The sequence below is a fragment of the Nuphar pumila genome, chromosome 16 (assembly GCF_984573655.1).
Source record: "Nuphar pumila chromosome 16, dmNupPumi1.hap1.1, whole genome shotgun sequence".
NCBI classification, from domain to species: Eukaryota; Viridiplantae; Streptophyta; class Magnoliopsida; order Nymphaeales; family Nymphaeaceae; genus Nuphar; species Nuphar pumila.
Window position 1 is genome coordinate 20,612,646 of NC_143264.1, and position 72,089 is coordinate 20,684,734.

The 72,089-nt window shown below is 37.1% G+C and overlaps 1 protein-coding gene across 1 annotated transcript; it reads left to right on the forward strand.

Moving 5' to 3' along the window:
* Nucleotides 1–13,001: 13,001 nt before the first annotated feature.
* Nucleotides 13,002–38,123, forward strand: LOC149813068 (26S proteasome non-ATPase regulatory subunit 8 homolog A-like). The gene is made up of 6 exons (XM_089992512.1): nt 13,002–13,151; nt 31,233–31,311; nt 34,554–34,656; nt 35,764–36,027; nt 36,127–36,238; nt 37,723–38,123. Exons 1-6 carry the CDS (start codon nt 13,047–13,049, stop codon nt 37,861–37,863), a joined length of 804 nt encoding a protein of 267 aa, XP_089848638.1. The 5' UTR covers nt 13,002–13,046; the 3' UTR covers nt 37,864–38,123.
* The last annotated feature ends 33,966 nt before the right edge of the window (nt 38,124–72,089 follow it).

Genomic DNA, 72,089 nt, shown 5'->3' on the forward strand with positions numbered 1-72,089 from the left:
TGGAAGTTCAGCCTAGTACATTAATTTTTCATAATAGTGGCCAATCATGTTAGACTTTGCTCATCGCATACAAGTGAATGGAAATGCTAATATGCTTAAGCTTAATTTGTTATGCTTGATTGAGGTATCATTGCCTAGTTATTTTCATGGGTTATGGGAGCAGCAATTCATTTACAAAAAGGGAAATATATATAATATGCAATTTAGAGCGTGTCTGTCCAAATTTTTGTTGCTTATGGGAATAAAATATGGCCAAGTGTATTAGATTTAATCATATGCGTACAAAGGTTGGATATTTTCTTATGTACTTAAACTTGATAAGTAATCATCGTTCTGAACCATTGTTGTAAGCGAGGGTACTTGTGCATGTACACATATGGAATTTAGATGCTTTTGCAGGATCAAAATGGCATGATTGTTCGCATGTTTTAATTGGAATGATTCATGAATGAACTCTTGCATTTGACATGAGTATGTGCATGGCATGGAAGCATGCATTTATTGTTTCATGCACAACTTGCGTACATGAATGTGCATTGAAAAACGTGTGAAAAGAATGCATAAGTGGCATACCCTTTATGATTTTTTTTGTAGGGCATTGGTGGCCAATTGGACCATCAGGGTCTGGGTGAGCCTTGAGGACAGGTTGTTCTCTGTTTTAATTATTTTAATGCATTGCAAAAGTCAAATATGATATTATGATTTTTCTACACTGTTCTCTGTTGTCACGGGTTGTGGTCCCGTGAAGAGCTTGGCATGCTGTTTTACAAGCTTATGTTTGCATGTTGTTTTACAAATTTATAAAATTGATATTATTGTCTTATTGCACTTTTTCTTATTACCACAAGTGGTAGACTGTGAAGAGCTGCGCATGCTGATTTGCGAGCTTATTTTTGCATGTTGATTCGCAAGCTTATGTTATTCATTATGCATGCTGATTTGCAAATGAAAGAAGATGAATTAATAATAAGATAAAAGAAAATGAGTAACATTATAATTTATGTTTCTTTGATGTATTTTTTTTAGTGTGGGAATCTTGGAGGTTGCGGTTCGGGAAAAATCGTGAGGATACAAAAACTTCGTGTGCGTTGTTGTTGCTCCTGAATCCGATATTGAGGTTCTTCTCCTGGCCACAGTTTTAGAGAGAGTCCGCCACTTTGCCTGGGGGTGGTGTGTTTTGACACAATTGTTGTTGTTTTAGTATACCAATAAAGTGGCGTCAGTGGATGCTATTTTATCTGGTGTCCCCGACATTGGATGTTGTTTTCTAATGTTCTGATGGATGGTGTTGTTTCCTGATATCGATCAAGGGCTAAGTTTGGAACCCGATAATAAAATACAAATTGTGTGCTAAGTTACCCCGAGAACCCTACTTGACCTCGGGGACTGTACCCGTTTGGTGTATCCTCGAACAATGATAAATTAAAAAGAGAAACTTAAAGTTGTGTGCATTTAATAGGATATACATATGGAAAGAGAGAAGCTCAAATGAAAGATAATAAAGGGTTTATGCATTGCACATGAATCATGCACATTTCTGTTATGCATTAGATCATGCATGTTTACTTGTTCTCTTGGTTGTTATATGTTGATTAATGCATAATGTTGTTCTCTCTTGCATTTAAATGCCCTTATTGATTAAATTATGATCTATGTTATTTACTTCGTGTTCCCTCATGCTCAATGTTTATTTTATTTTTGCATGAATGGTTAGTTGTCTTATGAATTGGTTATAAATGTATCCTTCTAAAATATTATATGGATCTTATTTATGTTCTTTATTCTTATTTGATTCACTAAAGGGATCTGTATGCAGGATTCTTGAGATTCTGACACCCTACTTTATTGGTTTTTCGTAGAGTCGAGTGATCAGTGAAGTAGACTCGTTTCTGAGAGGATACAAGAGTCACATTTGTTTCAGACTGCTTCATTTACATACATAGTGACTCTACTTTTGTTTTTTTTAGTTCTTATTTCATGCAGTTGTTATTTCGCTTTTGGCTTGAGTATGAGACCCTTATTGATTCATTAATAAAAGAGTTTAGTTGGTTGGTTATGCATGATAAATGTAAGTTTGTTTGTGGTGTGTGGTTATCCAATTGAAATTGGAACTGTAAGGACCCCGGGTCTTTGAAAATATTTTCACATCTTATATATATAAAAAAAACTGCATTTTTCAAAGGTATGAGTTGGGGTCGTTACACATAGTATTAATATGTTACTGTTGTTTTTATTATGTTTTATGTATATGTTTGGTCCTTTGTATTTGTCTGGATTTTGGTATATTGTGAAAATTGACATGTTCGCTCCATGTTTTCGTTTTGATTGACTGTTAATCATGTTTATTATGTTAATACCTATTCGGATTTATATCTTGATGTTGATTGTGAAATGATGTGATTTGAAATATGATCCAACAGTCTTAGAGAAGATTTTAACCATATTGACTTCATCAAGTTTTATACCGAAAGTAGACATGTCCGGTATGCCTGAAAAATTTGCCAGTCAGAATTTCAAGCATTGGCAACAACGTATGAAAATCTGGTTCACGACTATAGGCTTGATTTTTGTTCTAGAACTCGAATGCCCTACTATTTTTTAAATTGATCCTAATCTAGCCTCTGTTACTGCGGCAGTAGCCTGGAAAGAGAAGGATGGTATATGTCGTGGTTGCATTTTGTTGGCTTTGTCCAACACTTTGTTTGACGTATACAGTTTCTCTTCTACCACTGCTAAAATCTTGTGGGATCAACTTGATAAAAAGTACAATACCGAAGACCAAGGTTTTGAAAAGTACTCAATTGTCAAGTTTTTGAAGTACCATATGGTTAAGGGCAAATCGGTCATTGAATATGCACACGAGTTTTTGTTGTTGCTCCATAGTTTGGCTGAGGCTGATATGAAACTTTCTGAGAAGTTTCAAGTAATGACCATCATGAAAAAGTTTATGAAGTCTTGGGTAGACTTTGGTATGTCTCTCAAGTATCGTCGAGGAAAGATCTCCTTGAATAATCTTATGGTAGTTATAGCCATTGAAGAAGAACATAGAAGTCAGAAATAGGTTGTGATGCCAACTGAATAGCCTAAAGTCAATATGATGACCGGATCTTTTAAAGGCAAGAGACAAAAATCTAAACCTGCAATGAAAAACAAATTCAAACCTGAGGCCAAAATCCAAAAAAAGACAAAGAGAAAAACGTGCTGAAACTGTGGACAGGTTGGGCACTAGGCCAAGGAATGTCCTTCCAATAAGGTCAAAGTTCATGGAACCACAGATGGTTCACCTCAAGTCAATATGATGACTGAGGTCGTTGAGACCAACACTGAGTATGTCTCTGTTAACCGTCAAATCTATCTTGCTTATGAGCCAACTGAGTGGTTGGTTGACACTGAAACTAATATGCACGTATGTGCTGATAAGTCTGTATTTGTCTCATACCAGGCTGCTGAAGGTAGATCCATGACTATTGGCAACTCCACTGCTGCAAAGGTATTGAGAATTGAACGTGTGAATCTGAAGTTTCTTTGAGGACGAGTTCTTTCTCTACATAGAGTGCACCATGTGCCTGTAGTTAGAAAAAATATTTTAAGTGGTTCATGTCTAGTTAGAGAGGGTTATAAATTTAATTTTAAATGTAATAAAGTTGTTATTTAACATTCTGGAACCTTTATTGGCAAGGGGTATTTAGATGATGGTTTGTTTAAACTTCGTGTTGAATATATTTGTAGTAATAAATTAGAGAATAATGTTTCTTTTGATTCATTGTATAATGTTGCTTATAATATAGAATCATCTGACTTGTGGCATAATAGATTGGGTCATGTCAATTTTAATTTTGTAAAACGCATGATGAACTTGAAGATGATTCCTGAACATTCCATAGAAAAAACTAAAAAATATAAGATTTGTGTGCAAGCAAAAAAATATAGAAAATCATTTCATACGATTGTTAGAGATTCGAAAATATTGGATCTGGTGCACGCAGATATCTGTAAGTTTAATGGAGTGTTAACCAGAAATCATAAAAAATATTTTATCACTTTTATAGATGATGACACTAAATACTGTTATGTGTATCTGTTAAAATCAAAATATGAAGCTTTTGATAAGTTTCTTATTTTTAAGAATGAAGCAAAAACACAAACTGGTAGAAAACTTAAAAGATTAAGGTCTGATAGAGGAAAAAAATATACCTCTAACAAACTTGATGAATATTGCAAATTTTTTGGCATAGTTCATGAGTTTACCGCTCCATATTCTCCTCAATCTAATGGGATTGCAGAAAGAAAAAATAGAACCCTAACTGATATGATTAATGCTCTATTTGGGAGTTCTGGATTACCTACCTATATGTGGGAGAATAATCTAAATACAACTTGTCATATTCTGAATAGAGTTCTAAAAAAGCATAAGAATAGCAGCCCATTTGAACTCTGGAGAAATATGAAATCTAGCTTAAAATACCTCAAAGTGTGGGGGTGTCTTGCAAAGATACTTGTCCAAGAGCACAACAGGAAGAAGTTGGGCTCTAAAACTGTAGATGTTGTCTTTTGGGTTATGTAGAGAACAACTATGCATTTAAGTTCTTAGTAATTAAGTCTGAGATATCTAGCATAGATGTAAACTCTATTGTTGATCTTCGAGAAGCTATATTCTTTGAGGATGTATTTCCCATGAAAGTTGGTGTACCTTAGATTTTTTTTTCTTTAGATATACCTTCAACTTCTTGTTTCATTCACGAATATGTGAAAAGAATGACAGATGTGGGGGTTGAGCCATCTTGTTCCCACTCTAGACCAATTGAGTCTAACGAAGTGGTTGAACCAAGAAAGAGCAAGAGACCACGAATTACCAAGGATTTGAGAAATGATTATATCACTTACCTTATCGATGATGATTCTCTCACTTTTCATGATGCAATGGCTTCTTTAGAAGCAATGCATTGGAAAGAAACTATAAAGAGTGAAATGAACTTTATTGTCTTTAATGGCACTTGGGAACTGGTTGACCTCTCTTGTGGTAGTTCCACTATTGGGTGCAAATGGATTTGTAAGAAGAAGTTAAAACCTGATGGATTTATTGATAAGTACAAGGAGAGACTGGTTGCCAATGGCTTCAAACAAAATGAAGGAATAAATTATTTTGACACATATTCTCTGGTTACTCGGATGACTACAATTAGGGTGTTTATTACACTGACCTCCATCTATGATCTCTCATTCCATCAAATGAATGTGAATACTGCATTTTTACATGGCGATCTTAAAGAAGAGATTTATATAGATCAACCTGAGGGTTTTGTGACTTCTGATAATGAAAATAAAGTTTGTAGACTTGTTAAGTCATTATATAGACTAAAACAAACCTCTAAACAATGATATAAGAAATTTGATAAAGTTATTTTATCATTTGGCTTTGTTGTCAATGAATTTGAGAAATGTGTTTATTGCAAAGTTAAAAGTGATGCATGTATCATTCTATGCATGTATGTAGATGATATTCTATTGTTTGGTTCCAATATGAGAATTGTGAACGAGACAAAGTCGTTTTTTAGTAGTAAATTTGATATGAAGGATATGGGTGTTGCAAATATGATCTTAGGTTTAAAACTAACTCATTCAGCTGATGGTATAATTATTTCTCAATATCATTATGTTGAGAAAGTACTTAAAAATTTTGGCTATAACCAAAGAAGATCTGTAGCAACTCCATATGACTCTTCTACTCCTCTTTATAAGAATAAGACTGATGTTTTTGTGTCTCAATTAAGGTATTCCCAGATTATTGGAAGTTTGATGTATATTGCAAATTGCACGAGACTAGATATTTTATTCTCGGTGATAAAATTAAATAGATACACAAGTTGTCCAAATCACACTCATTAGAAGGCATTGGACAAGGTACTTAGGTACCTGAAAGAAACTATTTCCTTGAGTTTGCATTACAAGCGCCCCTCCCTTGTCGAAAGAGAGGATAGAGAGAGCGAAAGAGGGGGGTGCTCAGCACCCTCCCTTCGCATTCGGCTCCAATAAGAGGGGGAGGCGCAGGGAGACAGGGAGGGACTGTGCCCCTCCTCTGTCAAAAGAGAGGACAAAGAGAGCGAAAGAGGGGAGTGCTCGACACCCTCCCTCGGGCTCCGACAAGAGGGGGCTGCTCCAGCTCCGTCAAGAGGGGGAGACACAGAGAGTCAGCGAGGCCCTGCCACTATGGTCGATCTGTGGAGGTGGATCGAAAGAGAGAGAGAGAGAGTTGGTGCCCCTCTGCCTTGCTCAATCGATAGAGAAGCATCGATGGGCATAGTGCGCCCGTCAATGCAGTTTTTTTTACGTTCTTTCAGACCTGTTCTTTTTGTAACGGAGGGAGGGGTGGAGCAAAAATTACACATCAAAATGGACGCGGCGGACACGTGGAACGCCGTCCGCCGTGTCCAACGTTTGTCAAAAATCATTGTTCCCAACATGATTTTCATCTGAATCATGTTGGGAGCGAAGCATCAAACATAGCCCTTGTACCCCCCCTTTCCCTATTTGACTTCGCTCTCTTAAGCTCTCTCTTTTATATATTTTTTCTTTAGTCTTTGCGTCTGCTTTCTCCCTCCTTCCTCTCATGCCTCTAGGGTAGACTCAATTATTGTAAGTCGTATTGCAACTCCCTCTGGTGTGTGGAATAAGGTGGTAGATCAACTGAAAGGAGAGCGTACAATGTAGATACATCTATTGTATAAGCTTGGATCAGGATTTTGGGTGCATAAAGTATGCATTAACGAGTTTTGTAGTGATGCATAGGTGAATCAACAATAGTATGAGGAGGTTGTAGAGGGGTGTTTGTTACAATACGTGAGGGAAATAGAGGGTAAAAGCCAAAAGGTGCAACACATGAAATAGCACAAAATACAAGACCTGAAAAGTAAAAACCTCAAATATATTGCTATTCACGAATTTCCTTTTCTCTCTCTCACTACACACTACTACTTTTAACATGAGAAGTACCACTATTTATAGAAGGTAAAGCCTTTACATGAAAATAGGAAACTTGAGCTAAAAGTTAAGAAAGAAACCACACGTACTCAACTTTTGAGACTCTACTAACAAAAAATAAATCCTATAAACTAGGAAACTGAAAATACATGGGCTTTGAGTGCTCTACAAGTCAAACGTGGGCATTGGATGCCCTACCCACTTTCTTCTACCTTGAGCACCAAGCCATACGTGGGCTTAGGATTCTTTTGCCCACGACCTTGAGCATTAACCAACAATACGATGTTTTATTATAGTTGTTCAAAAGAACCCGTTTGAAAATCAAGTAGTTTTAAGGGGGATTCATACAAGTCAGGTGTTGTAGCTTTATCGATGAAAATGCCCACCAGTATTGGGTCATCTACTGGCGTAACTATCTGCCATTATTTATGGGTTTTTTTCCTGTCAGTAGAAGTCTAAAACGACAAAGCCTTCAGCAGCGTCGACGGTGGTGGAGATGTCCGTCGGTAAAGACCTTTACTATCAGTTCACCTCCGCCTAATGAATAATTTTATCCTATAAACTAGGAAACTGAAAATACATGGGCTTTGAGTGCTCTACAAGTCAAACGTGGGCATTGGATGCCCTACCCACTTTCATCTACCTTGAGCACCAAGCCATACGTGGGCTTATGATTCTCTTGCCCACGACCTTGAGCATTAACCAACATTTTTCCCCCTTAATGTGAAAGACCTTGCACACCTATGGAATCTCTGAACATCAAAAAAATTTTAGATGACAAGGCTTTTGTGAAACCATCAGCAACTTGATCAATTGTAGAGCAATGCTTCAACACTACTTCACCTTTTTCCACTGCATCTCTTATAAAATGATATCTAAGCTCAATGTGCTTTGTCCTACCATGAAAAGTAGGATTTTTAGCAATAGAAATTGTAGACTGATTATCACAGTAGAGCTTAGTTGGAAGATTTTGTTCTACATGCAGGTCCTTCATAACACACCTCATCCAGATTGCTTGACATGTAGCAGATGTAGCCGCAATATATTCTGCTTCTGAAGATGATAACACTATTGAATTTTGTTTCTTTGAACACCACGACACAATGCCTGAACCAAAACCGAAAGCAAACCCGCTTGTGCTTTTTTGATCATCCATTCAACCTGCCTAATCACTGTGAGTAAATCCAATCAAATTAAAGTCAGTAACATGATTATAAAAAATCCCATAATTGATTGTTGCCCGTATATAGCGGAGAATTCTTTTTGCTATGCCTAGATGTTGCACAGATGGATTGTGCATAAACCTTGAAATCATACTGACTGAGAATACAATGTCTGGACGAGTGTGAGTTAAATACATTAATCCACCGACCAAGCTTCTAAAACATCTTTTATTTGCTCTTGCCATTCAATCTTCCAAACTCAATTTTTCATTCACATTCATCAGAGTTTCACAAACTTTGCAATTCAACATCTTTGATTTTTTGAGCAGTTCCAAAGCATACTTTTCTTGATACACGAAAATCCCTTCTTCAAATTGCACAACGTGAAGACCAAGAAAAAAACATAGCATCCCCAAATCTGACATTTCAAATTCCTTCATCATACTATGTTTAAATTATGCAATAAGCATAAATGAAGAACCGGTGTAGATAATATCATCTACATAGACACTTACATTGAGCAATTCATTCCCATTTACTTTGACATAGAGTGTAGGTTCACTATCACTTCTTTGAAAACCATTTTGGTGTAAGTCTTTATCAAGACAACTATACCATGTACGCGGGGCTTGTTTTAGTCCATATAATGCCTTTTTTAACTTATAAACTTTTTATTCTTTTAACAACAAATCCAGGTGGTTGGTCAACATACACGACTTCATTTAGAAAACCATTTAAAAATGCAGCCTTAACGTCAAATTGATAAACTTTCCATTTGAATTGAGCTGCAATCGCAAGGATCATTCTCACAGTTTCAAATCTTGCAACAGGTGAAAACGTTTCAGTAAAATCAATTCCATATTTTTGCACGAACCCTTTAGCAACTAACCTTGCATTATATTTTTTCACATTTCCACCAGCATCATACTTAACCTTATAAACTCACTTTACTCCAATTGATTCCTTTTCAGGTGGCAAGTTGGAAAGCTCCCATGTGTCATTCTTCTTAATGACCTCCATTTCTTCTTTCATTACATCTATTCATTTTTTATCTGCGCATGCTTCATCATATGATGATGGTTCTAGAATAACAAAAGCAAAATCACATTTATAAATGTCCTCTAGAGACCTTACCTTTTCGGAGGAGTGTCCACATCAAGTGTGAACTCAATATTTTCTGTGAATTCATCTCCCATACTTGACATTTCTGGAGATAATGCTTCAGTAGTATGATTTGATTGCGATGCCACTTCATCAATTTGCAACTTCACGCTTTCATTGTTGGTCCATTCCCAACATGATTTTTCATCAAAAATAACATCCCTTCTTATAATCAATTTTTTAGAAGAAGAATTATAGAGACGATATCCCTTAGTTTTATTACTATAACCAACAAAGATACACTTTTCACTTTTCTTATCTAACTTGGTTCTTTCTGAAGAGTCAATCAAAGCATATGCTATACTGCCAAATACCTTCAACATACTTACATTTGACTTTCGATTCCACCAGGCCTCATAAGGTGTTTTGTTTCGAACTGCCTTTGTTGGAGAAATATTTAAGATATGTACTGCAGTGTTAACGACTTCTGCCCAAAACTCGTTTGACACCTTCTTTTCACTTAGCATGCTGCGTGCCATTTCTACCACTGTACAATTTTTTCTTTCTGCCGCTCCGTTCTGTTGTGGTATCTTTCTTACTGTCAGTTGCCTGCGAATACCATGCTCTTTGCAAAATAAACCAAACTCATCAGATAAAAATTCTCCTCATCTATCTGTGCGCAATATTTTTATAGTTTTTCTTCTCTCATTTTCAACAAGGAACTTAAATTCCTTAAATCTATGAAATGCATGAGATTTATGAGTAAAAAAGTACACCCAACTCATTCTAGTAAAATCGTCAGTTAAAAGCAGAAAGTATTTGCTATTGTTTAATGAAGGAGTTCTCATGGGCCCGCAGATATCAGCATGAATTAATTCAAGAGGTTCTTTAGCTCTCCATGCTTTTCCAACTGAGAATGATAATTGGTGTTGTTTATCATAAACACATCCTTCACATATCTCATTTGCACAATTAATGGCTGGCAAACCAACCACCATATTTTTTTGAAGCAAGAGTTTCCAACCATTAAAATAAAGATGCCCAAACCTCAAATGCTACCGTTTAGATTGATCAAAACCATTTGTCATAAAGGCACAATCATCTATCTTGATTATTTCAAGTGTAAATATTTAATTTTGAACCATATCTATTTTTACAAGAACTGTACCATTCTTGTTTTTAATCTCACAGATGTCATTTTCAAATAAAAGAGTGTAACCCTTTTTAACCAATTGCCCTACACTCAATAAGCTCTAAGCCAAACCAGGAACATAATACACATCTTGAATGTATCGTTCATTACCTGATTTTGTCTTGATTGCAATTGTTCCTTTGCCATTGACATCTACTTTATTGTTGTCCCCAAGCCACACATTCAACTTCACAGTCTCATCAATATTCTTAAAAAGACTTCTATCACCGGTCATATGATTACTGCAACCACTGTCTACAAACCACATTTCACTTTTGCAACTGTTAGTATTCATGCTTGCAAGAAACATATTTTCATTTTCATCTGCAAAATTTGCTTGTTGCTTTGCCTTTTTAAAACATCGAGCTTCAATATGACCAAATTTCTTACAAAAATGACATTGTTTCCCTCTAAAGAACATATTTTGATTACCTTTTTCTGTTCCATCATTCCTTTGAGAGGTATCATAAAACCTTCCTCGATTCCACGTCCTCGAAAGGATCCTCTAAAACTTCCTCGTCCTCGACCTCTACCTTCACCTTTTTGATCAAACTGAGTATTCTTTTCTTTTGGAATTTCAATTTTCGATTGAAAGGTCTGTTCTAATATTTTTTCTGAAGACCTGTTTATGCGATGCTCATGGGCTAAAAGAGACCCCATTAGTTCATTAATAGAATACACAGATAAATCCTTAGACTCTTCAATTGCAATAACAACATGATCAAATTTAGAAGGTAGACACCTTAAAACTTTTTCTACTATTTTTTGATCATCTAAAATTTCACCAAAGGTCTTCATTTGATTTACAATAGTAGAGAGCCTAGAAAAGAAGGTTTGAATTGACTCACTAGTTTTCATAGAAAATGTTTCAAACTCTCTTCTTAAGGTTTGAAGTTTAACCGTTGTGATCTTCTTATCACTATAAAATTTTTGCTTCAGAAGTTGCCAGGCTTCTTTTGACTTAGTAGCAACGACAATAGTTGGAAAAATGGTTTCAGACACAGCCTGCTGTAGTACTAACAATGCCTTTGCATCTCTCTTTCGAGCTTCTTTGACATTGATTTTTTCTGCTGCCTTTGTTCCTTCAACATCTGCATAACCATTTTCTACAAACTCCCAGAGGTCTTGTGAGACAAAGAAAGTATTCATCTTAATATTCCAGAATTCATAATTTTCACTATTAAAAATTGACACTAATGATTGTGACAAATTGAGAGAGTTAGAATTATTTGTCATACCAAACTTACTCAACAATTATCTTTCAAAATAAATTTAAAATCTATAGGAACTCCTTGCTTCGGCAATGCTCCTATTGCATTTTTCTCGAACGCCCAGCTCCGATTCGAACCTGTGCTCTGATACCAAGAATTGAGAGAAATAGAGGGTAAAAGCCAAAAGGTGCAACACATGAAATAACACAAAATACAAAACCTGAAAAGTAAAAACCTCAAATGTATTGCTATTCACGAATTTCCTTTTCTCTCTCTCACTACACACTACTACTTTTAACATGAGAAGTACCACTATTTATAGAAGGCAAAGCCTTTACATGAAAATAGGAAACTTGAGCTAAAAGTTAGGAAAGAAACCACACGTACTCAACTTTTGAGACTCTACTAAAAAAAAATAAATCCTATAAACTAGGAAACTGAAAATACATGGGCTTTGAGTGCTCTACAAGTCAAACGTGGGCATTGGATGCCCTACCCACTTTCTTCTACCTTGAGCACCAAGCCATATGTGGGCTTAGGATTCTCTTGCCCACGACCTTGAGCATTAACCAACAATACGATGTTTTATTATAGTTTTTCAAAAGAACCCGTTTGAATATCAAGTAGTTTTAAGGGGGATTCATACAAGTCAGGTGTTGTAGCTTTATCGATAAAAATGCCCACCAGTATTGGGTCATCTACTGACGTAACTATCTGCCATTATTTATGTTTTTTTTTCCTGTCAGTAGAAGTCTAAAATGACAAAGCCTTCAGCAGCGTCGACGGTGGTGGAGATGTCCGTCGGTAAAGACCTTTACTATCAGTTCACCTCCGCCTAATGAATAATTTTCCTGCAGTTGAGATCCCTAGTTTGAAAATTCTGTGGATCAGGGAGTAAATCACATGCCTTGATCTGCATATCCATACCTGTAGATCTCCATATAGATCCATGGCATTCAAATGCAAGCGGATCCAATGCTACCACACAAAAAAATTGATCTAGATTCAACACTACTGCATTGGATATAGTTTGGATCCAAAATCAAATTGAGACTTCGTGTGTAAAAATTAGTTTAGAATGTGGATCTACCACGATCCAGCTCGTATTAAAACTATTTGCACCCTTATCCGTTTTCGTATGAGCTTGAAGCCAATCAAAATGCTCACCCGAACATTATTTCAGGATCCATACGTGCAAACAGTGCGTCGAATTCAAATGGGATGTCAGACCAAATCCATTTCAAGATCCATACCTGAAAACGATGTGTTAATTTCGGATTGGATATCAAGAACATCCAATCTGATCCATTTACACCCTTATAAATAATTCCCCGTTGATTCAGGTTTTCCCCAGGGAAAGGAGAGAGAGAGAGAGAGACAGAGAGAGAGAGAGAGAGAGAGATGGAAGCCCTATTCGTGGAGCTAACGCAGGTGTTCGAACGATTCAAGGCGGCTTTCGTGAGGAACGATCTCGAGACATGCGACTCCCTCCTCTCCAAGCTCAAGGTATGTACGATCCTGTCGAAGCAGAAGAAGTTCCCCTTTTCACCCACTTGTTCTTCATGATCCTTGTGTTTCATTTGGGCTGCCAAAACTCAGCTAATTCCCACTTCCCGTCGGCCCCAATAGTCCCCTTTTGCGTTATCGTCTAAATCCGGCCATTTTGATCCTGGTGATTTGGTTTTTTCGTCTTTGAGTTGTTTATCATATTTTCGAATCAATTAGCGAGATTGATAATTTGCTGAATAATCCACACGGTCTTAGTGTTAGTGTTTTGTTCTTTAATTGGTGTTATTGGTGGAAGACGGTGTTTTTTCTTTTCCCAATCTAATCCAACGTTTTTAGTGTTCAATTGTTCCAAATTTTCTGCAATTTTCATTTGGTCTTAGTTGCGAGCTTATGAGGGGTGTTGGTTGTAGGGGCCTGCGTTTTAGGATTATATTGGTCAAACCCCAGCGTATTGTAACAAATGTTAGACTACGGCCGTCGGAGGATTTCCGATGGGAATGTAAGGAGTCTTGTGTGCAAGAAAAGGAAAGATGGGAAACAAGCTTGAAAGCTTTATTGTTATTATTTTTATTTATTTTTTAGATGGACGGGGAAGCCTCATTCTTAGAATTAGAAAAATTGATCATGCATTCCATTGGAAAGCAATTCGGCTTTCTTCATTACATTTCATCTCTGTTTTTTTTAGGAGTCAGGCTCCCTTTTAGTTTTTATTATTAATTTTACTCTGAGATCCATCAGTATCACAATTAACTGGTGCTTTATTGCACCCACTTATTGTGACAATTGGGATAAGCTAGGAGTTTGCATTGCTGCTTCATAACTCAATATTCTTCCAGCTTATCCCAATTTTTTGTGTAAGTGGGTACGCCCAATCTCCCCATTAGTAGCACACTGCATAATAGAAGAGATAAATAAATAAATAAAAGTGTGTGTACTGTTGCTTGTGTGCGTGCACGTACATGCATGTGTGTGCGCGCCTTAGTTGTCATAGGCACTAGGCGGAGCCTAGGCAGTGAGCCCCTAAAAAGGCCTAGGCGGTACCCAAATAAAAAAATAAAAAAACATAATAAGAAACATGTATACAATATAAAATCAATCAACAATAAGCAATATCTCAAACAAATTAAGAATAAATTAACAATTGAATAAACAAACCATACAACTAACAATGTGAATGAACAATACATAAAAATAAAATCGTGTATACAAAAAAATTAACAACAATAGACATAGTACAAGCAATAGACAAATAATGTCTTCTTCTTCTTCTTGTCCACAATAGACATAATACAGGCTATAGACAAATAATGTCTTCTTCTTCTCAACAATAGATATATGATATGTCTTAAGAAAAAAGCCTAGGCTCTAAAAAAAGCCTAGGAGGTTTCAGCCTAGGCGACCTAGGCGGCACTTAGGCAGTAATATAGGGCCCCACAGCCCAAACCTGGTCGCCCAGGCGGTGGGGCTGCGCCTAGGCGCCACCTTTGACAATGGAAGTGTGTGCTTGTGCTTGTACACGTGTGCATTTGACTTGTATAAGAAAGTGGATGCTGAAAACTAGTTATAAAAAAAATTAAAATGTATAAAAGACAATTACTTAGTTTTCATTCTCATTTGATATTCATATGAAATAATGAAATATGAACATATAATTACAAAAAGCCATACAAATCATAAAAACCGTTGCATATTTGAGGGCGAATCCTTGGGTTCTTTTAGCTCATCAACTTTTTTGACATTTGATATCAACGCCTATAGTTTTAGAAGAAATGGCAAAACCTTGTTATTTTAGTTGAAAAACAAATTAGTTTTAGAATTTATAAAGCTCGAAATTTAAGCATTTTGATTTTAAAAGCCTAGCATTTTAAAATATCAAAATTACAAAAAATGTGCTTGGTTTTCTAATGTCTAGTGAAGGTACATTTTGGGTAGTTGTAAAAATCGTTGATTTTCTAACTTTAAAGAAGTGCCCATATACCAAGCATAGTGTGTTCAACACTTGGCATGTTACGTCCGTGCGACAAGCATAATGCATTTGACACTTGACACGTTATGTCTATAGCGTGTCAACATTTGACATGTTATGTCCATAATGTGTTCAACACTTGACATGGACATGATGTGCCAAGAGTTTAAGATGCTACATTGTTAAAAAAAAACATGCATGCGTTGTGCCCTAGCATGCGTGACACCAACACTTTGAGCCTCCCAAAGTGCCTAGGTAAAATAAGTTGATGTTTAGCGCTAGGTGATATAGACATGTTATTCTCTGTGGCATTTGAAAAAAGGTTTCAAAGGACATCTTGTGTAACGCCCTGAAATCTTAACCCAAAATTTTGAGGATTTTTTTTAAAACAGCGAAAATAAGTCATATTATAAGGTTAAGCATTCCAGAACATTACAGTGGGGAGCAAACCAAAATCATTTATTTCATTTCAATATCAATGAAAATTAACATCAGAGTTTCTCGAACCATTCCTGGAACAGTAAATCCAAAATCTCGATCGAAACCTCAGCCCGCAGCCCTCCATATACTGTATTCATTACCTGAAAAATGATAAATTTATAGGAATTAGACTACAACTGTCTAAGTAGGAATTACTGTAATTTTTCTTGCAGGTATATCATGTGTCAAATATGTGGTGCAAGTGTCATGTGTGATTTTCAGTATATACAAGAATAAGTAAAGATTTATGCTACGACAATCAATAATGTATCATATGCCAACTGGTAGGTAACATTGTCAACAACATATAAATATCCTATAGCCACAAATATGAATTCATGTAATGATTCAAAGGAATGCAATTATGACAATTACATAATTCAGGTAAGCATTCATACAACATGGTGCATCTATTATGCACAAAAGAACATTAATCAATACCACAAAAGAACATTAATCAATACCACGAATTACAATTTAAGTAGAATTGGGCATTTAACATGCATTAGAAGTTAAACATCATGCATCCACCAAACATATAACAATTAAGGGAACAAATAACATATGCTTGTTCTAATGCATAGCATGAATATGCATCATTTATGTGCAATGCATGAACACTTTATTATCTTTCATAAAAGTTTTCCTTTCATGCATGTCCTATTAAATGCATACAACTTTAAGTTTATCTTTTTAATTACCATTGCCCGCGGATACACCCAGCGGGTGCAATCCCCGAGATCAAGTTAGGTTCCCAGGGTAACTTAGCACACAAATTTGTATTTTATTACTGGGTTCCAAACTTAGCCCTCGACCGATTCACCTTCAGAATATTAGACCTCCACATCTAATGTCGGGGATACAAGGGACACCCCACGCCCATAAGTGCCACTTTTTTGGTACAAAAAATAACAGCTGTGTCAAACACACCACTCTCAGGTAAAGTGGCGGAGTCTCTCTAAAACCGTGGCCAGGAGAAATAACCTCAATATTGGGTTTAAGGGACCAAATTTAGGCACACAGAGTTTTTGTATCCTCACGGTCTCTTCAAGACCGAAACTCTAAAATCCTCTAGATGAAAGATCCCAGAACGTATATTACACTGTTCTTATTCATTATCTTTTTTATTAAGAGCTAATGATTGAATTTTGCAATTCAGCATGCAAAAACAAGGCAAAAGCTCACATCTACCCATGCGAGAACCATCACGGGACTCCAGCCTGTGGAAACACATCGAACAATGCAATATATCACAATAAAATTTCATTTGCAAATCAACATGCAAAATTAATAACATACGCTTATAAATCAACATGCAATCATAAACTCGCAAATCAACATGCACAACTCTTCACGGTCTACCACCCATGACAACGATAGAACAACACAATTAAAACCATAGTATAAATATGATTTTTGCGATGCATTTAAACAATTAAATAAAGAGCAAACCAAGGCTCAAGGCTTTCCAAGCATGTGATGATTCATTTAGACCATCGATGCATCGTATGCAAAAATCATAACATTATGCAATGTTTGCAATGAGGTCAACATGCTTCTAAATGCACATCCATTCAAACCAATTTAACAATGTGCATGAGTTACCATAGTCATATGCATGTGTTCACCATCCATGTGCAAGTGCTTTAATGTAATCACTTAACACACATGCATTCATCTATAATTCATAAGTACATGAGAACATTTATGCATGATTGTACATGCCAAACACACATCGATTTCATGTATGCACATGTACTTGAAACTGATTCATAAATGCACGATAATCAAACATGTCCCATAAATGTAGGCACATGAAACTTTTCATTCATAACATATGTTAACATCCACCCACATGAACATGACCCGGACCTAGGAATTGAATTTCAGGGTTGCACACATTCATGTCATGTATGCACATGTACCAAAACAAACTTTGCAATAACATATTAACAAAACAAGACATTCAAGAGAACACATCTCAAATATTCACAATTAGGGAAAGGTAAACGATCTGGTGTAACCTAATACAAAACCCATAGTCAACGTTACTTTAATCAAGTGAAGTCAATTCCTATTGTTTCAAGAAAATCAGAGCTGTGAAAGCAATTCATAATGGTGCAATAAAAATCAGTACGGTGAAAGTAGGTCATACTGTTGCAATACAGTTTAACTATATCTAATAAGAGGATAACAGGGTATGCTAGTATAACATGGTATGATAATCAGAATATCACAGGGTATACAATTTCTATTAACTAATTAGTGTACACCAAGGTATTCAATTGACACAAACTGATTAACGAGGCATGCTATTAACATTAAAAAGGTATTCAATTAACACTAATTGTTTAGAACATAACAGTGTAGTCAATTAACACTAATCGATATTTATTTTAGCAAGTATACTTCTAATGATTACTCAATTTTGAACCTAACACTATACATGATTAGGTCACAAACGGTCATTCCTTTGTATTAAGAGTTTATAAACCATTGAGTAATTGCATAAACAGGTAGTACAAAGTTCAAATGTGCAGATTCAATGTTTTTCATATTAAACCTAAATTCGGTATATATATATATTAAAGCTCTTTATACTATATAATAAAAACAAAATGTGAAACATACACCAAGCAACAAGGAACTTGTCCTTCATACGGTCTTGCGTAAGCTTGGGGTATGGCCAAGATAAGCATGTTCCTCTCTGACTATGTGCACTTACTGACTCCTACAACTAGCACACTCTATTGTTCATCTTGAATCTACAATGGGCCACAATTCATGAAAATTTTGAAAAGAAAGTCGTAGAGTCTGCTTGCATGCGACAATTTCAAGAAATGACATTTCTTTCATAACTTTTCTTCAGAGTGCAGGCAACGACTTCTGTCATTGGACTCAATAATGCAAACCTTTTTGGTCAATAACCTAACACAGAAACTTTTGGATACAAAATTTCCAACAGACAAAGATTTTAGCAGAACATGTTGAAAGTAAAGGTTACATATGAATCAAATCGCAACTAACGTAACAAGTAGATCTTGAGTTTGATTTACAGAGATCAATTTAACAGAAAGACTTCATGCCCAAAAACAAGCGCAAGTTGGTCTGACATAGGGTCTGGACCTTATACAGAATCACAAATATTTTTTTTTTTGTATAAGCCAAAATACAAAACTAACCACTATATATATAAGTGCACCCTCACCGTTTGTTGATATGGTAAATAGGGAACCAAACAAAGGCTTACCGTGTGTGCAACCCAAACTCAGAATCGTGATTCTGCGTTTTTGCACAACTTAAACCCACTCATAGGGGTCATGCTCAACGACTTCACCTATTTAAACGGATAGGCTACGAAATCCCAACAGATCCTACATCAGAATCGAAAATCCCAAAAGGAATTTTGAACAACAACCCAAGGCATACTTGAAATCGATACTTATGCAAAAGCACAAAAACCCTACTGTCAAAAGTTCACAATTTGGGGCTTCCCAAGCAATTCAAACCCCAAATCCTCTCCTCACTATGGATTTCCAGCAACCCCCAGCCCATGCTCGACCCATAGAATACCCCCCCCCCCCCCCCCAAAATAGTAAACCTACTTTTTTCTGACGAGGTGGTTGCTGCTACAATGAAGGAGAGGTCGGTCGGCTCCGGTGAGGGTGGCTGTCGCTGCGAGAAGTCGAGACCGGGAGGTGAACATGGAGACATTGAGAGAGAGAGGCGGAGAGGAGTCGACCCGCGATGCACCACAGCGGGGTCCAGGTTTTGGGCATATCCGGATCCATCCGAGGATCCAAACCCATTTTTAAATGTTTAACTTTTTAAATATTTTAGTTTTTTTTTAATGCAACCCAACTAAAAAAAGATTTCGTGGATCCAGTTACATTATTATGGATCTCTACTAACTTATTATGGATCCCCATGTCCATTGTGCTTCATACACCCCTTAAATAAATCCGGATCCAAGGATCCGAAGTTTTTATCGTACCTTGACTTGGAACCATGGCTTTAAATTTAATATTTACGAGTCCAAGCCAACTAGTATGGACTCCAACTAGCGTATCTTAGATCCAATTAGAAACTCTAATTGGACCCAAACCAACCAGGATTTTGCGGATCCAAAACCAGAAATCTGATCCCCTTGACTGAAAATTGATTATTAAATATTCAAATTAAGGTTCGTGATCCGATATCTAATGATCTTAACGGATTATCGAAGATCCGAACAAGGTATTTATGGATACGACATTGAAGATCCAAATAGGATATCCGAGATTCAAGTACAAATAAACAATTAAAACAATAAATTATCCTTGTAACAACCTAAGGACGTAAATTTTAAGTTTATTTATATGATAAAATTCACAAGTATTACATCTTGAAGCACTGTTTCATCCTTATGTGTGACTCTCTCTCTCTCTATCTCTTTGAATTCCACATTTTGGAGAACCATATTCCTTTGTATGTCTCATCAGAAAACTTATTCAGCCACCATCATCACATTTGAGCTCTCTCTCTCTCTTGGCATGCGACCTCCATATTTGGGGGGTTCATAGTTGCATTGGTATTCGATATCAGGCGTACCCGTACCAAATATTAGTAGAAAACTTGTTTTGGAAACCATAAATAGAAGTATCGAATGTTTAAGAAACTCATTTCAATTATGTAAAAAACACATATCATCTACCATAGAAACTCGTTTCCATTAAATTATGAATGAGTATCAGGCTCGTTTCTGTTAACATCTTTGCCTACAAACAACAAATTGATTTTATAAAGACACTATTTTCATTAAGACTTTTAAATATTATGATAAAGAACATATTATATGATAATTAATTAATGATTACTTACATATGTACATTTAACTATTTTAGATTATAGGTATCTTTATGAAAATATATACTTCGTATGAACTTCTTAGAAAACTTGTACCAATTCTTTTAGAGATTGTATCAATGTTTAATAGAAGCTTGTATCAATACGTTTTCGGAGTCATATCAATGTGTAAAAAAATAAAAGTACCTGAAACTTTTTAAGCGCTCATGTACCAGTACCAGTACCAGTACCAGTATGGGATTAGGGGGGTGTTTGATTTCTCATCTGAGCTTCTTATTTTCCCCAAAATGGGGTGATCTGTTGTTTTAACCATTGTTGAGCCCATTCAAGAACAAATATTAACAATCCAATCCAAGGCTATGATTTTTAATCTGATCCTATGGAGACAGAGGAAGGGGGATTTTAGAAAAGAACAACCTAAAGTAAATTGTTAGATGATTCTATATGATTTCTTAGTATGTCTTTACATTGGGAATCTTTACATAGTTTGATGAGAGTGGAGGTGGAGGATAGCCGTGTTCCTATGTATGTTGATAACGAACTATTGCTGTCATGGTTGTGGCAAGAAGAGTCAACTACAATTAGTCAGATGGGGACTAACAAGTAGTAAGCTGAGCTACTTTTTGAAATTTTAGGCACATTTTTTATATTTTTTGAAAACTCAGGTGGTTAAATGCAATTTATTCATACTTTAGGCCTCTATTGTAGATGCTAAAACATAGAAAAAATATACACATATAAATAATATACAAAATACTAAAAAAAATTCAAAATATTTTCAAAATAGGGTATATTTGTTCGGTAATATATCAATCAGCCTTCAAAATATTCGGTTGTCAGGATGTTTCTTGACATATTTCTGATTACCTCACCAATTTTTTGTGCCAGTTTAATGTAGCTGCAGAGTAGCTGGTATCATCCGATACTATCATTGCCAACTTTGAGCCCCTGACCACCTATGTTTAGGTCCATGATTGGAATTTTTTTTCTTAGGATTCTTTCAAGGTTGGGAGTCTTGGGACAATGTCAGCCTTGCAGGTGTTGGAAAGTTAGTGAAGTGGCTTGCTATTTCATGATTAGTCTATCATATGCAGCTGGTTGTGCCTGGCTGTTTATTGTACTTGTTATGAGCATCATGTTTCTCTCTCATGCTCTTTTATTTGGCTTGATACTTTTTGGCACATTTCCTTTGCTTCTCCTAATAGTTTCTGAACTATTTGCATATTCCTGCATTTCCAGTTTGTGAAGATCCGTGATTTTTCTTCTTACCCATGATTATGATTGTGTAGTAATGCGTCAATTCCGATAATGTTTTTTCAATTACTTTATACATGATTAACAATATTTTCAAACACTTTGCTTTCTATCCTTGTTTCTTGCTTGTGTTAAGCATGATATCAGTGTGAAAATCTCTACAAAAAGAGATTGTGTGTAACACCACAATACAAGAAATACAAAGAGTGCACAAAGGAGAACACTCACAAGTACACGAAGGCACGGATACACATGCACAAAAGCATGAAACAAAATAAACTTCAATTCATAAGTTCCCAAGAGGGGCTTTACAATATTGCATATGCACTCACAAAAAAAGATATGTTTACAAGGGCCACTAAGGCCTATTTATAATGCAAAAAGAAGCCACAGGTGCAGCTCAATATGACTGTTGGAGCTGCACCCAACGGTCACATTTGTGACTTTTGGGGCAGCTCCAACAACTATATGGAGTTGTTCCTTTCACAACAGTAAAAAAGAAAAAAAGTGTAAAAAGCAGAAGTAAATAAAAAAAGAAAAAGTAAAAATGTTAGCCCATTAGTGTGGCTGACACCTATTGAGTAAAAGGACTAAAATACCCCTGATGGGTATTTCAGTTTACAGTTAAAAGCGACATAATATTTTAACACTCCCCCTCAAACTTAGGGTGTGACGACCGAAAGTTTGCCAAGAAGGAAGTTAAATCTTGGAGAACACAACGACTTGGTGAAGAAGTCTGCCAGTTGATATTCTGATGTAACATAAGGAAGGTCAATGGTTTTTCTTAAATATTCTTCACGAACATAGTGGCAGTCCATCTCGATATGCTTCGTGCGTTCATGAAATGTGTGATTTTTGGCAATGTAGATTGCACTTTTATTATCACAACATAATTTTGTGGGCCCTTGAACTTGAATATTCATATCTTCCAACAAGTTGCGAATCCAAACAATCTCCATGGTAGTAGATGCTATGGCTCTATACTCAGCTTCGGTGAATGAAAGCGATACTTTTTGCTGCTTCTTGCATCTCTGAGAGATTAATGATTCACCTAAAAAAATACAGAAACCAGTGGTGGAGTGACGGTTATTTGTGTCACCTCCCCAATCAGAGTCAGTATAAGCAATTAAACTTAATTCAGACGTAGAAGATAGAAATACTCCCTTGTTTATTGTACCCTTTATGTATCTGATGATGCGAAGGATGACACTCATATGGACTATAGTAGGTGCATGTTGAAATTGACTAGCAACATGTACTGCATGAGAAATATCAGGCCTGGTAATGCTGAGATACGTTAGGGATCCAACCAGTTGCCGGTAAGGTGTGTGATCTTTTAAGAGAATCCCATCATCAATCTTCATCTTCGAACCTACTATTTCAGGAGTTTCGCAGACCTTGTCATATGTGATTCCTGATCTATCAAGAATCTCACAAGCAAGTTTAGTTTAAGACAAAAAATAGCCTCTCTGAGAATAGGCAACCTCAATTCCCAAAAAATATGTCAGAAATCCTAAGTCTGACATTTCAAATTTTGAAGTCAAAATAGATTTAATGTTCTTGATTCCTTTGATATCATCACCTGTTATTAACATATCATCAACATATAACAATAATATCACAATCCCTGCATCAGATTTCTTAACAAACAATACAGTGTCAGTATAGCATGAAGTGAAACCATTTTCAGTCATTACATTGTTAAACCTATCGTGCCAAGCCTTGAGTGCTTGTTTCAGTCCATAAAGAGCTTTACGAAGACGAAGAACTTTATTTTTAGGGATTTTCATACCAGGTGGAGCATCCATGTAAACTTCTTCATTAAGATCTCCATTTAAAAAAGCATTTTTGACATCCATTTGGTAAATATTCCATTTTCGAATTAAAACAATGGTGATAAGACATCTGACAGTAACCATACAAGCTACTTGAGCAAATGTCTCTTCATAGTCAATCCCATATTCTTGATTGTACCCTTTACCTACAAGACGAGCCTTATACCTTTCAAGAGAACCATCACTCTTAGTCTTGACCTTGAACACCCATCGACATTGTATAGTTTTCTTGCCATTGGGAAGAGATTAAAATTCCCAAGTGTTAGCTTTCTTAAGAGCTTTGAGTTCACTCTCCATGGCTTCTCTCCATTCAGTACATTGTTTGGCTTCTCCAAAATTTTTTGGTTCAAAATAAGAGTGACTGACACTCAGTGACTCAAACAAGCTCGATATTTAGGAGAGAAAGAATCAAAAGATACAAATCTAGAGGGAGTCCTAGTTCTTTCAGTTCTCCTAGGATGAGAATCATGAGTGGAAATAGTCTCACTAGGTTCACCATATAGTTCAATAACACTCCTAAATGTGCTTCTATCTCTATGCGAATAAGTGATGGGTTCTCTAGATACATTTTCTTCTTGAGGGGTAAAAGGGTTAGAGTTATTGTTGATCACAACCATTTCATTTCCGCTATTATATGTTGATTCATCATCACTAGAGATATCATCATCCTTAGATAAAAGGTCAAAAAGAAAGGAGTAATCAACATTTTCTAAATGAGATTCATTTTTTTCAAAACCACTATCATTTTCCAAAAAAGTTACATTCCTTGAAACATATAATTTATCATTCTTAGAGTCATAACATCGAAATCCTTTTTGAGTTTCCGAATAGCCAAGGAAAGCACAAGGAATGGCTTTTGGTGAGAGTTTATCATTTTTATCGGTAAGAACAAAGCACTTACAACAAAAAACTCTCAACCTATTATAATCAGGTTCTTTTTCATATAGAATCTCAAAGGGAGAAATTTTATCTAAATTTTTGGATGGAAGTCGGTTGATAAGATAGACGGAAGCAAGAGCCGCTTCGGCCCAAAATTTTTTAGGAATATTTTGGGAAATGAGAAGGGTTCTAGTGGTTTCAATGATATGCCTATGCTTTCTTTCGGCCAAACAATTTTGTTGTGGGGTCTTAGGACACGATCTTTGATGGACAATGCCACAATCCTCATTAGAGAGATATTCACCTCCGGAATCAGTCCTAAATATCTTTAAATTACTATTAAATTGATTTTTAATCATCATATGATATGTTTTAAAACATGAAAAAACTTCATGCTTATGTTTGAGAAAATGTATCCAACAATATCGTGAGAAATCATCCACAAAAATCACATAGTAAGCAAAACCACCTTTGAATATGACAGGTGCCGGTCCCCAAACATCCGAGTGAATAATTTCAAAAGGTTTAGTACTAAACATAGTTCTTGGTTCAAAAGGTATACTTCTCATTTTTCCAAGAATACAATCATTACAAGAGAAAGTATTTTTATAAAGATCTTTAACAAAATGTAGATAGGATAACTTGGTAATGTTGGGATGACCAAGTCTCTTGTGTCAAATATTTATGTCTTTATGTTGGGCCACATTACAAAAGGTGTTTTTAGGAATTTGAAGAAAGTCCACATAGTACAAGTCTCATTTCCTAGAGCCTTCCCCAATCAATCTCCCGGACCAGTGATCCTGTATTAAACATTTATTAGATGAGAATTGAATGTTACACCCAAGGTCCGTGAGTTGAGAAACGGAAAGCACATTTAAATTTAATTTTAGTATAAGTCTAATTTTTGGAATAAAGAAGTTTTGGGTTTTAAAATTTCCAATTCCCTTAATTTCTAGAGAAGTACCATCCGTGGTCGAAACAAAAGAAGGTGACACATTTTTAGAATACTCGAAAAGAGATGAAATGTTTGAGGTCATATGAAAGGATGCACCCGAATCTAAGAGCCAAGAAGTTTTACCTGAAGGAGAAGAGGTGGATACGGCAACACCGGAAATAGCTCCCTTTAGAAGAGGTTGAAGAACTTTCACAATTTGATTGAGAGATAGAGCTTCTTTTGAAGATTCCTCTTTGGATGGTTGAGATGTAGTTGCCATTGTTAGAAGTTTCTTCCATTTTGGGCAAACCGGTTTGATATGACCCGGTTCTTTGCAAAAGTGACACGAGATTTTGCTATAATCTCTTCTTCCTCCTTGATTTTGATTCTTAAAATGAAGATGTCTATATGTTCTTAAATTTTTACCGGGTTTAGAAACGACATTAACACCATCACATTCTTCTTGATTTGTGGACATTGCAAGCACACTAGGATTTTGCTTGCTAATGCCCATACGGGTTTCCTCTCCACTTAATTTAGTTAAGACATCTTCAAGAGAAGGAGAGGTAAAAGAGGATAGAAGAGAAGATCTTATTTGCTCAAACTCGGGCCTTAGCTCATTCAAAAAATTGAAGAATCGGTCTTCTTCTAATTGCTTATGACGAAGCTCTATGGCTTCTCCACTCCATTTGGGTTCAAGCATGACAAGCTCATCCCAAATTGAAGAGAGTTCCGCAAAATACTCTCTTATAGACATATCACCTTGAACAAGAGTTAACGCTCTCTTTTGAAGATAATACTTATGGGACAAGTCCCTAGAAGTATACATCTTCTCAAGATACTCCCATGCTTGAGAAACTTTTTTAAACTTTATAATGTTGGCATTAATCCTTGTCTCAACGGAAGAGAAAATCCAAGACAAGATCTTGAAATTCTTCATTTCCCATTCCTCATGTTTCCTACTATATTCCTCAAGAGCATTAGTTCTTTCATCTCCTTCAAAGATTTTGATTTCCCCTTCTTTAACCAAAGTAATTTTAGGCTCGGGTCCCAGAATTGAGCCTTGAATGTAACCCCAAAACCCTTTCCCTTTGATGTGAGCTTCCATATTTCCGGCCCACACATGATAATTTGAGCCATTTAGCTTGAAACCAAGAGAAAAATGAGAGTCTTTCTCACCCATTGGAGAGGAAAGAAGAAAGAAAAGAATACGTACCACAATAAGATTTTAAATCTTTCTTGTTATAGTAATCTTCTAAAATATTGAATGAAAAAGAGCCTCCACTCCAATAACCAAAAAGTTGAAGGCACGTTTTTCGAGGCACTTGATATTGAGAAGAATCACACCAATTTCTTTCTCCAAACAACCTTGCTCTGATACCATGTGAAAATCTCTACAAAAAGAGATTGTGTGTAACACCACAATACAAGAAATACAAAGAGTGCACAAAGGAGAACACTCACAAGTGCACGACGGCACAGATATACATGCACAAAAGCATGAAACAAAATGAACTTCAATTCATAAGTTCCCAAGAGGGGCTTTACAATATTGCATATGCACTCACAAAAAAAGATATGTTTACAAGGGCCACTAAGGCCTATTTATAATGCAAAAAGAAGCCACAGGTGCAGCTCAATATGACTGTTGGAGCTACACCCAACGGTCACATTTGTGACTGTTGGGGCAGCTCCAACAGCTATATGGAGCTGTCCCTTTCACAACAGTCAAAAAGAAAAAAAGTGTAAAAAGCAAAAGTAAATAAAAAAAGAAAAAGTAAAAATGTTAGCCCATTAGGGTGGCTGACACCTATTGAGTAAAAGGACTAAAATACCCCTGATGGGTATTTCAGTTTACAGTTAAAAGAGACATAATATTTTAACAATCAGAAGTTCATAAAGGCCATGGATTGTGTCTTGCTTATAGTTTGGTGAACTGCCTTTGACATAAAAAAGGGACCTTTTATCTTGTACAATGGATTTTCCTCCTGTACCTCTTTCCTCTTAGGGTTCACATTAGAAGACTTTGGTCTCTTCTTTACATGAACTGTAGTTTCACTGTTGTGAGGTATATTTTTTCAATGAAATCAATCAAAAGCACACATAGTTTCATCATGTCTTCAGCACGGCTAATTCACAACAAGTTTTTGGATGGCATGACTATGGTAAAATCCAAAAACATTTCTTTCTTAAAGTATTAGAATGAAGCTCATAGCTCAAGGATTATCTATTGCCAATATTTGTCTTGGTGCTTCTCTTTGCAATGGTTGCTTTAAGGAATTCATCAAATTATAGAAGATGAAAAGGGCTTGAGATCAACCTGCAACTTTTGTTTGCATCATGCTGGATTAATCACTTCGACCCACATATGATGACTTGCCATTTTTTCTTTTCTTAATTCCAAAGAAAAATTGCGAGCATTTTAAAAAATTACATGATTTTAAAGTGCTTTAGGGGGTTCCTCAATTGGCACTTGGTATCCTTGCAAGGGTTAGTAAGGATGTGGATCACTGTTTCTAAAATCCGTATGTTGATTTGATGTCACAGAGGGAGTCTATATAACTTTCGACTTTCGAGGATAAGTGCACATGGCCAAATTAGTCTTAGGCTTGTTTACTTTAAACAACCTAGATGTGGAACAGAAATGACAAATTAAATAAAGAATTAGGGCTACAGAAGTAATGTCTTTGGTCTTAGATAGATTGAGTAGTAGCCTCATGATGGATTGGAGCGAGTGTCTTGGTGCTTCTAGCTAGCAAGTACCTGTCATTTCTGACATGCACTTTTGAGTTTTGACAAATTGAGCTCTAGAGTCATCTATATTTAGAAATCTTGTATTTCTTGTAAAGTTCTTGCATCATATCTTGGGAAGGTGTCTTGCAATCTCATAATTTATAACCAAAATAAGGAATCTTTTAGCATGAAGCATGGCACTAATCTAATTAAAATAAGAGAGAGAGAGAGAGAGAGAGAGAGAGAGAGAGAGAGAGAGAGAGAGAGAGAGAGTACCTCTAGCAAGTTCTTGCTTCCCATCTCATGAAGGTACCTCCCATTCTCATTTCCTATAATAAAAAAAAGAAAAAGAAAAAGAAACCTTTGGATCATGAATAATGACATATTATCTAATTAATGATGACAATCAGAAGATTTCTCAAGGTTGATTTAGGGAAAGAAAAAAGATCAGGTGGGGGATTGCTCATAGTTAGATACAAAAAAATTGGTTTGGTACTGTAGGAAGCCATCCTTCTCTGTTGTTTTTTTCATGAATATAAAGTTGGTACTTCAATTTCATCACATTCTTTAGTGAACTGATCGATTGAAAATACATTGTAAACTTTTCTTTGATATAATACTGGTATGACTAATCTTGGGAACCACTTGTCACACATTACTCCATATCGATGAAAATTTGGTGTTTGGTCATCCTAAGCTTGAATCATTTTAAGATGTCCACATCATGGTTACTAGAAGCACTCCCTTAGGGGTGGGAAGCACAAAGCGTGGGGAAACACACTTCTCATTTGTTTCTCGAATCACTTCCCACTCGCTCCCCCATCATTTTTTATGTTTTTCATATTAATATATATTCACTTTCGTGTCCTACTCCCTTTTTACACGTTCTTTTTCGCTTCTCTTACACTTCACAATTACTTGCAAAATGTATCCCTGCTTCATGCTTCATGTTACTTTTTAAGACTCGCTTCCCTACATCTATTTCATGCATCACTTCTCATATGCATTTCGCTTCCTGGTAACTATGGTCCACATCCCCAAAAACCTTTTAGTAGGTCTGCCTAGGGGTGTCAACGGGTCAGGTTTGGTTCGGACCCACGTGGAACCAGACTTGGCCCCGATTTTCAGGTATGGTATCGGGACCAGACCTGGGTCTAATCAGACCCACCATAAGAGAAACCATACCTGGACCCGATAAGAACTACATGAACCAGACCCGGTAAAATACTATTTTTTATCATTCTTACATTGAAAAATTACGGCTCTTAATCGTAACTCGGGTCGGGCCCAGATCTGGTATAAATTTTCACAAAACCCAGATCCATGTATTAATCGGACCTTTGGGTCCGGACCTGGGTCTTAATCGGACCTTTGGATCCAGACCCGGTTCTTAATCGGGTCTTCTTATTTATCACCATACCTGGACCCTATAGGGTTTGGTACGGGTCGGGTCCGGGTAAACCCTACCCGTTGACACCCCTAGGTCTGTCCATCCCAAACTTAGATAGCAACTCTTCCACTTGATACATCCAGATGCCCCTTTTTTGGGTGTGATCAACAAAGCACAGGAGCATCTTTTTTTTTACTGCATTGAAGCATGCCAGAGTAAATTATCCCTCTACTTGAGGTCTTATCAAATTGGTCCTCTCTTGTTTGCAGTTTTACACATATCTCTTTGATTCCCAAGAAGTAGAATAGCATATTTATAAGTGACATGTCAACCTTGAATTATGCACCTTGACAACATATAGGGCCTCCACTCCGGGGGCCCTACGCTTGATGCTAGCCTGGGAAGCGCCTTTGCTACGGGGTGTGGCGCAAGGGGACAAGGTGGGAGTTCCACTGCTAGACCTTTAGTTTAAGTGGCACGAGTTGGGTGGTATGCAGATCTCCCTCGCTAGGGGTAGGCTTCATACAGAAAATCAGAGAATGGTCACTAGACCTATTGATGCATGTAATTGGGAAAGGCGACTCATGCTGGTTATGTTCTGAACCTATTCATTTGTTCAATCTCTCTTTTACTGCTGTTGTTGTTCTTGAATCTATTCATATGTTCAATCTCTGTTTTGCTGCCGCTATTGTTGTTGCTGAACCTATTCACTTGTTCAACGTCTCTTTTATTGTTGTTGCTGCTGCTGTTGCTTGTTGAAATTTGCAAAATGGTACTAGTGACTCTATGAGGCAAACTTTTGGTTGCAGAAGTGCTCTAATCCAAATAGTAATGGTGGAGAGGGTTGGGGTGGGTGGGGAACAAGGAGTGAAGGGTTCAGTCTTATGATATTATCAGCATATATATAAGAATGAAACATTAGATCTTTCAAAATGGAACAAAAAATTGAAAATTTGAATGTTAATACTTAATACATTTTAATTCCTTTTTTTAATATTTAAAATTGCATTAAAATGAAAAACATCTATACACAAGTATAGCGGGCATATGCGTCTATGTGTATGCATGTAAATATGTATGTATTGTTATTTGGATTAACATCTTTTTTTTTTGGGGGGGGGGGAAATACCAGGAAAATCTCGGTGAACCAAAACTACAAAAGAAACTAAACTAAATAATTGTCAGAAATAGAGAGAAACATAGAGAAAGCAAAAAGGAAATAAAACATGCATCAAAATTATGTTGAAATTGCAATTTATTAAAAAAAGTTGATATTATTTATCATGATTTTTTCACGACTTTTTCTTCTTTCAAGTTTTACTCATGGGAAGAAATAAAATACAATATGCATTAAAATATGTTGAAAATTGCAATTTATTTAAAAAAAGTGCGAGTATCTATCATCATTTTTTCACAAAATTTTCATTTGTGAGCTTTACTCATGATAAGATTGCAAGGGAGAACTCAAAACTTGCACCACATAGTGTCTTTAACTTAAGAACATGCGCAACATTCATGCACCTAGAGAAATCTCCTGGATGTGGATTTGCCAATAGTATTTAGAGCTCCATTGTAATTTTTCCATGTTAAACATAGAATTCATAGAATGGAAAAACTCTTTTAGAACTTTGCTCCTGTAAATATCAGTACTTTGCTCTTTCTCTCTCTCTTGTGCCTGTGTGTGATCTGTGGCTAAGGTGAACATGAAAATGGGCACAGTTATATATACAGTATCTAATTCAGTTTCTTATGTTGTACTCAGGTCATGTTAACTGAATTTCCTAGCCTACCTCCATTGTTTCAAGAATCTCCTAATGCAGTTAATGAGTTGATTACAGCAAGTAATATTCAATCTCTCTCTCTCTCTCTCTATTTGTTGATTGATTGGGGTCTATTATGCTAGTTATTTTAGGTTGAATTTGGTATCATGACTCCTTTTCTTTTAGTCTGTCAGTAAAGGAAGATGCTTTTAACATGTAGACTGTAATTATGTTAGCAAGCAGATGCTGATGCCTTTATGTTCTATGGGATCACATCTGTTAAGAGTTATGTAATATATTGTATTACAATTTGGGTACTGCCCCTTTTACTGTATAATTTCATTTGTATATATCATTTATATTAGGGGCATTTTTGACCTTATTACTTTCTTCTTTTATTTGCCTTGTATGTATATAGACGGGTAGACCCTTACGATATTGTAAGCTCTTTGTTTTGCTCGATAGTAAAGAAAAGCCAAAGTGTTTCCTCTCCATTTCTCTCTTTTCTCTCTTTGAATCTTGTCCAACCTTAGAATAGTCAATATGGTATCAGAGCCATATCATGGCTGAGAAGAAGAAGAGAGGGAACCTTATTTTTTTTCATCTCGGGTCCTCCATATGGTGACCCGCGACCCATTTTGGGTCCAAACCCGGCTATCCGGATCCGACTCCTTTAAGTTTTTAAAGTACTAATATTTTAAAACTTCGAATATGGACCCAAGTTAAATTACTATGGATTCAAATACGTTATCATGGATCCCAAATGATCTTATTTTGGATCCAAGTAGAGTTTTAACTAGACCCGAGTATTACCGATGTAAAATTGACATTGAAATTTAAGGATTCGATATCCAAGATCCAAATAGAGTATTGTGGATCCAAACATCGCCTAGGCTATTACGGATCCCAATAAAGTGTTATAGGTCCAAAATAGAAATTTTCTCATTAACATTTAATTTAAAGTTCGCGAATCCACTGAATTCATTCTGGATCCAGTATCCAATATGACCATGATATTGAGGATCCAATATCAGAGATCTGATCCATTTGCCTAAAATTCCTTATTGGTTATCCAATTAAAATGTTCGTGATCTAATATCTAAGATCCGAATGGAAAAATCGAAGTTTCGAACATGATATTTAGGAATCCAACATCGAAGATTCAAACAAAATATCCAAGATCCAAATACGAATGAATAAACAAATAAAACAACAAAAATATCCCTGTACCAGCTTAAGGACATAATTTCAAGTTTATTTATCTGATAAAATTCACGGGTATTATAGAAAGAGGGTGTGGGTATCTCTACATGTCTTTCATAAGGATATGTTATATTTCAACCAATATGGAGAAAAGACAAAAAATGAAACTGACTTGTCATTTTTGGTTCATTTTGGTGAAAAGGAAGATGTGAATGAAAGGGTGAAGATTCAAGGGGAGCAAGTTCAACCTAGAGAGAGTCGGTTTCGGCAGACCTACTTAAGTAGACATAAAAATGTGGTTGAAATCTCTTTCCTAGATCAAGTGGAGGAACAATCAATTCTAATCCTATTTCTTTGTCAGCTGAATCCGGTCACCAAAATTTTGAGTCTTCATCTTCTTTCCCTAATCCTCATCAGGTACCTTGTCACCAATTTCTCTCTCTCCCTTTCTTTTGAATGCTTTCATTTGATCTATGGAAGGCTTTTGCTTAAAAATAAATTAGAGTTCTGTTGCATGAAGAGAAAAATGAACATTTGGGTGGGCCTGCTGAACTTGAGAATAATTATAGAGTAGCTACATCATGCTTGGGCTTTTAAATTGGGCCCAAGCCATGTCAGCTGACTATATGGCTGGAATAGCATTTCACTATTCTCAGGGGGCTCCTTTTCTCTTTTGTTCTTTTTTTAATAGCCACGATGGGGGATAGCTCCTGATGGGATTTGAACCCACAGTCACTCGGTTAAAGATGGTGCAACTTTGCCAGTGTAATGCTTGGGCTTTTAAATTGGACCCAAGCCATGCCAGCTGACTATATGGGTGGAATAGCATTTCACTATTCTCAGGGGACTCCTTTTCTCTTTTGTTCCTTTTTTAATAACCAAGATGGGGGATAGCTCCGGATGGGATTTGAACCCGGTTAAAGATGGTGCAACTCTGCCAGTGTATCTACCACATATTTTTGGAGAACAATTTAAGGCCATTTAATAATCAGCATCAGTTAATGTCAATAATCTTCCTAGTCTGTATTTGCTTGTAAGGACACCATAGCTTATATTTTTGTATATGAAGTGATAGATGTTATAAGAAATCTGAAGTTACAGTTTTTATGGATGATCCTTCAGTGACATCATATTTGTTTTGAGAAGGTGGGGTTGCCATACAAGATATGTGACATCAGAAGCGGAATTGGTGCATTGTCCATGGGACGTATAGAATACTTGATAGTTCTCATTTCTTGTATGATAAATGTGATAGCTCAGGTATTTCCAACCAATGTAGCACTTACATAAGATAACTGCAACAACTGCACCATTATATGGTGCAAAGTGCTGGGGAATGAAGAAGAGACTAGTAGATAGAACATACTCTGAGATGCATCCGCTACAGTGTGTATTTGGTGTAAGAGAAATAATAGAATGAAGAATAAATAATATGGGATGTGTGGTGTTGGTATATTCCTGCTTGCCTCCTTATATTCACCAGTGTTGATGGAGGTTTGTGGGTGACTCCAGGGGTTTCTTATCTTTGATAGAAATTAACCACTTTGCATTGTCATCATTGGCTTTGAAAAGCACTGTTCCGCTGCCAGATGGTTGGAATGATATATATGAATAAATACACACGCAGATGTATGTATGTATATCTATCTATCTATATATATAAGATGTAGTTTTTTGAGGAATGTATTGAGAGAGCATTTGATTTGAGACAATGTGGTTGGTAAACAAGGATTGCATTCAGTTTTAGCAAGGTACACAATGTATTATTAATATTTAATTATGATTCACAAATGTTTGGTGCCAATGATGGTAATGTATCATCTAGCAGAAAATCATAGTTGCAGGTGTTAATATACTCATCAGACCCTAAGGTTGAACATGCTTTGGATCAAGTTGTTTTGACACAAGAACCTGAACTTTTGGATGTGTGCCATTGTTTTCAATTGTTATTTACAAACCTGTCTAAATATTAAGATGTCATATCTAAAATGCAATTTTACTAACTACCTCTTAGTTAATTCCATTCTGCCTCTAATTTGTCCTTTCCTAATTGCTTGGCTTTGCATTCTTGCATCCATCTGTATAACTTTCTTTGGTTGCTACTGTACTTGCAATTTCAGGGGATATATATGAACACGCTGTTATTCTCAGTGTAAAAACTGAAGATCAAGATGCCTTTGAGAGGGACTTCTTTCAACTTAAACCTTATTATACTGATACAAGGTAGTTTTTTATGCTTTTCCTGTGGTTATCCAATTATAATTTACTTCTGTTTTTTTCACTACTATGCTCATCACTTGTAGTTGCCATTGTTAAGGTACATGGACCCATATAGTATCTTGGATCTGGACCCATTTACTGGGTCCAGATCCATTTCAGGATCCATTTGTATAAATTATATGTATAGATATTTTGCTTCTTTATTGTACTTAACGGCTGACCACAAAGGTTATTTATGTTTTTTATCTTCATTTTGACCATTCTAGTTGTGCAGGACATTTTTGTCCCATCCCCATTTTATCTGTTGTAATGGCTCTATGTAAAGACCCCATTTGGTACTATTCATATATCAATAAGGGATGAGCTCTCTCTCTCTCTACTATGCTGTGCTGGAACTCATTAATGCTTAAGAGCGCATGGAGCATATCTCTGAATCTTGGCGTTCATAGGCAGGAAGTGCATGTTGCATTTATTTATTTTAGATGTTACCTGGCATCAATGCCTATGTTTCGAAAAATTGCATTATTAAGGATCTTTTGTTTGTACTATTGCTCTGGCACATAAATAGTATACTATGATATGAGAAGGAAATTTGGCTGGAAAGGAATGTCTTATGGATTTCGTTTTGTTATTGCAAGTTAATTCAAACTACAGGTCTCAGTATCACAAAAATGTTCATGTACTTTCCTTTTGTTTGTGTGTGTGTGTGGCTGTGGAACTTGGTGGTTTCTGCAGGCAATTGTTTTTCTTTTGGTATGTTGCTTGGTTGTTTTCTCTTAAAGTTTATAGTTATGTGTGCTTTTTCTTTTTTGTTTTAAACATGGATGCTGCTAGACCTTTTTATGACTGTTGTTTTGCTCATTAGTTTATAGTTCTATTTACTTTTTCTGTGCCACTTTAAACATTGATGTGGCCGGATTTTTTTATCATTTCTTTTTTCTATACACTGTCACTGTATTTGATAGTCTAAAAAGGAAGATGAATAGGTTATGTGACATGTCTTAGTTTGTGGTTGAAAACAAACTCTGCCAGATCATTTTCTTTGCTTTTCTTCTTCTTTTTTTTACCTCAAGGTTTTCAAGTGAGAACTTGATGCTTTTCTTGGTGCAGTGGCCTTATCCCTCCATCACCTCAGGAGTATCCAATCTTGGGCCTTAATCTTCTAAGGCTTCTGGTACAGAACAGGATAGCAGAATTCCACACTGAACTGGAGCTTCTTCCTGCTAGTGCACTGGAGAACCCTTGTATTAAGCATGCTGTGGAGCTTGAGCAGTCTTTTATGGAGGGAGCCTACAATCGTGTGCTGACTGCTAGGCAGACTGTTCCACACAGCAGTTACGTCTATTACATGGATCTCCTTGCAAAGACAGTCCGGTAGCACATTCTGTTCAATACCTGATAAGCTACTTTGAATGTTGAAATAGGAATAAGCTTTGTCCAAATGTTCATTTATTGTCATCTTTCCATTTACAGTGATGAAATAGCTGGATGCAGTGAAAAAGCATATGATTACTTAACCATTGGTGATGCTAAGCAGATGCTGATGTTCTCTTCTGAGCAAGAACTGCTGGAATATATTACAGAGGTAAAAGTTATTAAATCATAAAATGAGCCATACATTTGTTTATTTTCTCTTGCAATTATTTTTCTTTCATTTATATGAGTCCCTCCATACTGCTGATGTCGTGGCTAAGTGAGGATTGAGCTAATTAAGCTTGTTTTGGAGGATTTCAGTTAGATCATATATGATCTGAGTCCGACCTGGATTACGTAACTTTTTTGTGATGGTTGATTCTCCATGTGGTGCTTTACACTGGTTGGCATCACCAAGGCCATTTTATTGGTTTGAGTAAAGTTGCAAGTACTTTTAGTGTGGGAGGATTCTAACAAACATCTAGAAATAATAACATTAGCAACCGATATAGTGCGCAATGCCTTGGTATCTGAGAAATATTTGGTAAAAGAATAGAAGAATGGTAATATGGTTACCCGAATAGAGTTCAAAATTCAAATCTATTTCATTTTGCCAGTTGTACAAATCAAGGAAATGTTTGGAACTGGCACAACAAATGGAGTTTTTGTTTTTTCTTTGTGTGTGTGTTGTTGGGGGGGTGGGGGGGGGGGGAGGGGGGAGAGGGGAGAGAGGGGGTGTTACTGCTATATATTTTTGGGTGGCAGTAAATATCTGTCAAGGGCATAGTTTTCAATCTTGAAAGATGGGTCAGCGAATCACTTTTCAAAAGAATATGATCAACTGGTGGAATGGAAGGGTTTCCTGTCCTTCATTATTGTAGAAGGGGGATGGGTGAGACAAAGGAAGGGGATTGATGTTGTGGAGGGTGGTGAATTAGTATGGAACTGGTATGTGGAAGGGGTGGGTAAAGATTATGGAAGACTTCACTTAGAGGATCGGATATATAAAAAGTGATCAGTTTCTATCCTTTTGGTCGGACCTGTTAATCCGACTTTATCCTTTTGTTCAGGGATTTTATGGATTTGTATAGGGTGGCTAGGACAAGGAGTGCAGTCGAGAGATTGCTGGTCAGATAATGGGAGTTGGGAAGTGTCCCTTGTAGAAAGCTATTCGAGGAAGAGGAGGTCAACTGGTCTGACATGTATTTGTGGTGCTTATGGTCCTGATGTCATTAGCAAAAGTGTAATATTTCTGTATGTTTCATAATTCATTCAGGAAGATTTTAAGGCACAATCAGATATTCTTTATTAGATTGTTAAAATCTACCACTATCCATTTTTGATGAATCCCAAGCCATGTATCATTTCGGCCTTCCTGATTTCAAGGCCATCACTAGGTCTGACCTAGAATCTCAGGATCTTGTAAAGCCAGGGATTTCTTTACCTATATCAAACATTTGTTACTTTTCATTACTGAAATTTCTTGATTGTCTGTATGCTTATTTAAAATCCATTTGATACTAAGTTGAAAATTGTCGTGTTAAAATGGGAATCCATCGAACTCCTTTGGAGTGGGTCGCATTTACATTCTATGGCATTCAAGCATCAACATGACTTCAATAGTTAACATTGTGCTGTCATGCTGCTTGTTTGCAGGAACATCCAGAGTGGGAGGTAAGAAGTGGTAGTGTGTTTTTCCAAAAGGCAAAGGAATCAACACCTTGCAAGGAGATTCCATCTTTGCAGCTAATTAATCAGACTCTCAGCTATGCGAGAGAACTGGAGCGTATCGTATAATGGTGGTCAGACATGCCCAAACTGTGTGGGGGCGGTTATGCTTTTCTCTTCCCCTACTTTCTTTCTACTGGAACTAAAAGGGAAGAAGGAAATGTAAAACGTGGATTCACAACTGTTGGATAATGTTGGTCATTGAAGCATTGACTTTCATTTCTTTCATCTTTTTGTTTTTTTCACTGTTATGCATACTTTTTTTTGATAGGCAATGTTATGGACCAGGATTTTTAGAATTTGATATTGGCTTTTGAATTGGACATATCGTCGAGGTGAACAACTGGTTTAATCCTCTTTTTTTTCCTTTTCCTATTTTAATTCAGTTGATGTCGTATGGGAAAAAATGCATATTTGGACGATTATGTTAAAAAGAAACCCCATCAAAATTATGCTGCCATGTGTAAAGTTGTGGACATTTTTTTCCTGTTAATTCCTTGGATGCACCTTAAGATTGAACCTGGTAGCACCAGGTTTGAATTCTACGCATCACTGCCTTTTCTTTTACCTTGTTGTTCCTACTGCCCAATGCAGGAGGCAATATTGCGAGTAGTTTATGAAAAGCAGCCTAAGTAATCAGCTATTGGTTGAAGGCGGCCAACATTTAGGGTATGTTTGGTTACGCCTTGTGTATCAGACTCATGCAAATGAGAGAATAAATTTCATTTGCACAGCTAACCAAACATAAGAAAATCAGCATGAGAGGGAATGTGATTTGAAATTACATTTGGGGTGAATTTACTCATCTCATGTGATTTCAAATCACATTGTCCACCTTGTGATTTGGAATCATATGACTCCAAATCACATGAGATTCATATCTCCTGCATTGGGTAGTAGCCTAACTGGGTTGGCTTATCACGATGATGATCAACTATTTGAGGTCCTATTCCAGGAATGGATGAGGGAGCACCTTGAATATTTGAAATGGCATGCCGTTAGAGGAGTTACTAAAACTTCCAACGATCTGTCATAGTCCACGTAGATCAGCATATGAGAGTTATTACAATGTGCCTGCTTTTTCTGAATTCCTTTCAAGTACCTGCTTGAGGTATAAGGTCACAATTTTTTTCCTTGTTAACGAAACAACTCAAGCTGATGTTCTTGCTCTCTTTTTGTTAAACAAATCAATAATGAGTGCGTTTCAATTACTTTGTTTGGTAATTTATGTATAGGTGCCTAAATATATGGTGAAATTGTGTTTAACTGCCTCGTGTTTTTAAGAGATTACTTGATTGGCTGTGTTTGTTATTTTCCCCCTTTAAGATTGTTTATTTTCCTTAATGTAGCTGCAAAAATGAGAAGCTATAAAAGTGACATTCAATAATGTAAAAAAGTTTTTTTTTTTTGCAAAAATTGTCCATGTCTTATACACCATTTGCAAAATAGTCCCTGCCTTATGCAATTTTGCAAAATAGTCCGTCTTTTCATTGACCTTTGCAAATTCGTTCCTGAGGTTAATACCCGTTGGTTTGCCCTAACTCTAACCGTTTAGAGCCAACAAATTGACAATTTTGCCCTCACAAAAGGACCATTTTACAAAAAATGAATAATGTAGAGACCAATTTGTAAAGGTGAGTAAAAATGATTAATTTGTCTTTTTTTTTCTTGAATAAACTGCTCCAGGATCAAAGACCTAGCTATGTTGGCTCTGCCTGCCATACTTATGGTTGTTGTCCTAGTAGCATAAAACTCCGAGGGCCTAGGCTTTGACTCTAGGGAAAATGACTAATTCGTCTGCAATTGCAGTAGGTAAAACCTAATTCTCTGCAAGGTCTTATGCCCATCCCTAGTGATCCAGTTTGCCTTTACATGTGGGATGCAGCTTTTGTTGGATAAATGAAATGCAAAAAATGACCGCACTGTACCACAAAAATAACGAGTTTCCCAAAAAACTCTATATTTTTCGAAAATCCATCCGATGTCCAAAATCACAAATATTTGGCTTTAAAAGAACCATTTTAACCTTTGCATAGCGGACCTCTTGAGGTTTGCACAATATATCGGTATGCTCCTTGAGTATCGCTTCCTCTCACTAAAAGGTAGATTTGCATAAATTTTTTATACGAATGTCATGAAGTTTGCATAACTATATTTGTTAACTTTCTGTAACTCAAACCTATTGAAACTTCACAATTATCACACTAAATTCACATATATAGTTCGAAGTTCGCATAACCATATCTGCGAACTCCTAGTAACAAAAATGTAGAAACTTTGCAAATATTCTACTATATTCGCATATATAATATGAAGTTCATATAAGGCAGTGCATATATCATTTGAGTAACTGATCCTCAAGGAGATTGGCAAAAAAGTGATGAGCTGTTAATATAAGACATTGTGAAGTTCTTTAAAATTCACATGCTCGTTGAATCATATATAAAACCATTGTTGTTTATTTTGTTTCTTTTTCTTATTTATTTTGAAAAAGAACCATAACCCTTTTCCCTCTACAACCCTCAACATTTTCCCCTTCTTTGTGGAAATTCTCATAAATTTTTTTATTGCATTACAACGAGGTTGTAGTATCTTTCACATCGACTTCCTAGGTTAGGTCGCAAGGTGAGTTTCATAATTCCTTTGTGTATTTATGTTATTTTATTCTAAACTTTTTATTTTATTTATAGATATGAGCATTTAATAGCCCCATGCATATTTGTGTTTGGTTCTTGTGCAAAAAGAGATCCAAATCCCCACTCCAAGAAAATACCCAGTTGTGTTGTCTGAGGTATAGTCAATGTCTTGAGTCATATGTGTATACAACATGTTATTGACAAAGAAAGCAAAGGGTCATCAAAATCGAAACAACATGAATTTTACGAAGAAACTTTATTGGCAAGTGATGTAAGTGTTAGGTTTGCACGTTCATAAGTTTGTTCCTTTGTTATATTTGTATATACACTCATTTGAATCTAAGAAGAATGTATTACATATATATTGCTTTCATATAGCATCTAGCAAGATTCAATAAAAAACTCAAAGCGGCCCACAAGAAGAACATGACAAATGGAAAGAAACTGTCAATGACCATTTACCTTACCTTTTATTTCTCTGAGTCTTGAAAGCGAGGTTTATGATATTTTTCTACCGACTAATAGAAACTACGTGGTAAACATTAACTATTCACAACAAATGGTCGAAACTAAAGGGATGCAAGATGAGGCTTGTCCATACTTAGAGATCGGCAAATTGTCATATCCTTTCGATGAAGTTGACAAGGTATCCGCTTTACAACTTTGCATACTTATAAAACATAAATTTGCACATGTGCAATGACTTTAAACTCGATTTATGTTGCAGATCTTAATTCATTTCAACAAGAGCAACTAACATTGGGTTCTTTGGAAAATGAATATAAATAAGAAGTTAAAACTTTATAATTCCACAGGCAACACAACTAATGCAGATAAGAACATTAAAAACATAATATAATAACATTACTTATTCAATAATATGCTTATTGCTCCCTTGTACTCGGTAGGTTTAATGTTGGCATTGCATGTTCATTTTTTTGTAGCATGGTTTGGCTATGACTGTTACACCGATTTGATGGCATGTTCCATTAACAATATTTCTCAACAAGAAAATGAGTAATTACTTTACATGTGTTTGTTAACTCAATTCGTATATGTATATGTGTTTGACTTGGTATATGATTGTTACATGTATGATTATTGTATATTTGTGCTACTATACATGCAGTACTTGGGTAGAAACAAAAAATTGAACCTTTTGAAGATACACATTTATATGTCCTATTTTGTTGTATTTTTTGAATATAAGTTATAGTTAGTTGTTTTCTAATAATCCTTTTTTCAGACTGATATAACAAAATATAAGAAGTGTGTGATTCAATTCTATAAACTCATAAAGGAGAAGACAACTTCAAAGTATGCCAAAAAGAAGGATGAGGAAGCAAAAGACAAAAGATGACTGCAACAGAACAAAAATGTTCAAAGGGCAAACAAAGGGTATATGACGAGACATCGTAAAATCATGTGCTTAAGGATAAGACATCGGACAATGATGTGTCAGAGGCCGAGATCTCAAAATTTGAGCCATGGAAAATTCTGGAGACTACACATTGATTATTATTATAAAACATTGGATATACATTTGACAAATTTTTAATATTTTTTAAATTATTGTTTATTTAATATTCGATGTTCTATATATTACGTATTGTAAGTTATGAATGTACATTATGGTGACTACACGTTGATTACTATTGTAAAACATTATATGTAAATTTAACATAATATTGAATATAAATTTGATAGATTTTTTAATATTTTTAAATTATTATTTATTTAGTAGTCGATGTTTTGTATATTACGTTTTATAAGTTCTGAATGTACACTATGTTTTATAAGTTCTGGATGTTTTTTAAACATGTTTGTATATTTAACTTTGTTCAAGGTTTAATGTTCTCTAACACGAACATGTGCAAAATGTATTTATCATTATAAAACATTAAGTCATTGATTTGTCTTCAATTGAATTGTGTATATGCTATAAATTAAATTTGAATTGAGCAAGTGACCTTGAATGTAACAAGTGAATTATGTAAATGTTATAAATTAAATTTGAATTCATCAGGTGAACTTGAATATAATTGGTGAATTATGTAAATACTTTAAATTTGAATTGAGCATGTGAATTTGAATGCAATAGGTGAATTATATAAATATTGTAAATTTGAATTGAGAAGGTAAAATGATCAATTTGTGAGGATGAGAAACTTCGTAAATAATGAATGTGCAAACCTAACACAACCCACAAAAATAATTATGCGCACAATGGCCAATATTTGCGAGGATGAAAAAGTCTGCAAATAACGAACATACAAACCTAACACTTATTTCACAAAACAATTTTGCACACAATGATCAATATTTGCAAAGATCAGGAACTCAACAAAAAATAATTTGCAAATAGTGGGACCAAGATTTGTGAAGACTAGGAAGTCCACAAAACAGGTTTACAAAAAATGACCTATATTTATGAGAATAAGGATGTCGGCAAATTATGCACATGCAAACCTAACACTTAAGTCCATAAAAACAGTTATACATACAATGACCAATCTTTGCACAAGATGAGACTGTATTATACAACAAATATTGGTCATTGTGCGTATAACTTATTTGCGGACATCCTCATCCTTGTAATTTTTTTTCCTTTTTCGTAATTTTTTTGCGGACTTTCTTGTCCTTGCAAATATTGATCCTATTGTTTGCAAATTATTTACTGCAGACTTTCTAATCCTCGCAAATATTGGTCATTATGCGCACAATTGTTTTTGCAGACTAAGTGTTAGGTTAGAACGATCGTTATTTGGAGACTTCCTCATCCTCACAAATATTGGTCATTTTTCACAATCCCTTTTAGCGGACTTTCTCATCCTTGTAAATATTTATTATTTTTCACAAATTTTTTTTGCAAACTTCTTCATCCTCGCAAATCTTGACCATACTATTTGCAAATTATTTTTTACGGACTTCCTTATCCTCACAAGAATGAGTCATTTTTCATAAACTTTTTTGCAAACTTTCTCATCCTCGCAAATTGACAATTTTACCTACTAAATTCAAATTTACAACATTTACATAATTCACATGTTGCATTCAAATTCACTTATTTAATTCAAATTTATAAAATTTATACAATTTGCCTGTTACATTGAAGTTCACCTGCTTAATTCAAAATTATTTTACAAAAGATACACAATTCAATTACTTAATGATTTATAATGTATTATATGATAATCTATATTTAAATTCAAAAAGAAGAATAAAATACATTTTTAGTGCTTTTATAGAATTTAAAATGAAATCAACCCTCAATATACCCTGACTATGGCTATTGGTATATATTTTGAGTTAATCCTAAGTTAAATTCTGATAAAAGAAAAGAATATTTTAAGAAAATATGATGAATTTTGAAAGTGGATCCAGTGTTATTTTGTAAAAGATAAAAATTCTAAGTTTTGTTTACACCCCGACTATGGCCGTTGATGTAAATCGTCAACTTAGAATTAACTTACCTCTTACGAAATGGTGCACGTGCCATTCGTGTTTCACCATTGTGGGAATTTTGAGAAATAAAGGAAAAATGCATGAGAACAAGCAATTTATAATGTTTACAATGCTCATCCATTCTACCTAAAGCAGAAAATGGAAATTTTCATTCAAATCTAGCTATTACAATATGTAAAACCAAATTTACAACCCCAAGTAATGATATCTTCCACATATTTCCTGAAAATAACCAGGTTAGTAATGAAAAGAGAGGGAAAATCACATATATCCTACGGAAATCAAATAGTGAAAAGATATGTATGATGAAAATGATGGAAAGGATATATATATATACATATATATATATATACATATATATGTATATTCACATGTATATAAGTACGTATATCTATGTATAGGTATATATACATACATATACATATGGGGGTGGGTGATGAGATTGCAGGGACATAACCACCAGGTGGCTGTAAATGAAATGGTGTCTATGACAGATTCCCTACAAGACAGCGACATCAAGGCAAACGCTGTGGTATAAACCGTTGTGGATACTGGGAAGTCCTAGCTGGCGGAAGGTGGACTATATGTAACAATGGGTGTTTGCTAACATACTAAGATAGTAAGGGATGTGAATAGCAGTAGTGGTGTGCTGCTGTGAATACAGGAGGTGTAGAGGATCATCACTTCTATTGGTCCATAAGAAGTTATTATGCTTATTGACAGGGGAATCGAGTAATGATGAAATGGAGGCATATTATACTGGATGAATGTGCCTATATGGTAGGTTATTGCAGCAGTGAAAGGCGCCTTAGGTATTTGCGAAGATGGCCATGAATGACAGCTAATGAGACAATTGAATACAACCACCGTGAGAGGAGGAATGGTATATGACTGGTGACAGGACTAGAATTACATAGTGCCTTTTTGCAGGATATTCAGAGTATTATTCATACCAATATTCGGTCTGACAAAATATGCACTAAGGGAAGACCACTCTGAGATGGACAACATCTATATGGTGAAGCTGGAGCAATTTTGACAGCCTGAGGTGCAGACACCAAAATGAAAGCATATGACTGAGATGGGAAATGTTATATGATGTGGGCTATGTGTAGTGGACTACTGTAAACAAAATTTTAGCAAAAATGGGATAATGATATACTGCAGAGAGTGCTGCAGAATGAGGTGTGGTGCCAATATTTCACAGAACAACGTAAGTCTTCACTACTTAATCAAGACTACAAAGGTGGCCCTACTAAAGCTCCATGATTGTATGATTAGGACTCCACCATCCGATGCATTTCATAAACATAGAGACACTCACAACATAGCAAAAAAAATGTGGAATACCCGTGCAACCTAAATCACAACCAAACAATTTTATACCACCAGAAATCTCAAGATTGTTGATCGACATTCCAAAAGATATCCATTCATTATCGATCAATAGTGATTTCGGCTAAAAAAAAAAAGCCTCCAAAATCATGATCAAACCCTGTTTGAAATAATTGAGCTTGGTGTAACAATTAGGGTGAAGGAAACCACTAAGTCCAATTACAGTAGCAGCCAGTGATATTAGACTGATATGTGATCCACACAAAACGACCACTCATGTGGTGAAATTAACAAAAGACATTTCTAAGGCTGAAATACTAACCCTTTGAAAATAAGATGCCTTAACAGAATGTGCAAATCTTGAAGTTAAAATAGAAATCTCGCTGATTCAGGTGGTTGCTGAGGGCGAATGAAAGAATCTTCTACCAGTCTACCTCAGAAGCACACACAGGCATAGCGTGATCCCCTGATTTCTGTAGAGGTCGATTACAGACAAGAGCCTTCTCATCTCTGAGCCCTTTTGAAGGAAGGTGTCACCCGATTGCCAATCAGCTTTCTTTTTGCTATTTCTTATTTTAGCCAATACAAACTTCACGATGATGAATGGTAAAACGAATGAGTTGATGCTATGGCTATCATGTGATTCCAAATGATGAGATGCAGGGTGCGAACGAGAAATCTCTACTGGATAAATTATGGGAACAAAGGAAAACAAACAAAGGTCGGATGAGGCCAAGATTGCGGAGATGCAACAGAGAAAATAATGGAATCTAGCATATTCAACCCTTTCGTATGTCGATGACAGGCAGATGAAATCTAATGATATCTATATGAAGAGTGGGATCAAACCAAAGTGAAAGGTCAAATACGAAAGTGTCTACTGTTACATCAAGATGAAATAGCGATGTTTAAAGAAGTAATAAACATGAAGCAAAAAAAAAAAAAAATGGGGAACTGAAATGGTCTTGCGGTGTTGATAAGAAATTAGAGATACAGAAATTCATACATATAAAAAAAATGTGATCCCATGAAGGATCGAATTGCTATCGCGACAATGCAAATCGGGGCTGCTATAGGCAGACCGATATTGCTATCTTTGCTTTAACAACTAAGAGGCAGAGAATCTAAAAGAGTTTTCGAGAGAAATGAGGGGAAGAGCAAATCTACAGAAGGAACAGAGGAGAAATGGCGATTTCTTACCGTGTAGAGGTTGGAGTGGACCTTCCTTCCTGATGGAATTTCGTAGTTGCGGTTGGAGATCTGACATAGGTGTTTGAGAAGAACGGATGCCCGAAGGGGAAATCGATCGATCTTGGCTCTAGCTTCAATAGGGAGGGAGAGAGCGGCTCCTTGCAGAAATCCAGAGGGAGCTTTTTTTTTTACTTTGTTACGGAGCCTCTGATTGCTGAGGACAAGAAGGAGGAAAAAAAAAAACACTAACGGATGCTGTTCGCAACGGATGGAAGTCGATATGGGAGAGTGGCGATGTAGTCTCTTGCAGAGGAGATGTCGTTCTTCAACAGTTCGCCAAAAATGTCCAGGAAGGAAAGGAGGAAGTCAGAGCGATTTTCAAGGAAGTGATGAAGTTGATGGATGATGTCGAGAACAGGTGCAGGCGTCAAAAAAAATGGATGCCTAGAAGAAATTTGGAGGTCCCTTCTTAAAGGAGAATGGAGAGTTCGGGAAGAAAAATTTGTTGAGGATTGAGGGTGGAAAACGACGATGGCTGTTTGAAGATGGACGATGGAGAGAGAAGAAGGAAGGAGTGCGGGAAGAGTTTGTTAAAATTTTTCCTTATTTCAGAAGGTGGTTCCCCTTTTTAAGAATTTTCTAAAAAAATGGTTAAAAAAATGAGGTTTTCAGAAAATTGTTTCACAAGGCTTAAAAATCCTTTGTTTTTCTTGTAACTTTTCTAATTTTTTTGGTTTTTATGTTATTTTTCTATTTTTTTGTATTTTTGAAATAAAATCCTAAAGCTTTATGAGAAATCAAATATTAAATTTTTTTTTTGTGTTTTTGTAAAATATTTACAAAAGGGAATTTTTCAGGGCTATTTTAGAAACTATTTTGAGAAAATTTCTTCAGAAATGGGTTTATGTCCGAATTTTTGAGAAATATTCAAGGTTTACAACCTCGAATTGAGAAGTATAGGGTCGAGGATCCAACAGAGTGCCGGATGAGCCGCCCGAGCCTTTCAAAATCATTTTTTGGTATTTTTGTGCTTTTATTTTGGAAATCGGACAACGAGGCTCAGATTTGGATTTAAAATACTGAGTTCAGACCCGGAGTTGATTTTGAATATGTCAATGTGGAATCTAATCCAGAAATTTGAAGAAATAACTTGATTTTCTCAGAAAAACGGAGTTAGGGGCAAAAGGGTCATTTTTACAAGACTTTGGAAAATTTGGGGTGTTCACAGATGCCCCTCTTTGCTATTAAGCCGGTTGAGGGCCGAGCTTAGTGGCAAAGACAACACTCCAAATTTTGAAAATGCCCCAGTCAGCAGGTTTGAACTGGGTGTGGAAGAATTATTTTGGAAATATGGCTCTTCAGGCTTAAGACCTCATCTTGAATGGTTTTGGGGAAACGAGATCCTCGAGAATGATATGATTGAATAGAGGATGAGGAAATCGTGATGGGACTTTGGATGAAAGTCCCAAAAAATGATGGAAAATCAAAATTTTGATCCGGTCTTATGGGTGAGACGAGATACACTTTTAGAATGATTCAGGTTTAGCCCTTAGCCTGGATGGGACGAAGATATATCAAAAATGAATTTGAAATGAGGAAAGGAATACACAAGGACCTTGATGGGACATTTTGAAAAATGCCTCGTGAGACGAAGCTCAAGTAAAATCCTTTGTTGGATGGATATACAAAGCATGGGTTCCTTGATGGGAAGAACCATGATGGGACTGGAAGAAAACATCTCGTCAAAACGAGGAATCTCATTGGAATGTGACTCAGGTTTAACCCAAACCTGCAAGGAAGATACCTCGCGAAGCGAGGTTCCGGGTTAACTCTTAATCTGGATGAGAAATCTACCATACGGGTTTCTCAAAAATGGAGAAAGCACGATGGGACCTTCGGAATTTGGACGAACAAATCCGAGAGGGGTTTTTGCGAAAGGAGGAAATATAGAGTCCCTAAAACTTTGAAAAGGGGAAGAAATTGGGCATCTCATTGCTGAGACTGAAATAGCTTTTGAAATTAAATGATCTTTCGCAAATGGTTCAGGTTTAACCCTTATCCTGAGTGGGGGAAATCTACCATACAGGTTTCTCAAAAATGGAGAAAGCACGATGGGACCTTCGGAATTTGGACGAACAAATCCAAGAGGGGTTTTTGCGAAAAAAGGAAATATAGAGTCCCTAAAGCTTCAAAAAGGGGAAGAAATTGGGCGTCTCATTGCTGAGACTGAAATAGCTTTTGAAATCAAAGAATCTTTCGCAAGAAATTTCAGGTTTTTGACCCTTATCCTGAGTGGGTCATCCATACGGAATTCGTTAATGAGAAAACCGTGATGGGGACAGGAGGAGATACTTCTTCTGAGGCAACTCTTTTTGGGAAATATAAACAATGCTTGGTTACATCAAAATGGATATTGAATGTTTATTTTATTCTTGGAATAGCTTGAAAATTTTGCCAATAAGATAAAATCGTAGTTGATTCAAACATTTGGAAATGTGTACGTATGTGCAAAAGATATTCTCTCTTTTACCTAGAGTATTTCCTCCAATGAGGTTAACTCCTCGGTTTTAAGAGTTAAATTCAAAATTTTAGCGCTGATGATTTTTTTCAAGGAAGCTATCCATTTCCCTGATATGAGAAGCAGAAATGAAAAGATATTGATAAAGGAATTTTGCATGAGAAGAGATGACTTCTGGTAACTTTGGTAGTTTGACATCTGGGTGTTTTCCATGATGATTCTTTTGCACTCTTTTTGAGTCATTGAACTTTCTCGGTTTTTCACATCATCCTTCATTTGGATGGTTCCTGACTTTTCTCTCCTTTTTCATCGAAGGGTACGTCACAAACTCCTTCATCTTGGAGATGCTCCGATCTTTCTTTCTCTCAGGGATTATATTGGCTCAAAAAGGTCTTTAGGTGATAGCAGAAATCAAATATCTTTTAGGGTTTGTCGGTAGGTCCGTCGCATCTGCCTTCATCTTGACAGTGATCCGAACTTTCCCTGGAAGGATCCGTCACAAGCTCCGTCATCTTGGAGATGTTTCAAATCTTCTTTGGCCCCGGGGATCTACTCGCTTAGTTCGTCTTCATCTTGACGACAATCGAGAGATCTCTTTTGCGGATATTTGATTGAAGCTTTAAATGAATAAATGAGAAGATATGGATTGAGTGGATTCTTTTTATGGCTCAAGATATTTCCACTGCCTGATTGCCAGAAGGTCATTTTAAAACATGCGCCATAGCCGAGATCGATATCAATTCGCTTCTGGCTTTTCAACATCATTGAAGATTTCTTTCATTGATCATATCGAGGACATTTCTTACATCCTTTTGGTTGATCAACAGAAAAATATTTGAATTTTACCTCTTATAAAACTGGATTTTGAAAATCCCGACCAGTTATAAAACTGGATTTTGAAAATCCTGACTAGTTATAAAACTGTATTTGAAAATCCCGACCAGTTATAGAAACTGGATTTTGAAAATCCCGACCAGTTATAAAACTTGATTTTGAAAATCCCGACCAGTTATGAAAACTGGATTTTAAAATTCCGACCAGTTATGAAAACTGGATTTGAAAATCCCGACCAGTTATAAAAGCTGGATTTGAAAATCCCGACCAGTTATGAAAACTGGATTTAAAAATCCCGACCAGTTATAAAAACTGGATTTGAAAATCCCGACCGGTTAGAAAAACTGGATTTGAAATTCCCGACCAGTTATGAAAACTGGATTTCAAAATCCCGACCAGTTATGAAAACTGGATTTGAAAATCCCGACCAGTTATAAAAACTGGATTTGAAAATCCCGACCAGTTATAAAAACTGGATTTGAAAATCCTGACCAGTTATGAAAACTGGATTTGAAAATCTCGACCAGTTATAAAACTGGATTTTGAAAATCCCGACCAGTTATAAAACTGGATTTTGAAAATCCCGACCAGTTATACAACTGGATTTGAAAATCCCGACCAGTTATAGAAACTGGATTTTAAAAATCTCGACCAGTTATGAAACTGGATTTTGAAAATCCCGACCAGTTATGAAAACTGGATTTTAAAATCCCGACCAGTTATAAAAACTGGATTTTAAAATCCCGACCAGTTATAAAAAATGAATTTTAAAATCCCGACTAGTTATGAAAACTGGATTTGAAAATCCCGACCAGTTATGAAAACTGGATTTCAAAATCCCGACCAGTTATGAAAACTGGATTTGAAAATCCCGACCAGTTATAAAAACTGGATTTGAAAATCCCGACCAGTTATGAAAACTGGATTTGAAAATCCCGACCAGTTATGAAAACTGGATTTCAAAATCCCGACCAGTTATGAAAACTGGATTTGAAAATCCCGACCAGTTATGAAAACTGTATTTGAAAATCCCGACCAGTTATGAAAACTGGATTTGAAAATCCCGACCAGTTATAAAAACTGGATTTGAAAATCCCGACCAGTTATAAAAACTGGATTTGATAATCCCGACCAGTTATGAAAACTGGATTTGAAAATCCCGACCAGTTATGAAAACTGGATTTGAAAATCCCGACCAGTTATAGAAACTGGATTTTAAAAATCCCGACCAGTTATGAAAACTGGATTTAAAAATCCCAACCAGTTATAAAAACTGGATTTGAAAATCCCGACCAGTTATGAAAACTGGATTTGAAAATCCCTACCAGTTATAAAAACTGGATTTGAAAATCCCGACCAGTTATAAAAACTGGATTTGAAAATCCCGACCAGTTATGAAAACTGGATTTGAAAATCCCGACCAGTTATGAAAACTGAATTTGAAAATCCCGACCAGTTATAAAAACTGGATTTGAAAATCCCGACCAGTTATAAAAACTGGATTTGAAAATCTCGACCAGTTATGAAAACTGGATTTGAAAATCCCGACCAGTTATGAAAACTGGATTTAAAAATCCCGACCAGTTATAAAAACTGGATTTGAAAATCCGACCAGTTAGAAAAACTGGATTTGAAAATCCCGACCAGTTATGAAAACTGGATTTCAAAATCCCGACTAGTTATGAAAACTGGATTTGAAAATCCCGACCAGTTATAAAAACTGGATTTGAAAATCCCGACCAGTTATGAAAACTGGATTTGAAAATCTCGACCAGTTATAAAACTGGATTTTGAAAATCCTGACCAGTTATAAAACTGGATTTTGAAAATCCCGACCAGTTATAGAAACTGGATTTTGAAAATCCCGACCAGTTATAAAACTGGATTTTGAAAATCCCGACCAGTTATGAAAACTGGATTTTAAAATCCCGACCAGTTATGAAAACTGGATTTGAAAATCCCGACCAGTTATAAAAACTGGATTTGAAAATCCCGACCAGTTATAAAAACTGGATTTGAAAATCCCGACCAGTTATGAAAACTGGATTTCAAAATCCCGACCAGTTATGAAAACTGGATTTGAAAATCCCGACCAGTTATAAAAACTGGATTTGAAAATCCCGACCAGTTAGAAAAACTGGATTTGAAAATCCCGACCAGTTATGAAAACTGGATTTGAAAATCCCGACCAGTTATAAAACTGGATTTTAAAAATCCCGACCAGTTATAAAACTGGATTTTGAAAATCCCGACCAGTTATAAAACTGGATTTGAAAATCCCGACGAGTTATAGAAACTGGATTTTGAAAATCCCGACCAGTTATAAAACTGGATTTTGAAAATCCCGACCAGTTATAAAACTGGATTTTGAAAATCCCAACCAGTTATAAAACTGGATTTTGAAAATCCCGACCAGTTATAAAACTGGATTTGAAAATCCCGACCAGTGAAAACACTAGATTTGAAAATGAAGGATTTAATCTGATGGTTTGAAATTGATTGAATTTGGGAGGTTATAACCCGAGGGTTAAGAAAATGATTAGATTTTGAAGATATTGCAAGAAAAGGTTGGGAAACTGATAGAATTTGAAAAATTGAAGATCTTGAAGGTTTTGGAAATGATAGAATTGAGGAATCGCACCCTAAGGGTTTGATCACACGACCAGTGGGAGTTGGATCTTTTGGAATACAGGACCAACGAGATGCTGGATCCTTTTGAAATACATGACCAACGAGATGCTGGATCTTTTGGAAATATATGACCAACGAGTGTTGGATCTTTAGGAAATACATGAAATTTTGAGAGATTTAAGTCAGAACTTGAACTTAGAAGGAGAAAGGTTTTTTTGGTCAGAAGACTGATTTTAAAAGGTTACCGGTGTGAGAACCGTTTTTTTTCAAATGAGCTCAATATATGATTGAAAAAGTTTGAGAAATAAGCAGTGTGAGAACTGGTTTTTAGAAGATAATTCAGGATTTATCCCCTTATCCTGAACGGGGGAAATAATAAAAAAAATACCTCATTGAAAGGAGGCATCAGGTTTATCCCTTAACCTGAAAGGGTGTTTTCAAAGATAAAAGTAGATGAAATTGTAATTAAGATTGAAAAATTTGTTGAAAACTTGGCATAAACGAGCATTAGCTTGATGTAAATTTGATCAAAGCAAAATGAATCAAATGAAATGAAAAATAAAGATCACAAGACAAATTAAGAACTAAAAAAATTTGAGGAGAAGAGCTTTTCGTCTAATCCTGCCTGCATATGACGGAAGGAGATGATTATAGATCAAAATAAAATGCCCCAGTATCATGGAGAAGAATGTAAGAATTGATAGAAGATCATTATTTTATTGAAATGGTTTTTTTGAATAGTACAAAGGCTTTAGAATGAACATTTCAGGTGTAAAACTTCTTCAAATGCAGAGCATTGATGGGATCTGGCATTTCCACTCCATCTGCGTTGATTAGACGATACGAATTGCGAGGCAAAGCTTCCTTAACCACATAGGGGCCTTCCCAATTGGGTGACCACTTGCCCCGTGGTCGATGCTTGAGATGAGCTGTCGATCTGAGCACCAAATCCTTAACTCGAAATTTTCTCTCAATGACGGACTTGGCATAGTGTCGAGCTATCCTCTGTCGATAAGCTTGAGCATGCTCTGCTGCCTTGAGCCTTTTTTCATCTAGCAGATCTAGCTGCACCAATCTCTGCTGCTGATACTGATCAAGTGGCAATTCTATAAGTGAAGCAAATTTGAGAGCGGGCTTTTGGACATGGAGAGGTAACACCACTTCAGTTCCGTAAACAAGTTCTGAAGGAGTGGCATTAGTCGGAGTCCGAATGGTGGTCCGATATGCCCAAAGCACGTCATAAATTTTCTCATGCCAATCTCGACCCGTCTTCACAGTCCTTTCCAAAATACGAATCAAGATCTTATTGGTAGCCTCTGCTTGGCCGTTTCCTTGAGGATAATAGGGAGCTGAGAAATGATGGGAAATTCTGAATTTAGAACAGAAGGTTTTCATCCTCTCATTTTTGAAATGAGTTCCATTGTCTGAGACAATGTCATGTGGTATGCCGAAGCGGCAAAGAATGTTCTTGTGAATGAAAGAAACCACATGACGGCCTTCTACTGTGCGTAGAGTAACAGCTTCAACCCATTTCGTGAAATACTCTGTTGCAGCCAGAAAGTATTTGTGGTCGTTGGAAGCAGAAGGAGTAATCGGGCCTACGACGTCGAATGCCCACATAGAAAATGGCCAAGGAGAAACAACTGATTGTAGATATGCGATCAGAGCATGAATATAAGGTGCGTGCAATTGGCACTTGACGCACTTCTTTACAAATCTATGACAGTCCTGCTGCATGGTATTCCAATAGTACCCTGCTCGAACGATCTGCTTGACGCGAGTTTGATAGCCGACATGGCCACCACAAATCCCTTCATGTGCTTCTTGGATAACTTCCATAGCTTCTTCTTTGTCTAAGCATCTGGCATATTTAGAACTGAACCCACGGCGGTAGAGGACATTGGCCAGAATGAAATAACGGGTAGACATACGCTGAATCGCGCGTTGCTCCCTTTTTGGCATTTCTGGTGGAAATTCACCAGTTTCAATGAAATTTTTGATATTTTGATACCAAGGCTTCTCCTTCTGATTAACCTGGTTTATTTGCATGATTGAAGCGAAAGCAGGTTGCTCAAATCTGCCCACTTCGAAAGAGCGATATGATTCACCACCTTTGAAGGATAGAATGGAGCCCAGACTGGCTAAACCATCAACTATCTGATTATGCTCTCTTCTGATGTGATCGAGCTGAAATTCTTCGAAGCTGTCCACAAGAGCTAAGACGATCTTCTGATACAGAATCAATTTTGGATCTTTCACTTGCCATTCAGTGTTAACTTGACTGACAACAAGTAGGGAATCACCAAAGGCATGCACTCTCTTGACATTGAATTTTTTCAAAATTTTGAGGCCTTGTATTAGAGCTTCATACTCGGCCATGTTATGAGTGCATTGGAAACCAAGCTTGAGGGAATAAGGGATCATTTCTTTTTCTGGAGTGATTAGCAAGACTCCAATCTCGATGCCAGACATGTTTTTAGAGCCATCGAAGAACATATTCCAAACTGGGGGCTGTTGGATATTACAGATGTGCTCATCAGGAAAATCATCCTCTGCTTTAATTTCTTCTGTCAGGGAGAAATCTGCCAACTGATCCGCGATCGCTTGGCCCTTAATCGACTTTTGAGAGACATACTCTAAGTCATATTGCATTAGAAGGACTTGCCACTTTGCAATCCGTCCAGTGAGAAAGGGTTGTTCCAAAATGTATCTGAGAGGATTAAGCTTTGATAAGAACTTAATTTCAGAAGCCAATAGATAATGTCTTAATTTCTGGCACATACAAACCAGAGCTAGACAAGTTTTCTCCATCTGAGAATACTTCTTTTCATAATCAATGAAGGTTTTGCTCACGTAGTAGATGGCGTGCTCTATCAGGCTGCCTTCTTCATACTGAGCGAGGAATCCACCACAGGCATTCTGATTGACAGAAATATATAGTAAGAGAGGCTTTCCCAGCTTTGGCGGCTTCAAAACTGGTGGATTAAGGAGATACTGCTTGATGCGCTCAAACGAAAGCTGACATTCTGATCCCCATTCAAATTTAACTCCTTTTCTCAGCAAGTGGTTAAAAGGCTCGCATCTCATAGCCAAATTAGAGATGAATCTGCGAATAGACTGAATACGCCCTTGAAGGCTTCACAGTTCCCTGAGATTAGTTGGAGGCGGCATGTCAATAATGGCTTTTGCCTTGGCTGGATCCACTTCGATCTCTTTCTTGCTGATGATGAAGCCGAGCAGTTTGCCGGATTCTACTCCAAAAACACATTTCTGAGGATTAAGTCTTAACTTGTAAAGAATAAGTCTTTCAAAAACTTGATTAAGAGCATCAAGGTGATCTTCTTCTTCTTTAGACTTAACCAAAATGTCATCCACATATGCATCCATATTCTTGTGCATTTGATCATGGAAAATAACGACCATCGCCCTTTGATAGGTTGCCCCGGCATTTTTGAGTCCGAATGGCATGACTGTATAGCAAAAGGTTCCCCATGGGGTAGTAAACGAAGTCTTGGACTGATCACGAACGACCAACTTAATCTGATTATAACCTGTATATCCGTCCATGAAGGAAAACATGGCATGACCTGCTGTGCTATCGATCAACAGGTCAATATTGGGAAGCGGATAATCATCTTTCGGGGTGGCTTTATTGAGGTCCCTGAAATCAATGCAAATCCGAACTTTTCCGTTCTTTTTAGGGACTGCTACGATATTTGCCAACCAATCTGGATAATCAATGGCCCGGATGAAGCTTGCTTTCAATAGATCTTCAAGTCCTTCCTTGACTTGCTGCTCAATTCGAGGGTCTAACTTCCTCAGTTTCTGCTTGATTGGTCTGGCTTCTGGCTTCAATTTGAGTCGATGCTCAACCAGCTTGATATCCAATCCTGGCATATCTTCGTAAGTCGAGGCAAATACTTCTTGATGTTTTTTGAGGAATTGGCTGAGTCTAGCTTTTTCAATTTCGCTTAGACTTGACCCGATTTTGAGAACTTTCGGATCATCTTCCGACCCAATGTTGATATCTTCAGTTGGATCTTGCACCAAAGATGAGGGTTCATCCTGCTTCTGAATGTGAGCAAATTCTGGCAATTCCTGAATGGTGGAATCAAATTCGGCTGGCTCTTCAGTCTGTTCTGCTGCCTGACTGACTTCTGCTCTGTCTTTCATCTCAAGAAATCTTGCCAATTTTAGATACTTGGGATTGATAACTAATCTTGTCATTGATTCAGGAGTTAATGGTCGTGAAAACGCAAAAAGAGGTTGTTTTTAAGAGAAAGTACGAGCCAAATCAAAATTTTTGTATAAAGCAAGAGCAATGACATAGACAAAGTATAAGAAGGAAATGATGGATACTCGAAGAGAAAATTTGATCTTTCATTGATTGAAGTAAAGTATTTACAAGACTCTGACAAAAGATGGGACTGTATTGTCCTTACAAGATTTAAACAAAAGAGAAGAAAAGAAAGCAGGAGAACTAAGGCATCATCTTCACTTGTTTCCCCTGACAAAAACTGTCTTTTTGCTGGAATCTTGGCCGATGAACCCCAACCCTGAACTGTCCGCATGCCGAACTGGAATGATGGGCTCTATCATGCCGTCTTCATCTTTCCCCATGCCTCGGAATGGCTGATATCTATGTTTGATCAACAGATCAAATCCCTTTCTGGCTTTGGAGAACTGAGGGAATAAAGGGTGATCTTTGAAGGAGGAGTAATCAATGCGTCCTCCTAACTTGAAGAAACAAGGTCCCTGCCATTGGACCGTGGCTGCGACGTTTTCCTCTTCCATGACATCTTTTAACTTTAGCATCTCCAGGCTATCACTAAGATTGATCTCATCTGCCTCTCGGATGCTGGGGATATCTGCTGTAAATGTGGGACGAGGAATCATAGGCTGTGGCAGCCTCTCTTTAGGGTCTTCGCCCAAAATGGTAGTAATCATTCCACCTTTGGACCACTTGATGCACTGGTGGAGAGTTGATGGAACAACATTGGCATTGTGGATCCATGTTCGTCCCAACAGAAGATTGTAAGTCGGTGGCACATTGACGACATGGAATAATACTGTATGCACTGAGTAGTTGATAAAAATCTCTAGGAAAATCTTGCCCTTGGTCGTCTGCCCGTGATTATCGAAGCCATAGATGGTAATGGGATCGGGCACGTACTCTTCTTCTTTTAATCCCAGGGCCTTTGATGTCATTTCTGGGCAAATGTTCAGACTGCTGCCCCCATCGATAAGAACATGTGGGACAGTCATGCCCCTGGTTCTGACCACAATGTACAGCGCATTGTTATGAAATGAATGAGGTTTAGGCAAATCCTCATCAGAGAACGTAATGGGTGCGTTCGTCATTGCCTGATTTACTATTTGCGCCATGTCTTCGGGCGCGGTGCCCGGCTTTACTTTGATCTTTCTTAGTAGATCATTGAGCTTTTCCCGATGCTGGGGAGAATCATGAGTCAACTCGAAAATGGAGATGTTGGAGAGTGCTGTGATAGGCTTCTGAAGGCTTTTGGCCCACTCTTCTGCTGCTTCTGAGGTTTCTGCTTCCTCTGCGCAGGTTCCCTGTCTCAGAAATCTTTTTTGGGAAAACTTGGATTTTCCCACTCTCCACTGACGTGTTTCTGATGTTTAAAAATGAGAGGATATCCCCTCTCTGAGATGCAGGCTGGTCTTGGCGTAGAACCATTACCTGATGCTGCAGACTCATCTCCTCTTCGAAACAAGGATGTATGTGTCTCTGCGGGAGAAAAGAATCTTCTGAAACGGTTGACACTGAATGTTTTGGGAATGGGGCGGACAGAATGTCCATTTTGCCCTCTTCTTCATCCTCGATGAGGATGCTTTTATCAATACAATCCTGAATCAGATGCTTCAGGACGAAGCAATACTCAGTGTCGTGGCCCATCGCTCTGTGGAACTTGCAGTATTGTTCCTTAAATCTTCCCATGAGCACTGACGGATCTGCAACCTTGGGAAGTTTCACCATCCCATGAGACAACAAGTATTCCAAAATTTTCTCCAAAGGCTGATCGAGGGGAGTGAATTTTCGATCCCTGCTCCAGTTTATATGCTTGGGCTTTTCTTGAAGGTCCCCCTTTTGTTGAGGACCGGTCGGAAGAGGCTTGTCATTGTTCTTGAAGAATTTGCCCTTTCTTCCCCTGCTCTGTTCGGGCTTTGTGCCACTGCCACTGCCCTGTTTACTGCTACTGCCCTGATCATCCCCTGGAACCTCGGCGGAGTAGGTGAAGTGTGCCTTCTTCTTTGGGTCTGGGATATTCTTGGCTAAGGCGACACCTTCATACATCCCGTTCTCTACCCCCATCTCGAGCCATTATGCTCGCTCCGTCAGTTCGATAAAGGATTTGGAGGGGTATGGGAAGAGGAGGCTTTTTAGGGGCTGAGAGAAATTATTGAGGATGACTTGGAGGGCATGTTCCTCAGAGATAGGGTTTCTCATTTTGTTGCACAGGCTTCTCCACTTGTGAATGAAATCCCTAGCCTTCTCATTGGGCTCCTGCTTCAAGTTGCACAGGTGGTTTAGGGTGGGCAGAGCTTCCGTGTTGAATGGGAAGCGTTTAACAAACATGTTGACCACCTTGTCAAAATCCCTTAGTTTGATGGGATTGACGTGCTCAGCATACCATTTGGCGGCTATTCCCTCCAAACTGCGGGGAAAACAGAGGAAGAGGGCACGGTTGTCTTCGCTGAATCGGGCGCATTCCGCGAAGAACATGGCAAGGTGAGCCTTGGGGTCTCCGGATCCATCGAATTTAATGAATTTTCGAGGGAGGCTCTCCAAATTTATGTCTCCTTCCAAACCAAGGTAAAAATCTTGCCTAGTGTATGATTTTTTCCCTTTATCCCGGACTTGCAAGTCTTTGACTATCTTGGTCAGTGCCTGGATCGAGTCCTCTGCCAGGGCCCCATATTTGGGTTTGTTCACTGACACTGGCTCTTCCACCGGCTTCTTGGACTACCGCAGGTGCTTTGGAATGTAGGTCAACTGCTCTTCTTCTTCAGAGACTTCTTCTGCTGACCCGGAATCCTCAGAAGTACTGTCACGCTGTTTCTTCTGTTTGCTGATCTTGACTGGCTTCTTCATGGGTTTTTTCTTCGCTTTGCTCTTAGAAGCTGCCTTCTTGGGAGCAGCTTTGGCCTGCTCAACCATCATCTTAGTCATCATTTTTTGGAAGATCCGATACATGGCCGGATCAACGTCGCTTTCATCTCCGAAGTTATTTTTTTTAGACAATCTAGGAGAATTCATCTCCTCTAACTTGCTGTTACTGTGCTGCTGAGCGACCCTTTTGTCAGCTCTTGTCTGAACCATTTTCAGATGCCTAAGCTTTCCTGCAGAATATGGGAATGGTTAGAGTATGGAGAAGCTTTTTGAAAAACATAATTTCTTTGAGAGAAAACAAGAAATGAAGGGATTTGGTAGACAATTTCAAGAGATTATCCCATTACCCGGGATTGGGTCATCACACGATCTGTGATAATTGTGTTACCATTTGACGATAACAGAGAAATGTGCCTTGTTACCTAGGCGAGGTCGTCAACCATGAGAAGAATATATTTGAAAAAAATGTGGAAGGAATGTCCCATCTACCTGGGATGAGGTCGTTACTCAAGATTTGTGACTTTTATTTGTGCTATAAACAAAAATACAGAAAACAACATTTTTGGCCAAAAAGTAAATTTTTATTGATATCTTTAACTTTCAAAGACAAAGAGGGGGTGGACAGACAGTTTGCCACCACTCTTGATATTCAGATGATACATTTGACCTAGGAAATATAGACAGGGAAATAAAGGAGTTCCAGGTATATTTAGCGACATGATATGCCCCAGACCACTGATCCGACTGCAGGTTGAATTCTGACATGTTGCCTGTCGGGAAACGGGTGTTGGCACATACCTGCCGTTGTGAAAACTGCCTCAGACATCGTTCCGGCTGATAATCAACACAAAAGAAAGGGCCCATCAACTTGTAGCGCTTGTCACGATCATAAGTGTATCGAGGAACAGTCTCTCTTCTGTCAAAGAAATCCCAGGTGATCTCCTCCTGATGCAGCTTCTCGATCAGAGCTCGGCATTGGATGACTGTCTTCGGCTGCTTACTGTTGAATCTGAAAGAACTGACCTTCGAAGGAACGTGTCGCAGGAACCACGACTGCAAGGCGTAAGTGCATCCTTCTATCAGAATGGTCTCCCCAAGAGCAAATCGAGCCAAGCCTCTGTAAAGGAAGGCTAATGCAGCCATGGAAACTGAAAGCTGACGGGTCTGCTTGCTTCCCCATCTTCGAAAGAGCTGGGCGACTCTGATATCTATAAAATTTTGGCCATCTTGGAAGAAAGCTAATCCAACTGTGCACAGGATCATGGCATGCTGAATTCTGTCTTTCGCTGCTCGAGAGAGAGTGTCGACCTCTTTGTAGGCTCCGTACTTTTGATATAATTCGAACAGGTCGATGAACTGATTTCCACCAATCTCGGTGAGAGGCCAAGATCTGCTCCCCGTTGCTCTTGCTAAGGCTTCTCGAACATCTACCCCTTTGATGTTGATAAAAAACTGTTGCTCGACAGGATCATCTGGCTGACCAGCTGGTTCGGGCAACCCCATGATGTCATTGAACTCATCCATCAGTAGAGTCATTTTCCCCCAAGGAAACCAGAATGTGCAGGTACGTGGATTCCACCGTTCTGCCATAGCCTGAATCAGGACTCCATTGATGGTTCGTTTGCCTACTGCTGATGCCATCTCCAGCCCGCAGTCATCCAAGTGGTCTGGGAACATACGCGAGAAGGTGGTGAACCAAGAATAGTACCACCGAGGGAAGAAGGTATGAGACTGGATGCCCCGATGATCTGGGGTTCCATCCCTTATTTGATAGAAGACATGATCCCAAGGAAAGATAGCATCGGGAGATTTGGATGCCATCGGAGTGATACTGAGGCAAAAAGAGGAAGAGAGTCAGATAGAATGCATGACTTACGGATAGACTCTTTAAAGAATCAAACCTGGAAATTTTTGAAAAGGTTGATAAAATTCTAAAGGGATTTTCCAGGGTTTTGAAGAGAATTTGATCTAAAAGAGAAAAAGAAATATAGGTAGATAGAAATATACACCTGGGGTTTTTGAAAATAAGGGTAAGTTTTGAATAATACACCCAGGGTTTTGAAAAAGGGTTTGATACATATATATGAAAGAAATAAAAGAGTTATCATACAACTAAAGCTGCACAAACAAGGATGCGCACACAGCACTCCCTAAAGGCTGACTCTAAATGCAAAAGTTGAAATGGCTTGTAGGACCTTAATCCTAACTCTAAGGTTCAAATTATCTGATTCCGATCAAGATATGCCGATATACCCAAGCCGAAGCTCGAAGTACGTGGCATAGAAATATTTCTCCGGTTCTAAGGTAATGGCTTCCCAACATCCTTGAGCACCTACCGATATACCTCAGACTATGGCCCTTAGGTATGTGGTAGGGGGGCGCGAACCCAAATAAGTGGTCCAGTTGTGAGGCTCTCTTCCGAACTATGGTTCAGTGAGACAGCCCAACAACGTGAAGACCGAGACAATATAGGTAAGGGATGTTTTTGAAAACATGTTCAACATGCAAAAATCAGATGGCCCTAATGCAAGTCCTACAGAGATAGATTTAAATGAAATGAAGCATACACTTGCTTACATTGTTTACATTCAATCCCTAAAATTGAGGAGAGTTGTATTTAAAACCTAAGTCTAATGTGTACATGGAATAATCTCCTCAATATGGTCCTATCAAACCATACTTAAATCCTATATGCAATGATGTCAGCTTAGGACAAGATCTAGGCTCCTAAGGTTTGTATGGAAATGAAGCTGACATATGAAGAATAAAGACTTAGATAATGTCAAAGCAAAAGAAAAGGCATTAAATTCGACCGGACGAAGACGAGTCCCATCACGGTCGCCAAACCTGTGATCATCACAAAATTTTTCCTCTCGTAATGTTCTCTCTTTTCCTTCTCTTTTCCTCTCTAACCTCTTATTTTCCTCCTTTTTAAGGGAGAGAAAGTAAAAAGATAGAAAGAAAGAGAAAAGAAAGAGAAAAAGAAAGAAGAGGAGGAACTCTTTTGCGGGTCTCACTTGACCTTAATTTTGAAAATATTTGAAATAACTCGCCTCCATTTTTGAAATATTTGCGGGAAAACTGGGAGACGGGATCCGCTCGTCAGTACGAGGTTCGACCGTTCCTGGCGCCTTTACCAGGGGTAATCGCACCAAGGGTCGAATTAATGCCTTTTGCTTTGCTAAGAAATTATCTAAGTATTTATCCTAAATCTAGATGCACAAAGAATCATGCTTGTGCAAATGCGAAGATGTATGCTCTTTTTTTGAAAGTGTTTTTGAGGAATTCCCAAGTGTTTGAGATGAATCTGATAAAGTGAAGAAATGATTTCTAACTTAGAACTTAAGATTGAAGTTCGAAGTTTTTAGAATAATCAAGAGCTTGGGAATATGAATCTGGGTTTGAAAAATGTTTTTTTTGAAGTTTTGAGATAAAAGGAATTTTCAAAGTCATAAATGGACTTTGAATTAGAATAAAAATGAAAATGGAATTGAATCAGAAGGAAAGATATAATTGGGAAATTTGAACAAAATTGAGAAATAGAATTGATTTAAAAGTTGGATTTTCAAGATGAAATCCGAATTCAATATCTAGATTCTGAATAGAGTTCAAAGTTGAATTTTCAATTTAGGATCTGAAATGAGAACTTGGTTTGAAATCTGGAATGAGATGGAATTAGCTTTAAGGATTGGAATTAAAGTGGAATTTGGATTAAGAATTTTGAAATGGAATTGGATTTAAGATTTGGAGTCCAAGATGGTATTTGGATCCGAAATCTGAGATCCAAGATAGGGTTGGACTCTGGATCCCAAGATGGAATTGGATCTGAAGTCTGAGATCCAATGTAGGATTGGGTTCTGGATCCTAGAATGGATTTGGATCTAAAGTCTGAGATCCAATGTAAAATTGGTTTCTGGATCCTAAGAATTGGAATTTGGATCTGAATCTGAGATCCAATGGTAGAATGAGGATCCAGATCCTAAAAGAAATTTGGACCTATGATTGGAGATCCAGAGTGGAATAAGGATTTGGATGGAATTTGGATCTGTGATGGGAGATCCAAAATGGGATGAGGATTTGGATCCTAAATGGAATTTGGATTTGTGATGGGAGATCCAAAATGGGATAAGGATTTGGATCCTAAGAATTTTGGATCTGAATCTGAGATCCAAAGCAGAGTTGGATTCTGGATCCTAAGAATTGGAATTTGGATCTGAATCTGAGATCCAAAGCAGAGTTGGATTCTGGATCCTAAGAATTGGATGTTGGATCTGAATCTGAGATCCAATAGAATGAGGATCTGTATCCTAAATGGGTTTTGAATCTGTAACTGGAGATCCAAATGGAATAAGGATTTGGATCCTAGATGAAATTTGGATATGTGATTGGAGATCCAAAGTGAAATAAGGGTTTGGACCCTAAATGGAATTTGGATCTGTGATGGGAGATCCAAAGTGGAATGGAGTTTTATACTTGGAAATCTGGATCCAAGTTGGGATTTTTAGAGTTTAAACTTTGGATTTGGGCTTTTGAAAAATCCAAATGGGACTTTTAAAGATGATCTGGGTTTTTAAAGATCCAGATTTGAACTTGAGAAGATTTGGGTTTTTGAGATTCAAAATTAATCTCAACTTTGATTTAAAACTTTGAAGAAAAACTGGATTTTGAATCAGAAGATAAATTTAGAGTCTTCAAAGTTAAATTGAACTTTGAAATTGAATTGAGTTTAGAAATTTGAAGTTGAATATGAAATGATTTTGAAATTTCAAAGTCAAATTGGACTTTGAAATTGAGATAGATTTGGAAAATAGAAAAGATATTCGAAGTCACTTGGGTTTTTGAAAGAATTTTGAAAAATATGATGCAATTCTACCCTATATGATGAATGAATTTGAATAAGTTTGAAATTGGATTTTGAAAAGCTATTTCATTCTTTAAATGAATTAAAATAAGATTGGAAATATAATACATCCTTGACTATGGTCATTGAATGTATTATATGATAATCTATATTTAAATTCAAAAAGAAGAATAAAATACATTTTTAGTGCTTTTATAGAATTTAAAATGAAATCAACCCTCAATATACCCTGACTATGGCCATTGGTATATATTTTGAGTTAATCCTAAGTTAAATTCTGATAAAAGAAAAGAATATTTTGAGAAAATATGATGATTTTTGAAAGTGGATCCAGTGTGGATCCAGTGTTATTTTGTAAAAGATAAAAATTCTAAGTTTTGTTTACACCCCGACTATGGCCGTTGATGTAAATCGTCAACTTAGAATTAACTTACCTCTTACGAAATGATGCAAGTGCCATTCGTGTTTCACCATTGTGGGAATTTTGAGAAATAAAGGAAAAATGCATGAGAACAAGCAATTTATAATGTTTACAATGCTCATCCATTCTACCAAAAGCAGGAAATGGAAATTTTCATTCAAATCTAGCTATTACAATATGTAAAACCAAATTTACAACCCCAAGTAATGATATCTTCCACATATTTCCTGAAAATAACCAGGTTAGTAATGAAAAGAGAGGGAAAATCACATATATCCTACGAAAATCAAATAGTGAAAAGATATGTATGATGAAAATGATGGAAAGGATATATATATATATATACATATATATACATATATATGTACATTCACATGTATATAAGTACGTATATCTATGTATAGGTATATATACATACATATACATATGGGGGTGGGTGATGAGATTGCAGGGACATAACCACTAGGTTGCTGTAAATGAAATGGTGTCTATGACAGTTTCCCTACAAGACAGCGACATCAAGGCAAACACTGTGGTATCAACCGCTGTGGATACTGGGAAGTCCTAGCTGGCGGGAGGTGGACTATATGTAACAATGGGTGTTTGCTAACATACTAAGATAGTAAGGGATGTGAATAGCAGTAGTGGTGTGCTGCTGTGAATACAGGAGGTGTAGAGGATCAGCACTTCTATTGGTGCATAAGAAGTTATTATGCTTATTGACAGGGGAATCGAGTAATGATGAAATGGGGGCATATTATACTGGATGAATGTGCCTATATGGTAGGTTATTGCAGCAGTGAAAGGCGCCTTAGGTATTTGCGAAGATGGCCATGAATGACAGCTAATGAGACAATTGAATACAGCCACCGTGAGAGGAGGAATGGTATATGACTGGTGACAGGACTAGAATTACATAGTGCCTTTTTGCAGGATATTCAGAGTATTATTCATACCAATATTCGGTCTGACAAAATATGCACTAAGGGAAGATCACTCTGAGATGGACAACATCTATATGGTGAAGCTGGAGCAATTTTGACAGCCTGAGGTGCAGACACCAAAATGAAAGCATATGATTGAGATGGGAAATGTTATATGATGTGGGCTATGTGTAGTGGACTACTGTAAACAAAATTTTAGCAAAAATGGGATAATGATATACTGCAGAGAGTGCTGCAGAATGAGGTGTGGTGCCAATATTTCACAGAACAGCGTAAGTCTTCACTACTTAATCAAGACTACAAAGGTGGCCCTACTAAAGCTCCATGATTGTATGATTAGGACTCCACCATCCGATGCATTTCATAAACATAGAGACACTCACAACATAGCAAAAAAAATGTGGAATACCCGTGCAACATAAATCACAGCCAAACAATTTTATACCACCAGAAATCTCAAGATTGTTGATCGACATTCCAAAAGATATCCATTCATTATCGATCAATAGTGATTTCGGCTAAAAAAAAAAGCCTCCAAAATCATGATCAAACCCTGTTTGAAATAATTGAGCTTGGTGTAACAATTAGGGTGAAGGAAACCACTAAGTCCAATTACAGTAGCAGCCAGTGATATTAGACTGATATGCGATCCACACAAAACGACCACTCATGTGGTGAAATTAACAAAAGACATTTCTGGAGCTGAAATACTAACCCTTTGAAAATAAGATGCCTTAACAGAATGTGCAAATCTTGAAGTTAAAATAGAAATCTCGCTGATTCAGGTGGTTGCTGAGGGCGAATGAAAGAATCTTCTACCAGTCTACCTCAGAAGCACGCACAGGCATAGCGTGATCCCCTGATTTCTGTAGAGGTCGATTACAGACAAGAGGCTTCTCATCTCTGAGCCCTTTTGAAGGAAGGTGTCACCCGATTGCCAATCAGCTTTCTTTTTGCTATTTCTTATTTTAGCCAATACAAACTTCACGATGATGAATGGTAAAACGAATGAGTTGATGCTATGGCTATCATGTGATTCCAAATGATGAGATCCAGGGTGCGAACGGGAAATCTCTACTGGATAAATTATGGGAACAAAGGAAAACAAACAAAGGTCGGATGAGGCCAAGATTGCGGAGATGCAACAGAGAAAATAATGGAATCTAGCATATTCAACCCTTTCGTATGTCGATGACAGGCAGATGAAATCTAATGATATCTATATGAAGAGTGGGATCAAACCAAAGTGAAAGGTCAAATACGAAAGTGTCTACTGTTACATCAAGATGAAATAGCGATGTTTAAAAAAGTAATAAACAGGAAGCAAAAAAAAAAAAAAAAAAAAAAAAAAACGGGGAACTGAAATGGTCTTGCGGTGTTGATAAGAAATTAGAGATACAGAAATTCATACAAATAAAAAAAATGTGATCCCATGAAGGATCGAATTGCTATCGCGACAATGCAAATCGGGGCTGCTATAGGCAGACCGATATTGCTATCTTTGCTTTAACAACTAAGAGGCAGAGAATCTAAAAGAGTTTCCGGGAGAAATGAGGGAAAGAGCAAATCTACAGAAGGAACAGAGGAGAAATGGCGATTTCTTACCGTGTAGAGGTTGGAGTGGACCTTCCTTCCTGATGGAATTTCGTAGTTGCGGCTGGAGATCTGACAGAGGTGTTTGAGAAGAACGGATGCCCGAAGGGGAAATCGATCGATCTTGGCTCTAGCTTCAATAGGGAGGGAGAGAGCGGCTCCTTGCAGAAATCCAGAGGGAGCTTTTTTTTTTACTTTGTTACGGAGCCTTCGATTGCTGAGGACAAGAAGGAGGAAAAAAAAAACACTAACGGATGCTGTTCGCAACGGATGGAAGTCGATATGGGAGAGTGGCGATGTAGTCTCTTGCAGAGGAGATGTCGTTCTTCAACAGTTCGCCAAAAATGTCCAGGAAGGAAAGGAGGAAGTCAGAGCGATTTTCAAGGAAGTGATGAAGTTGATGGATGATGTCGAGAACAGGTGCAGGCATCAAAAAAAAATGGATGCCTAGAAGAAATTTGGAGGTCCCTTCTTAAAGGAGAATGGAGAGTTCGGGAAGAAAAATTTGTTGAGGATTGAGGGTGGAAAACGACGATGGCTGTTTGAAGATGGACGATGGAGAGAGAAGAAGGAAGGAGTGCGGGAAGAGTTTGTTAAAATTTTTCCTTATTTCAGAAGGTGGTTCCCCTTTTTAAGAATTTTCTAAAAAAATGGTTAAAAAAATGAGGTTTTTAGAAAATTGTTTCACAAGGCTTAAAAATCCTTTGTTTTTCTTGTAACTTTTCCCATTTTTTTTGGTTTTTATGTTATTTTTCTATTTTTTTGTATTTTTGAAATAAAATCCTAAAGCTTTATGAGAAATCAAATATTTATTTTTTTTTTGTGTTTTTGTAAAATATTTACAAAAGAGAATTTTTCAGAGCTATTTTAGAAACTATTTTGAGAAAATTTCTTCAGAAATGGGTTTATGTCTGAATTTTTGAGAAATATTCGAGGTTTACAACCTCGAATTGAGAAGTATAGGGCCGAGGATCCAACAGAGTGCCGGATGAGCCGCCCGAGCCTTTCAAAATCATTTTTTGGTATTTTTGTGCTTTTATTTTGGAAACCGGACAACGGGGCTCAGATTTGGATTTAAAATACTGAGTGCAGACCCGGAGTTGATTTTGAATATGTCAATGTGGAATCTAATCCAGAAATTTGAAGAAATAACTTGATTTTCTCAGAAAAACGGGGTTAGGGGCAAAAGGGTCATTTTTACAAGACTTTGGAAAATTTGGGGTGTTCACAGCTTCACGAAGGTCGTACATTATATACATACATTATTTATGAGTTAGCACATCATTTTTGAAGTTTGTTTTAGAGTGTGACATTCACCGACATTCACAACTTGTATATGTGACTGTTGTCACACATTTTTGGACCTCCTATAGGATCCGTTACTCGAGGTATATTTGCATAGTGGCTTGCAAAAGTCGTACTATATATGTGAATGTCATAGGGTATTTCCGAATATGTGCATGTTTTTTGTTACAAGAGTTTCGCATGACCTACGTGTGAATTTCTTGATCCACAAATGCTTGGAGCAAACCTTTTAAGGTAGAACCTTTTAATCAGAGAAAGTTTGCATGGGTGTTGTGAAACATAGAAGATGCATATATTTGATATGTGAATCTACTTTGTTGGGATGAAAACTATCCATATTTGCAATTTTGTTCATGTGAAATTCGTTCGGTCCATGTAATTATAGTATGAATCTACTTTTTAGTGAGAGTTTGTGATTTTCGGGCTGCATACTGATATATTGTGTGAACCTCAGGAGCTTTGCTAGTGAGAAGGGTAAAAAGGTCCTAAAAAAGTTAGGCATCTAAGAATTTAGACATTGGGTGGATTTTGCAAATTGTAGTGTATTTTGTAAAGCATGTTATTCTTATCATACAATACACTCATTTTTCATATAAAAAACATGGAAAACTTGGGAAAAATGGCATTTTCACTGAATTGCACGTACATACGAGTCATAGCAAATTTATATCCTTTACAAAAAGCTGCCTTATGATAGAAACTACCTAACTTTTCAATTATTACATTTTATTGCTTACTCTATTTTAAAGCATTTCAAATATTTGCATGAAATAGAGGATGGCATTTCTATTTTTTTTAAACAAATAGTTCAACTTATGTTCTTTCACTAAACAAGTCAATAAGGGTATTCTAATCATTTAGTTTGACAACTACATCTAAACAAATGTGAGCTTATGTTACTGAGTAGCTTAAACATTCCTAAACAGTTTCAAACGATAATGTTTTGGGTGTTTACTAAATCCAAACTCATAGCCGTATTCCCTATAACTTATTAGAAAACATGTATCAAATTATGTATTTTTTGTATTTAGATGCTTATTATAAAGCGATAAAAACTTGATGGCTCATATTCACCAAAATTTGGTGAAATAGAAATCAATGTTTCTCATCGAATCGATCTGATTCAAAGTATGAATTTTAGTGAATAACCAATGATTATATGCATCTACAAGTTAATATTAAGCAAAAAACATGCACAACCATGATATTTAGAAGTGTTTAGGGTAGTTTAGTTATGATATGGTTGGCACATGAAGTGAGTTGCTTGTGTGCTCGAATCATTTAATTTGTCAAAACTCATTTCAGCTGACACTCCAAATTGGACCAATTTGAAAATAACTAAAAGAGTAATTTACAAAACGCTACCTAATGTATCAACTATCTAACAAAAGCATCCAATATTTTAATTATTATATTTAGCCACCAGCTTTTTCCATTTATGTTTCAAAGACCAATTTAGATGCTATCAGATCCAACATTGCATTAAGACCAATTCAGGTCATATCAAATCTGATCCAAACGTGTATTGTGTAAAACCCACATTTTTCAAAAAAACTCGAACCCGGGTCGGATCCGGATTCGACTCGGATCCACAATACCCATTAGGGTTATACGAATGCGACGCAGGGGCGAGGGTTTTTTAAACCCTCTGCGTCGCTTTTCCCCTTCCCTCTCGATTGAAAAGGAAAACCCTTTGAGGGTTTCCCAAATCTCCCCCCCCCTCCGTGCCCTTTTCTTCTTCTCCGTAGCGGCTCCGCCTTTGTCGTGTTTCCTTTTTAAAACCATCACAAGAGGAAAGGAGGCTCGCACCTCACAGCCTTTCCCTCTTCCCTCATTCTTTCTCCCTCCGTGCGGCAGCATCAATGATGTCAGACCCCTTCTATGTATGTCATGTCTCTTTCTCTGGGTGTTGTCAGGAGGCCGATGACCATTCGCAGTGCCTCTCTTTCCTCTCCCCCTTTGTGCTCTCTCTGTATTGCCAGGAGGCCGGCAGGGGGGCGGCAGCCACCTGCCGTGTCTCCCTTTTTCCCTCTCTCTATGTTCGCCAGGAGGCCGGCAGGAGGCTGGAGGCCCCTGTCGTGCCTTCCACCTTTCCCCTTTTTCCATTTAAGGCTTGTCGAGGGTCGGCAGGTGGCCGGCGGCACCCTTGTCACCCTTGCCACCTTTTCTATGACCGTCAGGGGGGTGGCAGCTGGTCGATGGCCCTCCCCTACCGACCTTTTCCCCTCTGTCCCGACCAATAGGCAAGTGTGATACCTCTGCCTGATTTCCTTTTTTCGGTGAAGCCAATGAGGGGGACCATAGTTTTTGATTGATCCTCGTGGCACGTGGTGCGCTACAGCTGTGGCACCCCGTGTGTCGCTGCGGCACATGGTCCGTGCAGCTGCGATAATTGTGGTTACGGTTGCGTGCCCTTGATGCACACAACTGTGGCACAGTGCACAACAGTGGCTGTAGTGACACATGTTGCTCTCTGTGATGACAAATGAGGGCTCCGTTAGTCCAATAGGAGCAGTGGGTGCTCGTCACCTTGTTCTGAGGCATTGCAAGTTCAAAATCCAATGGTGGGGTTGGATAGCAGGTCTGGGCTCGCCCGGTGATCGAACCCGCACACGCAACCTCCTTGTTCTCCTCTCTTCCTTTCTTTTAGTCTTTTCCCTGCTGTGATTTTCTTCCTATGTTCGGCAGACACCTTCGACGACCCCTAATTGAGTCGTTCCTTGCCATTGGCATCTCTATGCTTTTCCCTCCAAGCATCAGACTCTAAGGTACGGATTCTTTCTTCTGATTCATGTGAGAAATCTAATATCGATTCAATTTTCATGCAATATTTAGTGCAAATCCATGGTTAAAGAGTGAATCTATGTGTTCACTCTAGATCACATGGATGAGGATCCATATATCCTCTTTTATATGGGTGTTTTCGGTCCTTTACATATAAAAATTCTGTGTATGTTTTTTTTTCTACAAAAACAGAGTTTTTATTTGGTGATAAAAGCGTGATTTAGAGTTGCTTTCAATGATAACCGACTTCTATGTATGTCTATTCTCAACACCAGAGACTTGGCTATGCAAACTTAGCTGTTAGCTGTTACTCTTTGTCTTGGGACTTGTAGGACCAAACTGTTTCAGGTCTGCATTGTCGGGTACATTTAATTCATGTTCAACTCCTAAGGAGAATTAATAATAATATGTGGTTGGTTCTAATCATATATGGATCTGGGAATGGATAACCATTTGTCGTCAGATTTGGGCAAGAGTCATGAGTAACGTGATCCAATTACTTTTTCTTTTTGGGTGCAAGAAGGAAAAAAAAGTGGAGATTTGTTTGTTTTATACCATAAAAGTTCTAATCAAATATGAGTTTAAAGCTCAATGTAGTTGGATCCAGAATCAGATTCAACTTGATACAACCAATACAATATTAGG

Bases quoted from the DNA above. Each gene is read 5' to 3' on its own strand.
- LOC149813068 (XM_089992512.1), top strand. From the start codon at position 13,047: ATGGAAGCCCTATTCGTGGAGCTAACGCAGGTGTTCGAACGATTCAAG. The intron at 34,657-35,763 runs GTAGTTTTTTAT...TTCTTGGTGCAG, and splicing joins CCTTATTATACTGATACAAG to TGGCCTTATCCCTCCATCAC. The intron at 36,239-37,722 runs GTAAAAGTTATT...GCTTGTTTGCAG, and splicing joins TGCTGGAATATATTACAGAG to GAACATCCAGAGTGGGAGGT.